The sequence below is a fragment of the Pleurodeles waltl genome, chromosome 4_2 (genome assembly GCF_031143425.1).
Source record: "Pleurodeles waltl isolate 20211129_DDA chromosome 4_2, aPleWal1.hap1.20221129, whole genome shotgun sequence".
NCBI classification, from domain to species: domain Eukaryota; kingdom Metazoa; phylum Chordata; class Amphibia; order Caudata; family Salamandridae; genus Pleurodeles; species Pleurodeles waltl.
Window position 1 is genome coordinate 761,877,751 of NC_090443.1, and position 72,089 is coordinate 761,949,839.

Sequence of the window (72,089 nt, forward strand, 5' to 3'; positions counted from 1 at the left end):
CTGAGTTGGGGACCAACTCCCACAAAAGGGAACCCCAGTATTGAGGCCTAACCTTTCTCATTTGGAGTGCCCTCTCAAAGGCCTCCAGCCACTTATCTATGTCATCCCCCTCTACATAAGCAGGGACCACCCCCTTGGGTAATCTGGGGCAAACTCCCCCACCCATGGACACCTCAGCTTCTTTATCGCTGCTTGTATCTCTTTTTTCTTTGTATGCCCACTTTTTCTTTTCTAGGGCCAGCTTCTCTGCTTCCAAAGCTATGTAGGCTAGCTGGGCTTCCAGCTCTCTTTCCCTGATGGATGGGTTCTCTCCTCCTGAAAGGACCCTCTTCCTACCACTAGCTTTGGGTCTGCCCCTAGTGACTGTATCCATTGAGGACCATTCCTCCTCTTCCTCACTTGGGGTCTGATGCCTTCCCTCCCCTGAGTGGTTAGAGTTAGCACCTTCCTCTTTTTCTTCCCCCTCTGGAGCTTCCTCTGTCTCTACCTCCTGGGCCTCAGCCCATGCTGTCAGGGATTTAATCAGGATTTGCTTCCTGAGATCAGGGGTTGCAGGCAACCCTCTCTCAATACACAACCCCCTAAGCTGGACTACTGTCAGTGTGGGTAGGCTAGCCAGATCAAGCTCCATGGTTCCCTAGTTTTGTGTCAACAAAAACTTTTTGCAAAAATTGGAAACAAGAATTTAGAAAAATTACAAAAATTCAATAATTGAAATTAATCCAATTTAATTTTAAAAAAAATTAAAAATTAAAAATTAAAAACAATTTTTGCACTAGGACAATTTAAAGGATTTTTAATTTGTTTTATCTAAAACTGTAACGTGATATTGAACACAAGTACAGGATCCCGTCGCTGCTTCCAATTATGTTGGAAAATGGGTTATTGGTAGGGCAGGTAGGTACCTACACCTAGCAACAAGCCACAAACCTCCACAAAAGTACAGTTAGGTCTCAGTAAATTAATCCCAGCTCTACCCTTGGTAGCTTGGCATCGAGCGTCAAGGCTTAACTTAGGAGACAAAGTGTAAAGCATTCAAATATCACAAAACAGTAAATAAATAAAACACAGGAAACAGTTTAAAAATCCAAAACCAATTTATAAAAATAGCTTATATTTTTATCTTTAAAATGACACAAAAACGATTAAAATCGGTTCAGGGGAACCGGAGATATGAATTTTTAAAGTATTATTATTTTCTAGCGCTTAGAAACGAAAAGCGCCAATCGGGTCATCTGGTTGCACCAGGACCGGGGCAAAGTCAAACTTTCAGGCCGACCGCGATGGAGCCCTGCTCGGCTACAAGTCGCGGGAGGCCTCGGTTAAAAAGTTACCTTCGGACTTAGTCGTTTTTTCGAGATGAAAATCCTTCACCGGGGTAAACCTGGATCTTGATCCGACGTCCGTGGAGCCCTTCTCGGATACTATGGCTGGAAGGTCCCGGTCAACTTTTTACGTTCGGACTTAGTCTCTTTTTCGGATGTTTTTCTTTACCGGGACGAACCACGAAGTCAGGCCGGGTCGCGGTTGAGGCAAGCCGGCTAGAATTTCCGCGTCGGGTCGGTCACTTTATGGAGCTTTTTTCCAAAATTTCTCCAATCTTTTCCAAACTTCTGGGGCTTCACCCAGATGTTCTTTTAAGGTTCTTTTGGGGTCCACAGCTCACCCCAAGGGTCCAGAAATTCTGTGATGGTCCTTGGGAAGTGCGGACTTCAACTCCCAGAATGCACCTGGCGCAAACTCCTTTTTGGCCACTGGACAGTGGTCAGCTGGTCACTTTTTCAGGAGTTGGTGCAGGGGACTCTGGTTAGCAATTTTTCACCTGTAGCAAACAGGGAGTCCCTCCTTGAACCAGTGGAAGCCAGGCAAAGTCCTTCTTGTGGTGAAGCCCAAGTGTGCAGCTGGTGCAGTCTTTCTGAGTGCAGGGTCCAGGTGCAGGCCAGGGGTCCAGCAGGGCAGTCCTTCTTCTCCTTGTAGTTCTTTCTTCTTGAAATTTGGTGGGGATCTGAGGCGTGGGTGCAGGTCTGCCAGTTTTATCCTTGCTCCTGGGTGAAAAGCAGGGGGGCCCTGGTTCTCCAATCAGGGACAGGGTCATCCCCCTGTGATGACCACTTCCTGGGAAGTGTGGCAAAAATCCATCCCAGAAGGCAACAGTCTCTAAAAATCCAAAATGGATGAATCTGATTTTTGGAGGAGAGATCTGGCTGAGCCCACCCACTGGTGTGGCTAAAAATCATAAACACACCCCTCTCCTGCCCTCTCCTAATCTAATCAAGGGGGCACCTAGCTGTCTGGGGTTGCAGGATGTGGGGGTGTTGCTGGGTGCTGCAAATGTCCTTCTCTGCCTTTGAAGACCAGTTTGGCAGCCCTCCCCCTTCCTGCCTCACCATCTGCTGAGGGGAGATTCTCTCCCCCAAGCACATTCCTTTGTGTGAAGTCAGGCCACTTCACACCTCATTAAAGTAGCCTGGCAGAAGCTGCTGCAGGCTGGCCAATCAGAGCACAGCAGCAAAAACAATGCAGAGCTGAAATTGGCAACTTTTTAGGTAAAGTCTAAACTTTTTACCTGCACTAGTTATATTAAATCCAACAACTGGAAGTTGTGGGATTTATTATAACAATCAGTTTGATACCAAATTCTTGGTATGTAACATTTAAGGAGAATTTAAAAATTTAAATTAAGTCTGCCCATTCTAGCCTATGAAGGCCATTTACTTCAATGAGGGAAAAACGAATTTGGCTGTTTTTACCTCACCAGGGCTTATAAATCTACTTTTATAAAGTCCCTGCTTATAGTTACATGGCACCCAGCCCTAGGGGCACATAGGGCACACCTTAGGGGTGACTTATATGTAAAAATAAGGTAGTTTAAGACTTTGGAAGTACCTTTAATTCCAAAGTCGAATTTGCATATAACTTTAATTTAAAAGCAGCCAGCAAGGCAGGCTTGCTTTTAAAATGACACTGGGCACCTCAGCAATGCACCTAGGTGTGCACCACCTATGCTGTGGCCCCTAAACCTACATGCCCTACCATATACTAGGGACTTATAGGTAGGTTAACTTAGCCAATTATAATTAGCCTAATTTGCATATCCATTTTACACAGAGCACAGGCCCTGGGACTGGTTAGCAGTACCCAGGGCACCATCAGAGACAGGAAAACACCAGCATAAAGTGGAAAATGGGGGCAAAAAGTTAGGGGGCCTCTGCAATCAGCCCCAGTTTCTCACACAGAGGATGACTCAGGTGGTGTCACTGCCGGACTTCTGTCTGGCAGTACTGTGTGTGATGTCTCTTGTGCACCTAAAGGCAAACAAACAAGAAAACAATTTAGTGAAACAAGGCATTTGCAGGTTGAATCTACGAGCAATGTAATTAACTACATCATCACAAATATTTAACAATAGTGTATCTATTCCAAAATGTGTGTGAACATAATATTTTAATAACACACAGATTGAAAAGATTATTGTATGTGTCTCTAAGGGGTATGATTAAAAAAAAATATGACTAAAGTCAACTAAATTGGTTTTGCTAATAATTTTAAAAAAATGCATGCCTTCCTAAACAAACATGAATTAACATATTATGGGGGTCATTCTGACCCTGGCGGTCGACCGCCAGGGTCGACGACCACGGAAGCACCGCCAACAGGCTGGCGGTGCTTCCTTTTGTATTCCGACCGCGGCTGTGAAGCCGCGGTCGCCCAGCCGGGTCCGGCGCTTTCCCGCCGGATTACCCCCCGCTGGGAGAATCCTCCATGGGGATTTCGACCCCCTTCCCGCCAGCCTGTTACTGGCGGTTTTCACCGCCTGAACCAGGATGGCGGGAACGGGTGTTGTGGGGCCCCTGGGGGCCCCTGCACTGCCCATGCCACCGGCATGTGCAGTGCAGGGGCCCCCTAACAGGGCCCCAGAAAGATTTTCACTGTCTGCATTGCAGACAGTGAAAATCGCAACGGGTGCAACTGCACCCGTCGCACCCCTGCAAATCCGCCGGCTCCATTCGGAGCCGGCTTCATTGTTGCAGGGCCTTTCCCGCTGGGCCGGCGGGTGCTCCTTTGGCGGGCGCCAGCCAAACTCGGAATGAGGGCCCATGTCTAAAGCCATAGCTGCTGAATCTTATTAATGTAGCTTGGACAAGTACTTTAAACAATAAAATGCCAACTGTCAAAGCTTTTGGCTTGTGTCTCTTCTTCATTGTTTGATGGGACAGAAAAGGTGCTGGATATGCACCACTGCACTGAGGCCCATATTTATACTTTTTGAGCGCAGCATTTGCTTCATTTTATGATGCAAAAGCAGCGCAAACTTATAAAAATACAATTGTACTTTGTAAGTTTGTGCCGCTTTTGCGTCAAAAAGCAGTGCAAATGCAGCACTAAAAAAGTATAAATATGGGCCTGAGTGTTCCAGCTGTAATGATGTCTGTGTCCCCAGTTCTGATTTTTGTTTCCATGGGCCAACACAAATCATAGTTAATTGCCATGATATAGGCCTGTCTAACAGATTGCAGTGTTTTTGAATCTGGTGGGGGCACCCAAAGGCCTACCCTCACAGTGGCAAAAGGTTATTGCCTTAACCATAAAATAAACAGCACAAGTGCAATGGTGACAGCATATTGTGTAGTGATTAATAGGAGTGAACAGGTCCTTTATACCTGTGTCATTGGAGTAAGGCCTACAGGGTTCCTCATCCAAAGTCCTGCTGCTATGTGCTTCACTTACATTTGGTCCACATCGGTTTGGTCTATAATGCTGTGCAGCAATTGTGTGGTACACGTGTTCTGGGTGTATTTGTGCCTGTGAATGGTATAATACATGAATGATGTAGTGCTGTGCAGTGCGCCTATTCTATATAAATGTGCAGGATGTATGTGTGCCTGTGAATGGTAAAGTACGTGGAAGACTCTGGGTTCTATTTTGGGAGACTCACGACTGACTAGAGGAACATGAGGTAAAGAGGTACAGGAATCAACCTAGACAGATTTGTGAATTGCTGAATTCCTGTAAGCTTCTTGGGATACAGCGGGGGAAGGGAGAGCCAGGTTCTTCAGTACACTTCAGAGGGTGCCCTTCGATTCAGAGAGAGGTGACTGTGAATTGGCCTCTACACATCTCAGGAAGTAGTTGTGAATAAGAAGAGACTCATAAAGAGTAGGGCTGAGGACCTCGGGTAACCTTTTGCTACACATATCACTGTGGCTGACATCCAGGTGTAAACATATGATCACTCTCATGGCCTGTATTTGAGGTTATCAACTATGGAGTTGCTTCTACTGAGACAGACTGCTTTCTGGAGAAAGGACAGGGTGAAGGAGAGGGCACTTCCAAAGGAAGCAGACCCCCAACATAAACCTCAAAGACTGAGGGCCTGATTGAGATCTTGGCGGTGTTACCACCAAATGCGTTGGCAGCGGTCCCGAGTAGACCGTCACGTCAATGGTGTTTCACCCACCGAATTTAGATGCTACAGACCTGCAGGCAGTTTTATGGTGGTGGTTTTCTGATGAAGGGCGATGGCGGCGGGACTCTATAGACTTCGTACAATGGCAGTGGCTATGGAATAGACTTCACACACATACATACACACACACACACATACACACTGTACCTTAGCCATTTGTGTCTTCCTGCGCTATGCACTACACACTACACAACAAACTACATACACACCATCATCCATAACAATTCCATCACAACACAACCCATTCATGCTGAAAACAGACATTGAAATACACTGTGGACACAATACACACACACCATTGACACTGCATCCACACATGACACAACTACACACTTTGCTACACAAACACAAGCTCAACTACACACATCACAACAATGTCTGCCACACAACAATACTCACCTGAATGTGCCACACAGCAACACAACATACACAATAACATCAGTCTCACATGCAAGTGACTCACATACAGATGCAACCACATCACCTACTCCTGCTCCCTTCATCTCGATCGGCCAATTGACAGACACACACATACATGTACTGACTCACATACACAACAGATAGCATAGACCTACCCATACAGGTCCCCTTTCAATGGACACACATGGACCCCGTTGTCCATGGTGAGTGTACCGACATTGTGGTGCCAGCATTTATTTGCATTGACTAATGACACCACAATGACAGTTGTGTATGTGTGCGATATATGTGTTGTGTCAGTGTGTCCCCAGCTATGTGTGACACAATTGTCTCCCCAACATGCACATGCCACAGTGATATATAAAAAACTGCAAACAGGTATATGCCTGCAGTAGTCCTGACCTCCTGTCAGTGCCCACTCAACATACCCTGGCAATGAGGGTTCCCTCCCTTTGAGTCTGGTGTTGGGGGGTTTCCCATGGGTCAGTGGCAGCAGTTAAGGTAGGTGTTGTCCAGTCATGTCCTGTTGAAGACAGAGGTGGAATATGGAAAAATATAAGTGTTCACCCCTTTTCACCCCCGATCCACTAATTCAGAAGTTGAGGCCGGACCACCACTTTTTTCTTGGCGGTAGGACACATCCAAATCTGCACAGCGGGAAGGGTGACTGGGATCCTGCCTGCATCCATTTTTCCCTCTCTCGCATTCAACGCGGGCAGGAGATGGAGTTTCGAATGAGGACTTTTATCTATGGAATGACTAACTTCTACATACAGTGGGGTGGACCATCACAGTGGCAGGTGGGTTTTCAGTCCAAAAGTCGATGGTGAGACTGTTACTGCCAGCATCTAAATCAGGCCCTATCACTCTAAGGGCCAGATGTACAAAGATTCCAGTTAGCGATTTTCAAACTGCGATTTTTAAGAAATTGCAATTTTACGAAATGCAAAAAGGGATGTATCATATTTGAAAATCGCTAATAGCAATTTCTTAAAATTCACAAACGCAATTTGCGAGATGCAAATACTGAATCGCAAAAAAATTTGCAACTCAGTAATTGAAAATCGTAAAAAACGAAAAAGGCAAATCAGAACAGCCTGATGACATCACAACCAGGAAGTGAGTCAGCCCATGCTGTTTCCAGGAGCCACACCCACAGTAGCAGGGAGAGAGACATAGCCCAGCACCAGGGAGCCAGCATTGTGAGTAAGCCAGGACCAAACTGCAACATGGCCAATGCTGGAAATGGGAAGGAGAAGGGAGACAGGAAGAGGAAGCTCAAATTCAGTGAGCCAGAATTGGAGATGCTCATTGAGGAGGTTGTTATGAACCATGATTGACTATTTGGCAAAAACTCACTCCAAGTACCTGAGAGTGAGAAGCAGAGACTCTGGTCTGACATCCAGACAAAAATATGCGCAGTGGGTGTTGTACAGCGCTCTGTGGAGGAGATACACAAGCAATGGTACGACTTGCGGTCCCGTGCCAAAGAGAGGGTGGCCAGCAGGCTTATGGAAGCGAGGAGCACCGGAGGCGGACCATCCACCAGACACCGTCCACCCCTAGGGAAGACCTGGTGGAGTCCACATTGCTTCCAGAAGCTGTCAGTGATGTTACTGACATTCACACCTCAGGGACACTCAGCACCAGCAAAGCTAAGGCCAGTAATTATGTGTATCCCCACATGTGCATGTACAAATGCCCCTTAGGAAATAGAAAATAGCTTGATTCACAGTGAAAAGTAGTCCATGTCACATCTGACATACAACACAACTGTTCCTTAGGGGAGGGGTAGTACACAACCCTGAGGTGAATACACAAAATAAATAGTAAGATAGTGGTCAGCCACATAGAGAAACACGACAAACAACTCAGGGTGACACAATTTAATTGTACATTTAAAGGAACACAGAGTAAATCTGTGAAAAATGCTAGAACTGACATGCTGCACAGTGCCCTTGCAGATGACCTGGTCCCTTCTGCTGCAGGATCTGATAAAGAGGGGGAAGCAGAAACACAGCCACAGTCTGACTGAAATGCCAGTGAGTCCTACAGTATTGTTCCGACTGGATGCAGGGCAAGGGTGTTACCACTGCCAGAGTATAACCTGGACTCAGATGAGATGCCAGAACACGAACCACCAGAGTCTAGTCCCACAGGAAGACAACAGTCCAAGCGCCCGAACCAGCGACAGTAAACTCCCCTCAGGAGGTGCCAAGATGCAGGCAGACAGTGCACAGATGAAGGTGTGGGCCCATCAATCTTTGGCGGCCATGAAGCTTCCATGCTGAAGGTGCAGCGCTTGCAATGCAAACAATTGAAGTCACTGCACAGACAGTTTGTGTCTCACAATAGCCATATGGGGTTACTACACAAACAGTTGGAGACTCTGATTGAGGGACAGCAAACAGCTGCTGAAAACACCAAGGAGTTGACACAGGCCATTGGGGAACTCTGCACTGAGATATGGCAGGATCACGTCAGCCAGCGTAGGCGCCATCACCAATATTAGGGAAGGTTTGATAGCTTCTGTAGATCCGTCAATCGGCTAGCAAGTTCAACATACCTGATATCACGGCGTGCCGTTGCCACACAGGTGGAGATGGCACATTGCAGTCGGGACATTGCCCAGGGATTGGTGCAAATAACCAACATACTGGATGCTATGCAAACAGCACGCAGTGCCACAACCAGCGAACTGGGTGTTGGGGACAATGAAGAGTCCTCTAACCTCAGCAGTCTGACAGTCCCTGTAATTGATCCGAGGCGTCGCAGTGCCAGACACAGTACTGCATGTGAACCTGCGACAAGAGGTGCCAGCGAGGGCACTGAGCACTCAGGTGGAGTGCGTGGACGTAAGAAGTGATGTTGAGTGCTAGAGGGGTCAACCTAAACATGTAGCAAAACAGTTATGCTATGATGCTAATAGTGTGACACAGCTAATTGTTCATGTCTGCCCATTGTGAAGAGCTATGTCCTATTGACACATTGGTTACCTGAAGTCAAGGTAATAAAGATGCTAACTACAGAAATTCATTTCAGTTAATTTGTCATTACTTACATCAAAAATGGTCCAGTGTGATGTCAGCACATCTTTGCCTGCCCTCTGCTGCACTGGTCCTGTCTGCTGGTTGAAGAGGTGGTAAGGGATCATCATCCTCATCTGAGTCTGGCTCCATGAGTTCCACTGGTATGCCCCTGGTGGTTGCTATGTTGTGCAAGATAGCACATGTGGCAACAATTTTGCATGTTGTCTCTGGGCTGTACTGTAGTGCATCTCCACTCTTATGTATGCACCTGAAGCGGCTTTTCAGCAGCCCAAAAGTGCGCTCCACCACATTGCGGGTTGCCCTATGTGCAGCATTGTACCTCCTCTCTGCTGGAGTTGAAGGGCTCAGGTAGGGCGTAAGCATATAGGTGCGCACAGCGTAGGCACTGTCTCCTGAATGCACAGAGAATAAAATTAGTAGATGTGATGTCTGACGTCACGCTTACATCAATGCATTATTCTAAACTATCAAATTACCTAGTAGATATCCTTCATCAAACTTCCAAGCTAGTAGTCTGGTGCGTATCCCACTGTGGCTAAAGATGTAGGAGTCATGTGTGCTCCCTGGGTATTTGGCCACAAGATCGGTAATGATGTAGGAGGCCTTGCATATCACCTGTACGTCCATAGAATTATTGTTTTTACCGTTGCAATACACATACTCGCTGGCCGATGGTGGACAGATTGCTACATGTGTCCCATCGATTGCACCTAGGACATGTGGTAACTGTGCTATCTGGTATAAATTAATTTTAGTTTGTTGCAATGCCTGTGGGTTGTTGGTGAATCTTATGTACAGTTGTATTCTGCTCAGCATGGCATTGAGAAATGCATTGAAAAATCTAGAGAGGGTACTCTGTGATACCCCTCCAGCTGCTGCTATGACCCCTTAATAGCTCCCTGAGGCTAGTAGGTGCAGGGAGCATAATACCTGCACATGGGTGGGTATGCAGTTGGTCCTGTGTATTGTGCGCTGCAGCATGGGTTGTAGCTCAGCTATCAGGTCAAGTATCACTGATGAGCTTAACCAGTACTTCTCATAAATTTCCTCCTCAGTCTGGTCAAAAAGGGTAATGTGCACTCTAAATATGAGCTCCTGTCTCCTCCTCTCTCTCTTCAAACCTGCCAAGATCCTCATTCTCCTCGCCATGACGTAGAGTGCAGCCATTGTGGAAGAGTAGCAGAGGCATTCTGGGCCTCCTTATATAGGTTGCACCTGGTTACCACCTGGTTTCAGTTTGTGGTAAATTGCATGTGCAAATGGCCATTCTGCGAAAAATTGCAAATTGCGTTTTTTTGATGCATCGCATTGCAAATCCGTTTTTGCGTGTCACAATATGTGTATCGCAAATAGCATCACAATATAGCGGATCGCTATCTGAGATTCGCTAATCTGTGTTGCAATTTGCATTTTGTAAATTGCAAATCGGTAATTTATACTGCTATTTGCGATACGCTGTTTGCGACATTCTAATTCATGTCTCATTCACAAACAATCGCTATTTTGCGATTCCTTATTTTCACACTGCGAATGCCTTTCTTACATCGGAAAAGGTATTTTTGCATTCGCAAACCACCATTCGCACTGTTTGCGAATGCACAAATGCTTGATACATCTGGCCCTAAATCACATTAGGTGTTTGCAAATGGGCTATAAAAAGAGAAGCTTGAGGTCCTAAAATTGTCAACTGTCAAGCAGTCAGACAGGCTGTGAGGGGGGAAACTCTTCAAGACTTCTGTCTGTGATCAGGATAGGTAGTCAAGCCCTGACAGTCTACCAGCTGGATGAGGGAATATCACCTAGGTTCTTCAGGCCTACCTACCCATGGAGCCTGGAGCACTAGAGCCTGCCTGCTTGCTGAGATCAGCGTGCCCTGTGAGGGAGAAGAGAGCATTGGAGGGACTGAGGTCCAGTGGGGTGCCTTGTTGACTGAATCCCTGTAGTGGGATGTGAGAATATGGCTGCTGCACTGACTTGGTCATTGCCCATGTGCAGGGGAAATTCAGAAACTCCTGTATGTCAGAGGAGGATCACTGTGTAGTGAGCTATGAATGTTCTTGTGGGTTATCGCCCATGTTCAGGTTGTAAGTCCACAACCACGTATGCCAGGTGGGGCTCCCGTGAATATTGTTGCTATACAGATCAGGCCATAGCCCGCTTAAAGAGCAGGAACAGTGACCTTGTACATAAGGGGGGCAGGAACAAGGACACAACAAGGAGCATGGCCTGCTTGAGACCGTCATGAGAGGAGTAAGACCACTGTGGTGAGCCAAGCAGGCCCAAATCTTGTCGGGGACCAGGATCATTGCTCCCCCACCTGTGGGGAGGATCGTAACAAGCTTAACAGCTTAGGAGGAGCATCAAGAACTCCGCCAACTGCTGCTGCAGTAGCACATGTGAGGAATGTGGGACACCCGGCAGCAGATCTCCCGGGCTACATGTGAAAGACTTACTGGAGGCAGCCACTGAAGCTCCATTTCCCTTGGGCAACTTGCCTGCCAAATAATGCTTCTGCATATATCACTTTTGGCATTAATAGATAGCATAAGTGGGACTCCTGAGACTCCAAACTACTAGTGTGGCTTAACTTGAATGTCACCGATAGTGAATGTGGAATAATTACTACCACTAGGGAGAGGGAAGTGAGACTCAGAGATCCCCTCCCCCCATGAAACACTAGACCCTGGACCTGAAGCAAACAGTGTGTATTCTTTGTGGATGTTGTAATTTACTTTGTTTTATATATAAATACTCCTTTATTCATAAAACAAGTATTTTTCAGAAACATCATTTATTGCTGCTGCTCTGCATTCTTTGAGTTGTGAGCCAGTATTCACCCCTGCCACCTACCTTCTCCATGAGAAGCCTTGAACTTCTCTACTTGTGCTACCACTGAGAGTCAAGTGCTGAAGGGGTATTTGGCCCAATTGTTCAGTGTTAGAAATGGGGTATTTGGTTGGCAGTCAGGTTACCCCCTGTCAAAGCAAGGACCCTCACTCTAGTCAGGGTAAAGGAGAATCACCCTCAGCTAACCCCCACTCAACCCCTTGGTAGCTTGGCACGAGCAGGCAGGCTTAACTTCTGAGTTCTAGGTGTAAAGTATTTGTACCAACACACACAGTAACTTACTGAAAACACTACAAAATGACACAACACCGGTTTAGAGAAATAGAAAATATTTATCTAAACAGAACGAGACCAAAACAACAAAAATCCAACATGCATAAGTCAAGTGATTAATTTTAAAAAGCAAAAAGAGTCTCAAATCCTTTGGTAAACAGTAAAAACACTGTTAGCATTGAAAAGTACCTGGATAGCGTCAAAATAACACATATGGGTGAGTGTGCGTCAAAAAAGGTAAGCAGTGCGTTGATTTCTCACCTGCAAGCGAGACTGTGCGTCGTTTCTCCTTCTCCAGTCAGTTCGGCGTGTGTAGTTTTTCCTCTCCGCAGGAGATCGATGCGTTGATCCGGGCAGCACTCGGGTCTGGGCAGACGTTACGTCGTTTTTCCGCACCCAGCAAGGTTTGCATCGAAAATCCGGCCGCACGGTATCCGAAGAACCGTGCAGTGTGGGTTGCGACCTGTCAGCTTCCGTCAGCAGTGCTGTGTATTGTTTCTTCAGCCGTGTGCGTCGATCTTCCTGCTGCGTTGCAAGCGGAGCATCAATTTTGAAGTCGGCGGCGCGTCCTTTCTCAGCCACGCTCAGGAGGTTGCATCGAAAATTTCCCTCCACGGCGGTCTGCGCATGGATTTCCAACCTTGGTCTGCTGGCTTCAACTGTCAAGGCCCTGGAACTGGATAGGGCACCACTTGGCAGGGCAGGAGTCTCAGCAGAGAATCCAGGTGCGGGCAGGAGAAGTCTTTGATAGCCCTCAGACTTCAACAACAGGAGGCAAGCTCCGGACTAGCCCTTGGAGATTTCTTCACAAGCAGGAATGCACAACAAAGTCCAGTCTTTGTCCCAGTTCACTAGGCAGAAGCAGCCACCGCAGGATACCTCCACGAAGCACAGTCACAGGCAGGCAGGCAGGGCAGCATTTCTCCTCAGCTCTTCAGCTCTTCTCCAGGCAGAGGTTCCCCTTGATGTCCAGAAGTGATCTAAAGTCTGTGGTTTTGGGTGCCCTTCTTATACCCATTTAGGCCTTACTTCAAAGGAAAGTCTCTCTTGTTTGTGAAATCCTGCCTTGCCCAGGCCAGGCCCCAGACACACACCAGGGCCTTGGAGACTGCCTTGTGTAAAGGCAGGCACAGCCCTTTCAGGTGTGAGTGACCACTCCTCTCCCCCCTCCTAGCACAGATGGCTCATCAGGATATGCAGGCTACACCCCAGCTCCCTTTGTGTCACTGACTAGAGAGAGGTGCAAACAGCCCAACTGTCAAACTGACCCAGACAAGGAATCCATAAACAGGCAGAGTCACAGAATGGTTTAAGCAAGAAAATGCTCACTTTCTAAAAGTAGCATTTTCAAACATATAGGGCCTCATTCCGACCCTGGCGGTCATGGACCGCCAGGGCCGGGGTCGGAGGAAGCACCGCCAACAGGCTGGCGGTGCTTCTGGGGCAATTCTGACCGCGGTGGTAAAGCCGTGGTCAGAAAAGGTTTTCCCCTGCCCCAGGGAATCCTCCACGGCGGCGCTGCAAGCAGCGCCACCATGGGGATTCCGACCCCCTTCCCGCCAGCCTGTTCCTGGCGGTTTACACCACCAGGAAGAGGCTGGCGGGAACGGGTGTCGTGGGGCCCCTGGGGGCCCCTGCAATGCCCATGCCACTGGCATGGGCACTGCAGGGACCCCCTAACAGGGCCCCATTCTGATTTTCAGTGTCTGCCAAGCAGACACTGAAAATCGCGACGGGTGCCACTGTACCCGTCGCACACCAGCAACTCCGCCGGCTCCATTCGGAGCCGGCTTCATTGTTGCTGGGGCTTTCCCGCTGGGCGGGCGGGCGGGCGTCCTTTTGGCGGTCGCTCGCCCGCCCAGTGGGAAAGTCAGAATGACCGCCACGGTCATTTGACCGCGGTGCGGTCTTCTGGCGGTCTGCGCCCGGCGGGCGGTGCCCGCCGCCCACCGGGGTCGGAATGACCCCCATAGTCTCAAAACCAACTTTACTAAAAGATGTATTTTTAAATTGTGAGCTCAGAGACCCCACACTCCACATGTTTATCTGCTCCCAAAGGGAATCCACGCTTTAATCATATTTAAAGGTAGCCCCCATGTTAACCTATGAGAGAGAGAGAGAGGCTTTGCAACAGTGAAAACCGAATTTGGCAGCATTTCACTGTCAGGACATATTAAAAAAACACATTAGTATATGCCCTACCTTAAACATACACTGCACCCTGCCCATGGGGCTACCTAAGGCATAACTTAGGAGTGTCTGACATGTAAGAAAAGAGAAGGTTTAGGCCTGGCAAGTGGGTACACTTGCCAAGTCGAATTGGCAGTTTAAAACTGCGCACAGAGACACTGCAGTACAATGTGGGTGGCACAACCAGTGCTACAGGCCCACTAGTAGCATTTGACTTACAGGCCCTGGCCACCTATAGTGCACTGTACTAGGGACCAGTAAATCAAATATGGCAATCATGGAAAAATCAATCAACAGTACAATTTACACAGAGAGCATATGCACTTTAGCACTGGTTAGCAGTGGTAAAGTGCTCAGAGTTCAAAAGCCACCAACAACAGGTCAGAAAAAATAGGAGGCAGGAGGCAAAAAGATTGGGGATGACCCTGCATAAGGGAAAAAGTCCAACACTCAGGATAGTCGGTCAGGTTCCAGGATATCAAGGGTAAAAGGCCTCACACCTCCAAAGTTGATCCCAGTAGACCCTGCTGTCCCCTTGCCCTTCTGAAAATAATTCTGACAGTGTTGTATATTCAATGATTTTTCTACCTACTCTATGTCCTTAGGTAGTAAAAATAGTTTGAGAAATTTGTGGGCATAATAATAATTAAATGGCATCACTTCTGAAATGCACGGATGTCCCGTATTTACACAAATACGTTGTACCCCTGTGTTTCCCCTAGCGCTGGCACTAAAATTAACTGCCAGCAGTTTTGGGTCTGCCACAGATTTAGGAATTCTTATAAATCTTGGGTGGCGTCACAAGCAATGGGTGATGGGTGGGTATGCTCAAAGCAACACCCTTTGCACGCACCTCTGCCGCAGAAAACTGCACCCGGGGGCCATATTTACACGGTGTTGTTAAGCCACAAAAAGTGACTTACACCACATTATAAATATGGAGTAGGTACAATCCATTGGCGCTAAGGGAATGTAAATATGCATGTTGGCCTCTTGTGCGTAGTTCTGGAAAATAGCCACTCCATTGTATGCACCTGGACAAATTTGATCTTCCTATTCTTGTGTACTTAATACCTTTGACTGCTCTCTCAGATCTACTGCATGGAAGATAAGCCGAAAGGCAGCCAAAGAACCACTCATTTGCTTTTCATCATTCCCCATGTAAAGAGGCGAAATACAATAACTTGCACTGCAAGAGAGCCAACAGCTATCAGAAGATATTTCAGTGATTTCAGTATTTAGTTTATGAGGCAGTCGGTACAGCTAAAGCTGTCTCTAAGACAGACCTAAAAAACCAAAGAACTTGCAAGGGGTCATTGGCCTAGCAGAGGCTTTTTCCATAGGTGGAGGGGCACAAGAGGATTGCAAAAGGAAGCCAGGCCTGGGACCACACTCAGGGGCCTCCTACTAACTGCGCTCCTTAGCACAAAGTATGCAAGATGATTCACTCCAGCCACTCTGAGCAGGAAAGAGTGGATTCCGCAGATTCTCGGAGCAGTCAACGATCCCAGTAGTCAGCTTGGATGGAAGCAATTTATGTATATTTTTTGGCACAGCCATTGCAGTATGCCAGACCAAGATTTGTGTCCTAAAAAAGAGTTAGGGACATGTAAATGTACTTTAAATTCAAACGATATACTTATGTAGAATATGTGCATAATATGCATAGCGTTACATATTAACAAAAACAAAAAATCCGAAAGGTGGCATGATGTGGTTGCTTGTGTATTTCAGAGGATGATTTGCATTTTTTTTTTTAATAACTCGCTAGGATGAAATACCTTCTTTCTAACTAGGATAACAGTTTATTGTGGATTAATTACTCAGTTTTTGTAGCGTATGTTATTGCAGCCAAGTCATAATAATGGGCATTTTGTTGTTAAGATATTAATAATGAAACCTAAACTTAGATCATCAGTCAAGGTAACTCCTTGCCTATATTTCCAATGCACATAAAATGAGAATAGTTTTGTACAAGGACATTAGACTCTGAAGACGTATGATTAATTAGTGCGGTTTTGATTCTGGCTTTAATAATATTTAAGTGTGCCAATGAATTCCAAAGCCAAACCTCAAATGCATATCTCCAATCTGCAATGCAACTGCATTAGCAGGTGGTGTTAGGAGTTCAAGGCTAATTTCTTTGCGAAACTGCCGGAATTTAATCGTGGACTAACCGGCGGAAGACCAGAGAGATACCTACAATTTGCACAAAAGGAATGCACCTATAATTAAATTACCGTTAAATTACAGTTAAACACAGATGGTTATTTTACAGCAGGTGTTCAGGTTTTAAACTGTATCACTCGACAGTCTTTGTCCAACCCGGAAAGAAGTTCGTGTGGGTTTCTGGCAGTATTATATATGTTTAGTAGCCATTCCCATCGGTGCAGGCCAGGTGTAGACTTCCAAGTTCAAATAGTGCATATGGAAATGTCACCACACTGCCTGCGCAGCCTAGATTAAATGAAGAGGAATCTTGATCATCTGAAATGACAAATGCAATAAGTGACACTAGATGGCATTTAGAGTTAGTCCCATCAGTGGGTCTGTTATTATAAGAAGTTGGGTAAAGTATTGTGAATTCATCTACTATTGAACTCTGAATAAAATTACAAATAAATAATGAAAAGACCCTTAATAAAGTAATGTCAATGCCCCATAAAAATTCAGGAACAAAAAAAATATGGTAAATAGAATTAATAACACCTGGAAAATAGAAAGAGCGTACTTCGATTTTTTTGCTGGTGGAATTATGAAAGGATTCAGAAAAAAATATTTGTAGATCTGTATTTATCACCAAAGATGCTGCATACCTAATTATAAATATGTTTCACCTTCCATGAAATTACTATCTAATTGTATTCAAAACAGCAAGAATGTTAAATGCAAATTAAATACATATACATTCAAGCATAACATAAATAAATAGATATATAGATAGATAGATAGACAGACAGATAGATAGATAGATTGCGAGTAACTAGGTGTAGTCCAATATTTCCTTTGGATTAGAATGTTTAGACTTGCCTATCTTTCAAAATAAAGTTGGTGAGACAACAGTGGACCAATCTAAGGGTCAGTTGAACTATGCATTAAAGTTCCTGTAGCACTTGCTGCATAACTATGGATTTACCAAATTTTGTCACGACATTTGCATAATTTTGCAGTTTTCCCAAACAATTTGCTTCGTACATAAATAGATGAAAACCGATTAAAAAGAATGTGCTGCATCATTTGTCTTTTTTGCCCCCTAATTTAGATAAACGCCCCCCCAAAATGTGTCCTTCATGGCAAATCCGAGTAGCCCTCACAACGCTAGGGCTCTGCAGAATGGTTTGAGAGCAGTCATTAGGAAAATGAACCCTTGTTCCTTAGGGAACCCTGTGATATTTTCCATATTTCAAGGTTCTCTGTGGGGTTTTAAACCACTACATTTTGTACCCTAGAAGCACACGAACCTGCCATGGTGGGCAGAGGGTATCTAAAGGGTATTTTATGTGCATTTCAGGAGACTTAATGCAATCACTCTACATTTGATGTTGTTATATCCAAATAAGTGTGTAATCAAAGTAATAATTTGTTAGATAGAATGCTAGTTGAATTATCTTCCCCATAATGACTACATATTAATCATTCCAATAAGGGAATTGATCCAGATATACAGGAGCAAGTGCTTTTAGTTTGGTGTGTATGGAGCAGGTATGTGGGGTTGTGCAACTCCAGGGAAACTGCAGGGAGCTGAGAATAAGTTCCTCAGCCTCCTATTAGCAATTCCTCAAATTATGGCAAGTTTTATTTCTCATCATGAACTTGGAATGGAGTTCATGGGGGACTTTGTGGGTATGGCCCCCCTTGTTGTCATAGGTTAAAATCTGGAGTACCCCTGAGGCCAGATTCTCATGGAAAGTAGTAGCGTACTGCCTGACTTTGGACAATGGGCATGCCATTCCCTGGTTGGTGTATGTCAAGAGTAATTTTTAAAGTCTAGGTTTAAATTCCCTTTTGATTCTCCTGAAGAGATCCACCATCAAATGAGGGAAGTGTTAAAAAGTGTTATTTGTCTTATAAAGAGGAAGGGCGTATGATAAGGTCTCTTCAGATGGTCTCTGTGCTGAAATATATGCTGCTTTTTAGCACTCTGGGTATGAATTTTTCCGTGACATGGCTAACTAATACCCAGCACAGATTCTATTTGAAAAGGCTAAGGCATTATTTAATTAATAATTTAGTTGTGTTTCCAGTAGCTGGCTCGAGAGTAACTTTTTTTCCTGCTGGCCATGGCATGACGTCTTAACTCAATCAACTGTGCACTTTATGCTCTTTTGGAAATTGTATTCTGTGTTTAGAGCATATGTCATTTTCCCTATTTTTAGAGCACAAGCACTTTCCGTCACATAGGGACAGTTTGAGGTATTTGCAATCTGCTGCTACTCGAGAAATGTGTTTCTCTGTTGTGTGTTACTTTAGGACCGCTATTAAACTACAGAAATCAGACAGGGTTTAGAGTTGAATTTTAAAGGGCCTTTGAATATGACATGTTTTGTAAGTTTTATTTAAGGCATATTTATTGGTGCTGGGTTGGGGAATTAAATTGTAGCCCGTTTGTCCAAATGTTCGTTTTGTCTTCTGTTATGTAAATATTGTTTGATCTAATTTTATTATATATTGTAAAGATGTATTACTGCACGTGCTTTTATGGTCAATAACTTGACTGAATAATTTTATTTATGATGATGATGACTACTTTTAAAAGCAAACCGAACCCAATGTTTTTAAAATACATTTTTTAACACAGAAAAGAATGAATGGGTAGTAGAAGCATCCATAAACGTTTAAAGTGTCCTTAGATCATTCTCAGCAGGTATGAGAATTTATATTCTTATATTTACATTATTTTTTCTCAGCATCTGCTCTCAGCTAAGTGTTGTGTCTGTATGTGGCCTTGTTTCGCTCTCTATTCTGTCACTCTGACTCTGTTAACACAGCCATCTGTGGATAGAATTGATATTGAATTACGTCTACCATAATGAGAAATATTTTAATAGTTATTGCATTCTAATTTTTGCACTGCTAGTGGAAGTTGTTCTCTTTTAATCTACCATTTCTATTTATCTCCTTTTTGGTCAGTTAAAGAAAGCTGTATTACTCTTCTGGAGATTTCATTGCTCAAAAAACACCATAAAAAGTGCATTTCTGCAGTGCAGTTGACTGTGCATATAATTTTGTGATAAGGAAGGTTTAGAATACATTGGGTGTAGTGTTTAATTTGTAAAATAAATGTGTCTGGGCTCTAAGTTCTGATCAGATCAAGCCTGCACAGTCTTGAGTTGACTTCATACCTCTTTTGTCCACCACCAGGTACTCCCTGCCTCTTTATCTCACACTTTGATTTCTGCTCTTTCCCTTTGTCGCAATTTTTTCTGTCTTTCTCTTTCCCCATTTGTGTATTTTCTTTCTTTTGTGCTGAATCAAAGTCTGTTGAGTCTTAATAGGTGCAGGTCTTCAGAAATAGGTGCTGGTGGGCCCCACCTGCAGCCACCTGCTCAAATTAAGCACAGTTTCTTTGTACAATTGTCCAATCTATCTTGTGGACTTACTGTTTCTTCATTGGTGGATACTGTCATGCACTTAGGATAATAGAGCAGTGGTACTGAGATTCATTTCCTGCCTGGGTCATTCTTTCCCTACCATGGGTTGTTGAGGCTATATTTGTGATCCACCTTGCAGGAGAATGATTGTGTATCATTCTAAAGCCATCTCTCCAGTTAAGACCTGTCCCACCTAGTGTAGGTGCTTGTTAAATGCTAAAAACACACAAAAAGTGATGGAAGAAAAGCTTGCAAATACTATCATGATTGGCAATAGTTCTAGGAAGCATTCCAACCCATCGTCTTTTTTGTCAACCATGCTTCCTCAGATTGGACCCAACTGTATGCAAATTGGCATAGGCCCTGCTTCAGTGGAAACAATCTGAACTAGAGCACAAGCAACCCAAGGCCAGTTTCGGCCTCCCTATCAGCAACAGTCTCTTAGAATTGGTGAGCAGCATGATAAAAGCAAAAAAAGGAATGAATAACTGTAACCCCTATTATTTACAGTACAGAGAAATGTTACAAGTGAGATATGTAGTAAGATTAAAAAAATAGGGCCTGGTTTAGATCTTGGCAGAAGGAATACTCCAGCATAGACGTGACGGATATCCTGTCCACCTTATTATGATCGCCGTAGGATATGGTTACAGGCAACCAGGGTCTCAAAGCCATGAACTGCTGTGAAGCCCCACCCACAAACAAATCTACACCAGCCTTACTCTGAGAAAACATGATATATACTAATGTACTCTGCCTTCTCTCTGGCAGTGGCAAGTGATGATAGTCTGAAGAGAGTCAGATGAGAGAGATACATCATCAAAGATGTGTGAATGTTGACTGAGGGCAGGACTGTGGATAAGGCGCATCTTTATGCGTGTGTGAATGAAGATTGGGAGCAGTTTTATGAATGAACTGTATCACTAAAGTTGTGTGAAAGCAGGCAGCAGACGGGCCTTAAAAATGCATCCATCTAGAGAGCTGCATGAATGTGAGCTAAGGGCAACGCTTTAAATGAGGTGCACTATCAGAACAGAAGTTCATACATTAGGTTTAAAGGTAGTCCATTGACTAAGGTTTATGTTCAGAGCACTGTATTTCCTGATATGTTGTATACTTACTTTAATTGGAAATAGTGGTTGTTAACAGAGCTGGCATAATGTTCAAGAAGAATCCTTAATTGAATATTAGAGATCGGGAGGTCACAAAACGTTGGAGATTGGAACTGAGACCTTGTTTACAGTGTGTTAAGCTATTTGTTTACAAAATATACTGTTTTTAAAATGAAAAATAATTTACAATTGCATCATCTTTCACAAAGACAAAATTACTTTCTGACCCCTCCTACGTTTCTCTCAACTGAGTTACCCCTCGTATCTTGCTCTGAACTCCACACTTCGCCTCTACAGAAAAGAGTAGGTTGTACATATAAAGATATTAAGTGTCACTGAATTGTGAACATGGCCAAGGAAGACATGCTTATAGGTCTCTTGTTGTTCGTGTAAATATTTGGATATATGTGGATCACCAAGCATTAATCAATTTCTTAGAAACCAACCTGGGCTTGTCTGACACATACCTACAGTGACCTGAATAGTAATAAACATGGATAGATGAAATCTTCAAGATCCAATAAACTGCATATTACATATCCACCTCCTTCATCATCTTTTTTGTTTTCCACATTACATCTTTGTTATGTTAATACTAATATTTACTTATTGCACACATAACTGCATAACTTGATAGGTGGAGTGCATTTCAGGCATTACAGTCAGTATGCAACAAAGCAAAATCTTAAGAGTGTGGCTGTTTTCACTTCATGGAAACCTAAAGGAAACAGACAGCTTGAGTGTAGATGACACCCAGTCATGTGACAATTCAAAATGACTCCTAGAAAATCAGGTATTTTGAAATTTGACAGTATGGATGATGACCAATATGTGAAATAGCACTCTATGATGCACAAAAAAAGTGGAACTCAGAGCAACTGAGCTGTCTTGTCATGATTGATGAGCTGGGAGGGCACAGGTATGCCACATGACCAGTCTGTTTAGAAGTTTGACTGATGTGCCAAGAGAGAACAAATTGCAATCTAAATTGGATGGTATGTAAACATTAACAACTGGCACATGGAGATAAGATTTAATGAAATGCGGAACTGTTTTAAGAGATTTTATTTGCAGGAAGAGGCAACATTCACTTTAGCGACCTAATGTAGTATTATCAAAATTATAAAGACTCCGGGAAGAAGCAAACAGTGGCCCATAGTTGCTTGCCAATTGTTTACAATCCAACAGTGGTCACATTTGGTGAAAGCTAGTAAGCATGTTTTGTCACAGTTCTTTTGTTAAGGGCTTCATATAATGCCAATAGCCCATCCTTGTTGTATAGCCATTTTAGTGGTGTCTCTGGGCATGTTACTTTAGCAGCTAGGCCTGCTGCTTGTGCCCTTTAACCTAGTGACATTTTATTTTGCTTCATTTTATTATTTTAGAATTGACCACATCCGTGGTGGTGTTTTATTTTCTTTACACTTTGTGCTTTCCTCAAGGCTGCAGCTTGATACAACTGTCATCTCAAGTGGTACACCACATCGCTAACATTTACAGAAACACATGTATTTTTATGTGGGGACATTTTCTCAAAACATCAGTTGTTTTATTTTAAAAACGTTTCCCTGTCCCATGCACGTTAGAGTGAGGTTCCAGCCAGATGACCACAATTGCATGCTGTCTGACTTCGTTACAGCTGCTTGTTGAGATCACTGGTTCTCTGGCCCACATGGGGATGGTGTCTTTATAGATAACAGGCCTCCTGATCACTGTCATACTCATAGTATGGGGGATGATCTCTTCCCATGGGGCTTTCATGAAGGGGGGATTAGGGTTTATCCTGCTGTGCTCCAACATGACTTAGGTAGGAATTGCATATATTGTGCATAGTGACAGTATGGTGGAACTTTTCCTCTGTTTCACTTTCCTTGTCACCATTTTGCTTCTAGTACATTTCATCATTCTAATTATTGCATTCCATGCCATTTTGTCTAAGATGCAGCTGATTCAATAAATCTTATTGAACTTTTTTCTGCATCTGTTTGTCTTTGGATGTGTGAGAGTAATGTAACTGAGAGAAAAGGATGAGATCTGATCTACAACGGTATTCCTGAGAATTCATAATGTCATGCACCCAGTTGCCACAAATCATCTCTGGTCTTGGGCTGAGATGAGATGCCGATATCTGGTCGAAAACGGATTAGGCCGACTGTTGGCCCATGGTGTGGGATTGGACTCAGTTCCCCACTATTCAGGTGATACTGCCACCCAAATCCAGCAGCCTCATCGGTATAATGAGTACCAATGCGACATCCGTATGTGGTGTATTGGTGTATAATGATGTAACATCAAATGTAGCCAGAAGAGTATCACCATCAAATGTGTAAATTTGGATTAATATTTTACTCATCTGAAAGGAGTGACTGGTGTCCTTAAAACATGACGGAAGTTCCTCAACAATGGGCTGGAAGTGCAAGTAAAAAAATAAAGATAGTCTCTCAGTGGCTGTTTCATTGTCTGAGATGGTGGGAGACCCACAATTGTTCATTTTGTGAATTTTAGGAAGCATATAAAGGGCCAGATTTAGTAGGCGGTGGAGGAGAATGCTCTGTCACAAACATGACAGATATTCAGTCTCCCGTATTATGATCTTCATCTATCATATGGGGATCGTAATACAGAGGATGGGACATCTGTCACATTTGTGAAGGAATATTCTCTCTGCCAACATCTAAATGAGGCCCAAAATATTCCTGATCTTGGTCTGGGATGAACAAGTATATCTGCTTTTGTTTTATCAATGAGGTTTAAGCTTCTGTACTTTACAACCATGTTCTTTTTTTCTTTTTCAAGTCTTCTGCAGGATCAGTTTCTAAAGGTCTGTAAGTGTTGGTATCCATTAGTTGTCTCATTCCCTCCTCAATGTAATCACTTACTTTCATGGCAACCACTTCACCACCTTTGTCTGCCAGATTTATGATGACATTCAATCTCTGTTGAAGGTGGTGGAGAGCTTTACTTTCTTGTAATGTTACTAATAACCCTTCAAGTGTTGATTCCTTAATGAGTTTGTTGATGAATAAAAGGTATGTATCAAGAACAGGATTTCTACCACACTGAGGAGTCCATGATTTGGGATGACGGATCCTCTTAAATGGATGTTGAAGGTAACGTAGGTGATCAACATTAGAATTATTGTTAAAGTATTCTGCAAGCCTCCATTTTTTCTCAAAGGTTTTTAGGTCTCTCATCATGTTGGGCATATTATGGTCCTTTTGTACAGAACAGAAATAGAGGCCTTTGTTCAAGAGTGTTAATTCACCTTGCGATAGGAGCCTTCTACTTAAGTCAATAACTGTGCCTGATGTCTGGAAGGGTTGTAACTGGCTGGTGCTGAGCAGTATTTTTTTGTCTTATAAACCTTTTGGTTTGCTGCTATTTACTCACAACACTTAGGCCCTCATTTTAACATTGGTGGTAAAAGCCGCCTAATGGAGGGTAGCCGTGGCGATGGTCTTTTGGCGGCCGTCGCCACGGCTACCATCCATTCACCAAATTATAACCACAGCCGGATTTCTGCCACAAGAAGGGCAGAAATCCAGCTGTGGCCACACTGGCGGATGGTGGAAAGGTTGCACTGCTACCACCAGCAGCTCCACTCCAGTAGACTGCCACCAGCCGTATCATGACACATGATACGGCCTGGTGATGTTCTGCTGGTGGGCACTGCTGGCAGTAGCATCACCTCATCCTGTTCCCTGCCGGAAGTCACCCTGGATGCAGGTAAGCTAGGCTTCCGACACAGGAGTGGGGTGGGGAGTGCTTTGTGTGTGTGTCGGGGGTTGTGTGCATGTATCTGTGAGTGCATGCGTGAATGTGACTGTGTGTGTAGTGTTGTGTGCATGGGTGTATGCATGTGTGAGGATATCTGTATGTCAGTGTGAATGTGTGTATGGATGTGTGCGAGAATGAATGGATGCATGCCTGAATGAATGCGTGTATGCCAGTGTGAGTGTGTGTATTCGTGGTGCGTGTCTGCGAGTGTGTGTGAATCATGGTGGAGGGGGAGGGTTGGAAGGGGGGAGCGTGGATGGAGGGAGGTGGCATCTGGGGAGTGTTTGGGTGGGTGGGTGAAACTCCTACCAGTGACAGGGAAGGAATTCCCTGTCACTCGTAGGGCCTACCACCATGGTTTTCATGGCGTTGCGAAAGCCACGAAAACCATGGTGGTAGGCAGGCTCAATATGCTGCCAGTGGTAAAATAACAGCCACCGGGCTGGAGATTGTTATCTCTGGCCCAGCGGCTGCTACCGCCATGATGGTAGGAACGGTAAATTGGCAGGTTGGCTGCAGCCAACCGATCAATGTCATAATGTGGCAGTATGTACCACCAGACTGTTGGCAGTACTACCAACACATTATCACCTGCCACCGGGGTCATAATGACTCCTTTAGACTGACAAGAAAATCTCCAAAGAATGATTTATAAAGTGGTGAGTCGGAAAAGGAGGTATGTGAAATCTTAACATGACTCTTTTTAGTTTGCAAGTTTAATTTTGAAAGCATTCCTTGCTGTCATTGTTTTTACTTCTGTAATCCCAGGTAGTATGTGTGGCATTTCAGAATCACTTTTTGTGTTCTTTAAACATTCCAGTTATTTTGTATCTTGGTTTTAAGCACCTACGTTTCTTTAATGAGCGCTGTTACATATACTGATAGTAGAACCATTGATGATGTATGCAGTAAAAGAATCCATGAAACACACTATTCACAGTCAGTTCATGTAAAGGTGGCTTACATTTAGGGCCTGATTGAGATCTCAGCAGATGGAATACTCCATCACAAACATGACAGAGATCCCATTTGCCATATTACGATCACCATAGGACATAATGGGATTGTAATACAGTAAACTGTATAGCCATCATGTTTGTGACAGAATATTCCCCTCCATCAAGATTTAAATCAAGCCCTAGATCTCCAACCCCATGAGATAGATGTTAGGTATTTTATAGATTGGTAACTGTGCTATGTTAAATTGGTGGTTGCTTCTGGATTGAGCATCTGATTCAAGGAGGTTACTGGTTTGTAATACCAACACAAATACACTAGAAAATTAAAGCTTACAAAAAAACAGAAACAAGCCAGAGCAAAAATCTAAATTCCAAAGGACACAATGAGTCACAAAAAATATCCAAGAGAGAACTGACTTAAACAGATGGACTCACCATAGAACAAAAATATATTTCCTCTACAATGTTTTGGCTTCAAGCTTCCTCAGATAGTACAATATATATGTATAGCTGGAGATGTATTACAATGCCTCTGACAGTTACATGTGAGCTCTTCCGAGGAAGTGATGAAATTGTCAATCTATGTGAAGAAGAAAAGGAGTAGGCAGTGCATTGATTGTCAGTCTGCCACATGTCATTCTACTATCACAGATGTTTGAATTGACAAGCAATACTTTAAACAATGACACACACCTGGTCTTAAGATTACAATTAAAATGTCTTGTTCTGAGTTCAGGGAATCCTCTGATAAAGGATTCATTCAGAAAATACAACATTATAAAAATAGTAAGACACTTAAAAAAAAGAATCTTCACAGTGATGGTGCCTAAATGGAAACATGATAGTTTGAAAGGTTAGCAGTCTAGTCTATTTTATAAGGCGGTGGTGGATTGGGTCGTTTCACTTTAAAAGACACTCTACACTGTGAAATGTTATGGCCAGTTAAAGTCTCCAACAAAAATCACCAAATTTGCTTGCACTTGCACTTGATACTTGGAAATGGAACAAAATTCATTACACGTTGCAAAACTTGGAGTGCTGCCTGTTTTGACCACGATGCCCAGTCGACTGTAAACGTGGAGAAGTTACGTTTACAAGTATACTGGGATGCATTGGAGATATACACAGATTTGAGCAAGTCCCTATCTCTGTTTTTTGGTGACTGTAGTTGATGATGAGACCTTACTCTACCCAATTCACTCTAGTAACATCCTCACACGGAAGGGCGCACTAGTGAGAATAAGTCCAGCTGAGGTCCTGGATACCAGGAAAATTTATTGTTGACAACATGTGACAAATCAAGCATCAGCCATGGAATGCGATGCAGAGCAATACGCCTGCAGAATGAGAGACCTGCCGGCAGTAAGTGACATGTGGTAAGAGGGGAATTAGAAGTTGGGAGTACCTGGGGAACACAACGGGAACGTCTCAGAGGAGTTGTACAGAGAAGATCATCCTTCGTTCCCCTCCCCGGACAACCAGCAGTACCGATCAAAGTGTGTCCTGTAGCTAAAGTATAATCTAGCAGAGGAAAATGTTTAGATCAGTCATGTTCCAAGAACACATTGCACTTAATATGAGCCCCTGAGCATTAAGAGAATGTGGGCCCAGCATATTCCTGCAGTGTTGCCAAGTCAAGCGCTGTAATTACAACATTGTGAGGATTATAAATAAGATTAGAAAGGGCGGTGCAAGTAACTAGGAGGTATTCAAAGGTTTCACTTTCCTCTAACAATGGCAGAAAGGCTGATAAGATGCAAACAAGCATTTAGGACAATGAAAGCAGCAAGGGGATCGAAGAAATAATAACACAAGGAAAACACGACATGACACACAGTAAACTGATTAAGGAACTGGAGCAAGCTATGATCATGAAAATCAATAAGTGGTGGAAAAAGGCAACACTGAAGAAATAGACCAAATGTGGGTGAATTTCCAAAGGTCTAAGGATTTTTGTGTTACCGACATTGAATGACATGGACCCAGGCTTTCTAAACCAGTGGCAAACACATTCAAGTGAAATAAAAAAGCCTTGAGGAATGGAGAAGAGATTAGAAAAACATGAAAAGGAAGTACGAATGAAGAAGGTGAGGAAGTTTAACAAGGACAAGAATGATTATGTCACTTGGAGAATATACACCTTTGCAAAAAGATTTGTCTCCATTTATACAAGACAAACTATGGATGAGACACTTGGGAAGAACATTCCTTATCAAATATTAAGAGTTGCCCTGAATTTGGGGACCAGGTACCCCCCCACAATGCTTCCCAAAGTTGGATTTTTCAAGAGAAACGTACCTGTGCAACATGAAAACAAGGAGGCGTGGGAGGGGACCTCAAAACTAACAAGATATGAAGGCAGGAGAACAAGGAGTTCTACTCGGAAGAGGAAGGGGCAAAGGAGTAGGTTGCAAGAAAGAATTTAAAAAACTGAAACACAAAAGAATTTGGGGGGTCATTTCAACCCTGGCTTACTGGACCGCTAGGGCTGAAATGACGGAAGCGCCGCGGTCGCACCGCCGGGGCTGGCGGTTTCCCGCCACAATGGCCCCATCGGTAATAAGCAAGCAGAGCTGCCCAGGGGATTACGAGTCCCCCTACCGCCAGCCTTTTCCTGGCGGTTTGAACCGTGAGGAAGAGGCTGGCGGTACGGGGAGTCGCGGGACCCCCTGACAGGGCCCCATGCGGCTTTTCACTGTCTGCTCTGCCGCCCGCCAATGTTGTAATGAGGGCCTTAGTGTTAAACCTCTCCTCTAAATAGTTGGAAGACAAACATATCAATCTTCTGAATAAAGGACTGACATTTTGTCAGCTCATAAGCATGGATTTCACTGTGGCCAGAATCGAGCTACATACATTTGCTAGATTACTTAAGCTTAAAAAGTTCTTTGCACAAAAAGAGGAAAAGCACAGTACATCAAATAGCCAGAAAATTCCACCCTTTACTATAGAAGATATGAACCATTTCAGAGCTTTGACCAGTTTAGAGGGGGAATCTGGATGAATCATAGATGGATGTGATGTTGACAGCCTACCAAATCAGGATTTTTGTGTAGTCAGAGTGATTACAATGTATGCCACAATGTCCAGTCACTACAGACCAAAATCTAGTTTTGTCCCCAATTATCTGCTGGGAATAAGATAGACTTGTTTCAGGAGGCACCTATAGAAGGAATAAATAGAATTGCATGAAAATATCCAAGAAGGAATGAATCTATCATGATGAAGATGGATTGGTCTGCATTACAAGATTTGCGAATTGAGGACACCACCATCATAAATGCATCCGAAAAAGGGGCCAATACTGTTTTTCTGCATTCGTTGAAATACATAAAGGAGGCCAAGAGGCAATTAGGTGAGTAAATGAATTATCAAAATTTGGGAAGGGATCCAACAAAAGCTTTCACTGAGCTATGCCACCAGAAATTAAAATATTGGTATGAAAAGGGCTTGTTAGAAGAGTAGGAACTGAAATATCTGAAGAAGAATCATCCGGTCACACCCAAGATATATTTCTTATTAGATGTGCACAAAGACAAGATCAAGCCACCAGGATGACTCATTGAAAGTTCAATAGGAGCACTCGAGGAGAACACCTCTAGGTTTGTAGACATCTTTTTGTTCCCTTATGTGCCCAACTTGCCCTCATACATAAGGGATTTAATAGATGTCCTTAATAGAATTGTAAATCCAACGGGGGAGGGACCAGGAGATTATATGGTCCAGTGTACAGTCTCCCAACAATAGGGATACATATAAAGGTACACTGTTCCACGTATTCAATAATGGCCTAGGGGACCTGAACTCTCAGGAGCAAGAGCCCTCAAGCATTACAATGGATGACTGGTATCATCATCAGGAAATGCTCCTCGCCAGGCCGGCGCTGCAACGCCTGACGGGCTCTCCAAAGGGGGGCTCTAAGCCGTACCGTTCTGATAGTGACTGGTGGGTTCAATCTATCCAGACAGAAATGCCTAAATTTGGGCACCCACGCACATGGGAGAGAACAGAAAATGATTGCTAAAATTGGTTATTCATCGCAAAACATCTCATGCTTTTAATCAATACACTAGGATGAAGACCAAGATTAAAAACAAAAGGAAAGTAACAAATTGAGTTATGATGCTCAATTACTCTCAAAGAGCAACAAATTCCAGAGGACTATAACTATTATAGTACCTCTAATACAGGGTCGACATGATTCGCGTCGCGCGATCCAGACGAATCCAATGACGCTTCATCAGGACCAATAACTAAAGATTTTATCAGCTCTTCTCCAAATGCAAAAATCTCAATGTAAAGGTAGAAAACACCGGTCACTTACATTAAAGTAAACTGGCTAAGTCAAAGTCAGGTCGCCCTAGAAAACAAAAAGGTTAAAAAATACATACACCAAAATACACCCCAACTGTGGTTGTAGAGGTGTATACGTGAAATACATGTGTGATGGGTCATAAAGAGGTAAAAAAAAGGGGTGCAACACGGCAAGCTTACCATCCCCAAGTCAAGATCAGGCTCCTTGGGAGACACGTTCCAAGGACTCAGAAAAAACTGTACACAGGGGACACAAATCATCAACAAAGGTTACCACAATTAATATCACAGGGATGGTCTGTCATGCACATATTGTGCTTATTAGTATCAAAAAGATCTGTGAGTGGTACACCCAGTAGTTAAAAGATAAACATAAATATGTGAACATATACATATAAACAAACTGTCAATACTCCATTGCTTGAGTCATGTGATATAAAATTTGTTTAAAACCTAATGCAGTTGTTAATAGAGTGCAACAAACTGGTTAACATACGTCCCTCAGTACTCACAGTTTTTTTCATGGTCCATCACTGAGGACCTACCCTCCGGAACGGCGTCCCGCATCTACAAGCAGCGGGCGCTATCGGAGCTTTTTCATGAGACGGCGCGAACCCGGAAGTGGCCTATTTCCCAGGGTTTCGCGCGCATCTAAGAGGAGGCAACAGGAAAAAAGGACTCCATCGGGTCCGTAATCGGAAAAAAGTGGAAGGGCAAACTCGTCCGGCGACTCGCTTTAAAATGCAGCGGGCACTCTCAAAACTAATATTAGACGCCTTGAACCTGGCAAGGGAAATCCCCCAGGGTTCGCGCTCATCTAAAGAGCAGGAAAACTGAAAAAGGACTCCATCGAATTCGGGAGTCAATCAAAGTAGAGGAAGGACTCATCATGCAGTACAAATGGGAATAATAGAAATCGTGAAAGGACTGTCAAATAACTAACAAGAGGTTCATCCAAATAGGAGGATCTCGTGGAGAGGCTCCCAATAGAGTCTAAAAAGTGCCCCCCCAAAAAAAAAAATCATAAATATGTATATAAAGATAAGAGAGGTGCACCATAGTTCAAATGAAAAGAGCCTATTCTTTAAATAGTATGATTGACATTATTATCAAATGAACTCATCACAATTGGTTAAAGTGACCTGGAGTGTACTATTTATAAAAAAGGTTTCTGTGGGTGATTCTAAAAGGTATTATGACAGTGAGGTCCAAGGAATATCATCATTTAGACCTCGTATGTTGGTGCCTAATTTGAACACCCATCTTTGTTCAATTCTGAAAAGGTAACCTTCATCGTTTGGTCGGACACTAGGTGCTTCTAATACCACCCACCAAAGGTCGTCAGCCTCCAAAAAATGTACACTTAGTTTAGTGGTAATTCTATTAAATTGGATTTTCCTCCGATGTTCATTGATGCGGGACTTAACTGGCCTAGATGTCATGCCAATATAGCGTAAATCACAAGGGCATGTTATCATATAGACACAGTTCCTGGTATTGCAGTTGGTGTGTTTCTTGAGACGCCAAGTCTCTATGGGATCTAGGTTTAATGTTATAAGATGCCTGGTAAGTGGACAAACGTTACAGTTACCACAGGGGTGATGACCTTCAACTGGGGGAAGGACCCATATTGTCTTAATAGAATTGGAAACATACCCTGGAAGAAGAACTATTTGTTGGGCATGGTGGACAATGTCTCCCTGTACACTTCCAAAGATCACGAGGGCAGCTTGAATGTATGCAAGTACTTCTTCAGGTCCATGTCTGTGAGTATATTGGAACACACAGAGATGTTGATAGTGATGTTATAATTCTGTCTTATTCACAATGTTTAACTTTCTAACAATCAGCACTATCTACAAACAAGAGAGACAGGCACGTCCTTTGCCCCTACATATGCATATCTGACTACTGGGTGGTGGGAGGCAGGGGTTGTAAGGACAGACAGAAACTCAGACATTTTAGAACATTTGGTTTTACGGTATGCTATATTAACAAACTTTTCATAATTTGGGAAGGAGAACAGAAAGATCTGAAAAGGTTAATTGTCCGGATTAATAATAATTCACATGGACTAAAATTCACATATGAGAATAGAGATCAATGTTCCAGTCATATGAACCTATACATAAGATGACAAGATGTGTTGAAAGATTCACAGAAAACAGACCAGTTGCAACAGTATATATCGCATGTGAATAGTGGGCATTGGAAAGCACTTAAGAGGAGTGGGAATATGGAGAATTTCTGAGAGCAGGACACAACTGCTCAGAAGATGCTGAGTTTGAAACACAAACTATGAACATGTATTACACATTTATCCAGATAGGGTACCTGAAATCAGTGCTTGAAGATACTATGGTAGGAACGAGGACACATGAACAACAGGAGCCGTTGATACTGAAAGCAAATCAGATTGAAAAATCAGCAACTAAGAAGAAGATAAGGTATAATATGGAATTTGATGCTGCCACCCCCCAAATGAAGGAACTCCTGAAAATTGGAAATGCTGAAGATGGATAAGACAATTATAAGGTTATTAACAGATCATCCACAAATCACCTATAAGGAAAAAGCTTCCCTCGGGGATTATATGACCGAGAGCTACATGGTACCACAAAAATCTGACAATATTACCTGGCAAAAACAAAAAATACTTGGCTTTTGGATGTGCCTGAGGTGCACAGCACGCTCGTTTTGTAAAAATATGAAGTCGTATGACACACAGGATTGTAAAGTGATAAAGATAAAAGAATAGATACATTGTGAAACTTCCTTTGTGGTTTATGTATTGGAGTGTGGCAGTGGTAGAAACTATGTTGGCAACACAATCAACAAATTACAACTATACATTTTAAAACATCTTAAAGCAATTAACAACAGATACATGACCTATGCAATAGTCAAACATATACGAGAAGTACACAAAAGCAAGAGATCTGAATTAAAATATTATGGTATCCGATTTGTGATTCAGGGACCAAGAGAAAGTTATCGTGAACTAGCACTTCGGAGAGCAGCGTCGAGATGGATAATGTTGATGGGACCTGAGATTCCATGGAGGTTGAAAGTTGACACAGAGCTACATGTACATTTACAATGAAATGAAGGAGAAAATACAGATTCTGTTAAATGCCCCCATGCTTTTTGATCCTAAATGAACTGCAAGACGTCTCTGCTCTGAGCTACTAAAAGCAGATGTCCCCACTGAAAATACCCATTGTAGTACCATACATGGAGGGTGTTGGAAAGTGGGTTATTGGTAGGTTCAGGTAAGAAATAGGCCAGAACCCCGCACTAGGTCCAGTCAGGAGCTCAGAAAAATTAATTCCAGCTCAACCCTTGCTAGCTTGGCAATGAGCAGTACCATAGATGTTGGAATTGACAAACAATACTTTAAGCAATGACACAAGTTAGTTCTTAAGATTAAAATTAAAATGTCCTATTCTGAGTGCATGGATAAAGGAATCAGAAAATTCAAAATTATAAAAATAATATTTAATGTAAGAAAGAAACTCTGCACAGTAATGTCACCTATGTGGAAACGAGAGTGTTTGATATGCTAGCGATCTAGGGCCAGATGTATCAAAGGATTTTATCCATTCTGTGTCTATGGGAAAAAATGTTCATAAATACGGCCCTAGTCTGTTATATAAGGTGGTGGTAGATTGGGTCATTTCACTTTAAAATACACTCTACGCTGTGAAATCTATGGCCAGTTGAAGGCTCCAGCCGAAACGGTTAGCCATTTTTGCTTGCATTTGCACCTGGTACTTGAGAATGAAATAAAATGAATTACATTTTCCAAAACTTGGAGTGCTTTCTGCTTTGGTCATGATGCCCAGAGGATTGGTTGTATATATATGTGTGTAAAAATGTATATGTGTATATATATATATATGTATATATATATATATATATATATATATATATACATATATACACTAAAAAGACAAAGGTCATTATAGGTCATTATAGTTATGCTCACATTTTAAATATAGAAAACCATAGATATTCACTTGTTCTAGCTTCAGTTATCTCAAGAAATTGTAACTTGTGCCCTAAGGTAACTATAACTCGCACCCCCGCCGTGCACTGTTTTTTCTTCATAATTGTTAATATAAATAATACATTGATATTATCAATGATGTAAGATGTGCTGCACATTTTTGAGGTAATCAGCAGTGCATGGCAACAGACATGCTCACACACATAAAACATTTAGCCTGGGGAGGTGGTGGGCATGAGTTTTGGGGCTGAACAGCACCTTGCACATATTTTCTGCATCGCCCCAGGGAGGTGATGGTCCTTGGGGCTATGCCCCCAATGTGGCTCCCCTGGGGGCTTGTAAAATATGAAGTGCAGAAGACTGCAAATTTAAAAATAAAATGCCTTTTAGCCCTCTGGGACCCCACCACCAGCACTACAGGGTACCCTGCCCCCTGTCCCCTTATCTTTTTTTTTTTTTTACTTTTTTTTCTGGGACTTGGCTCAAGCCAAGTCCCAACATGACTGCCAACACTTCCTTGTTGAAGTGTTGACAGCCAATTGAATCTCAGCACGAGATCGGGAAGCGTTGCGAATCCTTCTTGTATCTCTGTATACAAATTTGGATTTTCTTTAATTTCTCAAAAACTACTGAAGGAATTTACACTAAATAACAAAAACAGCTCTTACTGGACAAAGAGCTAACTTTATAATAATGTTGGTGTAATTTGGCCAGTGGTTGTGGCGCCATCGCTGTTCAGTTTTGCCTATGGGAATTGGCAATGAAAACTCTCTAAATTTCATCTCCCTTTATCTCAGCCCCGGCCTGACGGATCACCCAGGACCTTTCCAGACAGCAGCTCACATGGCTGCCAATTTTGGGGGGAAATCTTCATGAAGATTTGTCAAATGGCACAAAATTTATAGGGAAGTATAAAAAAAGCCTTTTCTACAAACACACACACACATACACACACACACCAACCCTGATTACAACAACAGTTCAAAGGAGAATTCACTGCACTCCAGGAATGCCACAATTATTCTTGGATTCAATTTCCAGCAACCACCAACACATTTGAACTTTTATAGTCTTACTTTATATATAAAGATTGGTTATAGGTCGAAAAACATATTCCCTATACAAACCAAGTTTAAACTACACAAACTTTAATTTACTTATACAACACAGAGATATTCAGCAGTTAAGAGTTATTTCAAGTAACTATAACTTGTGCCTGCACCATGCCCTGTTAAATACCCCAGATATTACAGCATTCATGACAAATTTTGCAATGGCAATAAAATATTGATGAAACATTAGAAGTCAAATTATTGAAGAAAAAAATGTGCATGGCCTAAGTTACCTCAGGCCACAACTTAAAATTACTTGAAATAACTAACTATCACTGCTGAATTTCTCTGGTTTTGTGTGAGTAAATTCAGAATTAGGCATGGTTAGAATTAGGAAAACTTATTTTCCCTATACAAACCAAGTTTAAAATACACAAACTTTAAAAATTATAAAGTTATAGTTATAACTTTCATTCACAATGTGTCCATCACCCTCAAATTATTGTGAGCAGCAGGCCTTGTTACACCTTCTTTGAAATATGTTTGACATTGTTAAGGCCAGTGTCATAAGTGGGGAGTTGTTATGTACAGTGGAGGAGAGTGATGTAAAATCTACTGTCATAGACTGGAATATTGTAGATTGAGATCAAGTGGAGTAGAATACAGTGTAGTAGGGTATTGTACAGTACAGTCAAGTGTTATGTAGTGTACTGCATGGCGTCTCATATCAAATAGTTAAGTAGACTGCAGTAGCAAGTTGTACAGTGGAATGTTGTTTTGAACAGTAGAGTAGGGTGTTGTAGACTGGCATAGATTAGAGCAGAATGTTTTTGAGTGAAGTGGGGTGAAGTAGAGTGTCATAGATTAGAGTAGAATGTTTTTGAGTGAAGTAGGGTGAAGCAGAATATCACAGTGGAGTATTGTCAAGTGGAGTGTCATAGTGTACAGTGGAGGAGAGTGTTGAAGAGTGCAGTGGTATGTCATATAGTGGAGTGGCATCTCAGAAAGAGGTTGAGTGGTGTGTTGTCAAGAATCTTGCGCTGTTATACTGTGGCTTAAAGTAGATGTGCATAGAGTAGAGTAGAGTGTTGCAGGTCCAGATGTGCACCCATTTCATTTTGTGAGCTTCTAATTGAGATTGTTTGCGACTTGCAATTACAGACTCACAAAACAAATTGTACTAATGTGTCTCAGACACACTGAGTGATTCTCAATGCAGTCGTAAATGACCTACCTCATCAATATTCATGAAGAAGGTCGCAATTTAAGAACCCTTTCGGAATGGCAGTTGCAGTTGATCCAATTTAGTTTTAATGGGAATCAGGAGTTATCTTAGCCTTCTGGCTTGCAGTCCTGTGCCCCCGTCACCCAGTGACTTTTAACCTACTTAGCTTGCTCTGATTTAGCTCATTTAATTAATTAATTCTTCCAAGATGGCTGCCATGTTTATAGTTAGGAAGATGATTTAGTTTCACGGTATCAGTGCCATTCTGTAAAGGCGTCACTATCAGCGTAAAAGATAAATGAGATACATAGGTGTCAGTTACATAATGTATCTTTTCAGGGGATTGTTTAGATAACTGTTGCCCCAAACATGCTTTCTTATCTATTGCTTGGGAACACATCTATGCCAGGGGTCCTAACAGATCTGTATAAATAAATCTCACAAAGATATGATAATCAGAGGGATTCCTACCGGATGCCATAGACGGTATCAGTGCTACATGTCACCTTGACGCTGACCCACTCTTCGTGCCCCTATGGAGTCTGATCTAGAGACCTCATTCCAAGGTAACGAGGGTTGGGGGTTCTTCTCATGGACATGGTACTGGCAGATTAAGTTTAACCACCTAGCTCTCTTTAGGTTCATCACGCTAGGATATTAGGGCCTACTTTACATTTATTCTATACTATGGCCCTCATTACAACCCTGGCAGTAAAATAAATGCCTCCTACCACCGTGCTGATGGCCGCCAACATACTGTGACCGCGGTGGTATTCCGCTACGGGTATTATGACCCACACAGATAAATCTGCCTCTATACAGACACCCAGACAAGTCCGCCACACCAAAGGTCAGTGATAAATTGGCGGTACCAAAACCCACACCGTTACGCCAACAGGAACACGCCCATAGTATCATGACCCATGAATCTCTGCGACGGTCTTTCAAACGCGGTAAACCATTGGTGGTACACACCGCTGTGCTCAAAATACAAACAAACTTACAAAACCACACCACATTGGACAATTCAAACTACACACACCTGACACACATACACACACCACACCCACACACCCATGACACTATAAAACACACACCCACATTACTCACAACCCCTAACAGTGAAAAAAAAGATAGCAAGCAGAGAGAGACTCAAGGCAGGAGTACCCACTCAATCCGAGGCACAGAACACCATCATCTATACAGTATCCATGCACCTCATACCACACACCACAACACATCACCCCACACATCACCCCACACATCCATGGCACCCCAAAGACACCCCAGGTTTTCTGAGGAGGAGCTAAGGGTCATGGTGGAGGAAATCATCTGGGTAGAGCCACAGCTATTCGCATCATAGGTGCAGCAGACGTCCATTGCAAGGAAGGTGGAGCTATGGTGGAGAGTCGTGGACAGGGTCAACGCCGTAGGACAGCACATCAGAACTTGGGATGACATCAGGAAGAGGTGGAATGACCTATGGGGGAAGGTGTGTTCCGTGGATGCAAGACACCAGATAGCAGTACAGAGGACTGGCGGTGAATCCCTACAACTAACAACATAGGAGCAGCAAGTCTTGGCGAACATGCATCCTGAGGGCCACGCAGGAGTAGCAGGAGGTCTGGACTCTGGTAATCAAATCTTTACTACTATATCCCCCACCCTACCTGCATGCCATCACAAACTCCTACCCCTACCCTCACCCCATCACTCCACCACCTCACATACACCCCACCATCACAACCCACCCATCCCAATACCACACCCTGCCCGCAACACAAAAGCATGGACACCCATCACAGACCTGCATGGACACCCGTTATCACAGCATTCTCATCACAGAGATTCACTCAGCCCACAAAACCACCACGAACACAAGGCCAAGCTGACAGGGAAATCACAATCATACAGGGAAACACACCCATGCACACAAGATGGCACACGCAGATACATTAACACTGCATTTGCATCCCCACCGGACTCCCACTCAATGTCACCGGAGAGAAGGTGCCAGCTACAACCAGTCCACCCCTGAAGAGGCCCACAGTGATGACAGCAGCTCTGCACGTCTGGATCAGGATGACCAACCTGTCCCATCAGGGACCTCTGGACAGTCGGTTCCCCTGCCACAGTCCCAAACCACGTAGTACTGAAATTCAATCCTACTTCAGAAGATAGGTCCCTTACATGAGGAATCCCAATGATACACAGAAAATAAAAAGAAGAAAAATAAAGAACAGAAAGAAAAAAACAAAAGAAGAATCACCAAAGATAGTTACAGAACAGAAAGACACAAAACACAGAATGAAAAAAATAAGAAAGAATGAACAGTCAGCCAACAATCACCAGTCCCAAAGGCACCACCCAATGATATACACACTTACATATTTATTTCAAAATGCAATTATATAAATACACAATATGATCTATGGAAAAGATGTGAAAATTAGAAATGTAAATCCTGGGAAAATAGACGCTAAAAAAATATTAAACACTCACACCCAACAATCACACAATAAAAAGATGTGTATAACCCAGACAACTTGGTACAAAGCAAAGACAGGAACATAATCAGGACTAATAGACCTGAATGGCAAGCCACTCCCTATACAGGCAAAATATGACGTTGCAAAATAGCAATGAAGATCCGCCAAATGATGTCCATATAATGTATTGTGTTAATATGTCTATTGTCCTAATTTGTTAAATAATGTCTAGTAAAGTAAATTTCTTCTTCCCTCAGAGGGTTATGACAGTCTGAACCTCATTGCAAAAGGGTAACTGGCGAAAAATACCATGGTATCCAATGTTTCCAACTTGTCCAAATGTGATAGTGTCTTGTTCTGGGTCAAAACGGGCCGATGCGCGTTTCGGTGAAACGTGATCTAAACAATGGTCACCCACCTTCCTCAGGGCACAGATATTTCACATTAATAAGATTTTTTCCAGGAGAATAATAAACAACCTTCAGGTTTGTACCTAGAAATTACAAAAATCAATGTGTCTGTTGGCTTAGAAAATAGATTCAAACAAAGACATTGGACAAAAAGAATGTATAAGTAAAAAACAAAGAAAAAAGAAAGAAGAGAAAAATGCAACACTGAAAAATAGATACGAAATCCATGCAATAAGTGTATCAGTGCATAGCCATAGCCTTAGCTAGTGATAAAGATTTAACAAAAATAATGCCAACTTCAAAAGAACATAAATAAAAATAGTGGTCCCCGTATTATCATGTCCAAAAAATAGAGATTAGTAAGCATGTGCTTACAAAACAGAACACGAACTTGGGTGTAATCAATTAACATGTTCTAGTGCAAGTATTACCGGCAGGCCCTTCCTGCTTTCCAACGAGGCTATTGAAACTTCACTCCTAGTTATATGGAGAGGAGTCCCTAGTAAGTCATCCAAACATTTGCCTCCTAGGTAGAAAAAGCCAGAAAAGCAGAGCAGCTGGTTTTTAGGCTTATCTCTATGTATTCCGAATCACATTCCTTTATGAAATAACAAACTCTACCAAAATCCTACCACATAAACGCTCATCCATAGTATATCGTTGTAGGGACAATGTCCCTACCCAATCACCTTCCTCCTTTTCTCCTGCGGCTTGCAAAAGAATCCGTAGCTACCGCAGAGTTATCCTATGGAAATAATCCAGCAAGTGCCGTCCATGCAAGCTAACTCGCAAGAAGAAAAGCACCTTGAGTGTGAAATTACCGCCGGCGCCCGCAGTATAAAATCTCTTAAAATGCCTAAGCCATGAGGGCACGTAGAAGGGAACCAGTAAATAATGGAAATCAATGATGGACTAAGGAGTAAGACTGTCATGCTGAAGTGGTTCATCATATACTTAATGAAAGCAATGAATCAAGATAGAGAACAAACAACGTCCGCTCCATCCCAGATTCAAAAGAAGGGGATCAGTGTATAAGAATTAAAAGGACACAGTCACCTAGTACAAGTCAAAGAAAACAAAACAAACCCCATCAGGTTCATTAACAATTTTGGCTGCATAGAGTTCAGGTCTAGACACGGGGCCAAAATAAGGGAGAATGTAGGCAACTCCCCTTGCCAATCCCAATTTTTTTTTCCTCTTACAGCATCAGCTGTAATACTGAGTGCCTTTATGATAACCAAATGACAAATGTTAAATCAAACCATCCTTTACAAAATCAAACCAAAGCAATATTGTTATAAGGACATAAAGCACAAGGGCCTTTTTTCCTTTTCATAAGCTCTGCTACCACTTACTACCATACTAGATGTGAGTCTCAAATATAGTACCACACCTCTGTTACCATAGATAATAAATGAAAAAGGGCTAGGGGAAAGCTAAGCCCTTCTAGATAGAAGTTATACAATATAGGGCTGGATATTTTTTTACTAGCATTGAGATACTCTATAGTTTTCCAGAGATAGTACGTGTGGTCTGTTCAGTAAATTGACCAAGGAGTGATTAGAGCAGATAATCTTCCCAAGGAATCCTTTCATTTAGTCCTTGATGGACTATGTTTAAGAATTATATCCAAAATACTTCTCTTTTTTTCCTATATTGTTCAGTGTCTCCCTGTGATTCTTTGATTTTTTCTTATATAGTCCACCTAAGATGTTCATACTGGTGACCCATTTTCAAACAGTGATCCACTAAAGGGGCTTGAAGGTGACTATTTTTAATCGCTGACTTATGCTCACTGAAACGTGTCCTAAATTGTCTTCCAGTCTCACCTACATAGCCTAAGTGACATGGACACACAATGCAGTATAATATATTGGAACTTTGACAGTTAGTCATCGTTCTCAACTGCACCATTCTTTTTTTGTATTGGAAGATGTTGGAGACCAAGGCTTGAGCACAAGCATGACACCCCCCACACCGGTGAGTGCCTAAAACAGGAATACTGCCCATAATACTTTTTTGTATAAATGTATTGTCAGTTTTGAGTCTCATTTGTACTAATTTGTCTCGCAAGTTATATTTCCTTTTGTAGGCAAACATCGGCCTGGGGAGGGGTGTAGACTCTTCATTTGAATTCATAATATTCCAATAGCGAAGAAGGACTCCCTGTATTTTATTGTTAACATTGGAATTCCTAATGACACATACCATCCTGGCTTGTATGTTTTTTTGGTTTTTCTGAGTAGTCAATCATAGTATTTAGCTCTTTTGTATGCATCCCAAATTACCCAATATGGGTAGCCTCTCTGAAGAAACTTCTCTTTCATCATTTTAGCATTCCTGTCATATTCACTGATGTTACTGCAGTTCCTTCGAATCCTAAGGAACTGACTGAACGGAATGCTCTGTCGTTGACAACTGGGGTGATAGCTGTCGAAATGTAGTAATGTATTTCGGGCAGTAGGTTTTGTACATAAGGTCACTTGGAGATGTCTTTTTGTTTAAAAAATAAGGGTTTCCAAGAATTCCACTTTTTGGTTGTCTATATATGCTGTAAATTTAAGATTGTTATCACATACATTGAGCCATTCAATGAATTCCTGAAGGCAATCCAAGTCACCCTCCCAGATGAAAAAGATATCATCAATGTATCATCTCCACTGAGTAATATTCTCAAAAACTGGAGTGATTTCATTGTAGATATATTTGGTCTCAAACAGACCCATATAGATGTTAGATACACTAGGGGCACAGGCAGCTCCCATGCTGACTCCTTTAATCTGTCGGTACATATCAAATTCAAAATAGTTCTCTTCCAATTATATTTTGAGACAGTTCAAAACGAAGTTCACCTGTACATTAGTGGTTTCCTCCAGAAGTAACTGTTGCACTGCCATATAGGCTTCCTCTTGGGGAATATTTGTATAGAGTGCTTCAATATCCAATGTTACCAGAAAAGCACTTACTGGATTAAATTCTAGTCCTTCTAATTTCATTATCATATGTCCTGTGTTTTTGATGTAAGAGGGGAACTCCGCAATTAAAGGTTTGAGAAAAAAGTCAATGTACTTAGACAATTGTTCTGTGACAGATCCTATGGTAGAAACAATAGGCCTAAGGGGAGGATTATCCACCTGTTTATGAGTTTTTGGAACCCCATAGACAACTGGACATTTTTGGTTTATTGACGATCAGAAGGTCTGCCTCCATTTTGGTAATGTCACCATTCAATAGGCCCATATTAATTAATGTCTTGACCTCTGAGCTAATATAGGTAGTATGGTAGTTCTTTATTCTTTAATAGTGTTCTGGGACTGAAAGCATGGACTTCATTTTATGCTTATATTGTACAGTGTCCATCACTACAATGCTCCTTCCTTTGTCACAGGGTTTAACTGCCACTTTTTTGCTCTGGTGTAAATCCTTCATGGTTTTCCTCTGTTCTAATGTGAGATAGGTGTGGGGGCAGGAACAAACTTCAATACCTGTTTGATCTTATCATAAACTACTTGTTCAAAAACCCCTACTTCCGGGCCGACTTAGTCCATATTGGGCATAAAGGTAGATCGTCATCTAAAAATACTCAAATTTCGATCCTCCATGTTATCTCTGTCCTGAAAGAACTTTCTTAGTCTAACTTTCCGGAAAAAGACTTGTATATCCTTCATCATTTCAAGCTTATTAATGATCTGACTAGGTACAACAGTAAGGCCTTTCCCCAAAATGGTTATAGTCACCTGATCTAATTCAAACCTAGTCAGGTTGAAAATCGGAGGAGCCTTATCTGAATCTATGTTATCTAATATTGTTGTTTCCTGGTTTGCAGAAAATGGTGGGATTGATCCCCCTGGTATAGGGGACCTCCTCTCCTCCTGATCTGTGATCGTCCTCGGGAGCTGCTCCAGCTCCCTCGATTGTCTAAAAAAACATTGTCCTTTTAGCCTTATAATTAGTGAGGTCATGTCTATTGGAACCTCCCTCCCCATCTGATTCAGAGGTATCCGAAAACGTAATCTTCTGTTTAGTATATGGTGTAGTATTGTTATTGAAACCTGTCTACAGATCCAACAATTCGTCTTGTTCTTACTTGTAGTAGTACCTTCTTGGTTGTGGCTAGCGCAGGCCTAGGGAGCTCTATCTCGAATATGGGATGGTAAGCCCTTTTTTCTTTATTCTTACATGTGGCACTTTGGGGTTGGCTGTACTGTCATTGCACCTTTTTTGTGCTTATTTGCATGTTGGCACTAACTTGCATTTGTCTTCCATTTTTACGCAGGGCGACCGATTGACTAACTGACTTTGACAAATTGTCTTCATTTTGTAAGTGACACTCCAGCACTTTATGACTATATACATTGTTTTGAATAGGGGAAGTAGTTTTCTGGGTCCTGAAGAAGCGTCACGGAATCATTTTTTGACCACAAAGAAGACGTGAAACATGTTGACCATAAATAGACAGGATTAGGCACACTACCCTTCCTCCTTTTTTTAGAGTATAACGGGACATTATTCCCGCTAAAACTCTGAATGATTTTAATCTTGGCCTGAACCTTTCCCCTGATTCATTAAATAAGTGATGTTTTAGGCTCAGAGCCAATTTTACTTTATTCTCACTCTCCTTCACCCATACATCTCTCACTATCTTTTTTTTAGTCAGTTTTCATTCCAGACATCCACCTGGCAAATTGCCCTCGGTTGAGTACCATCCCAATCTGGGGGTGGTCCGCCAGACATTGCAGCACCGGTCTGACGAGGAGATAGCCCAATGATGAAACTTGTCACCCTAGTGGGTGCTTGAGGGCTCTCCTGATACCAATTGTATCTTTGACTCCCTTCGCCCTTGCTTTCCTAGACACCAAATAGGTTTGTCGTCTTTTGGAACAGTGTACTTTTCTATATAACGTAGTATTGGTAGATCCATTTCCAACCTCCACTGTATAGACATTTTCTCTTAAGTAGGGATAAGCCCTTTCTTGTGAAAAAAATCAGAAGTCCTTTCTAGGTTTATCTGTCTTCCTTTTTATCATATATTCGTAATGCATATCTATTTCTGCATCTATCTTGTCTAGAGTTCTTTTGGCTTCTTCTAAAAGTCCCAAACCACCACAGAGCCTCCCCCCTCAGGAAACACCAGTACAGCACCCACCCAGCGGGCCCATCCCTCCGTCCCCAGGACATGTCAATCAGCAGTGTGTCCACCACTACAGGGACCCCAGGCAACCCCACATACACAGGACAATCAGGGACCTGGGGTCAGTGGCAGTGGGCACATGGTTCAGGGGACAGAGGCACAGGACAACAGGGAAGCTGGGAGGACTGCTGTGCGACAGGGGAGGACAGGCCCATGGAACCCACTCTCTACAAGGCTCTCTCCAACATCCTGGGAGCATACCAATATTCCCAGGCGACCATGGGCCAGATACTGACCAAGCTGCAGGAGACCCAGCGTCTGCAGGAGGGACAGCTGCTAGGGATCATGGATAACCTAACAAACATCTATACCATCCTGGTTACCATTGCAGGGGTGCTGGGTGACATGGCCAAGACCATGAGGGAGGCAGTGGCACAACAACAGACCCCTGACACTAGCCACACAGATGAACAGCCCTCCACCTCCGTTGGTGCTAGTGGACAGGAGGCACCGCCACAGGACCAACAGGCCACCAGCACCCCTCCCCGTGCAGAAGGAGAACCACCCCGCAAACGGTCCCTGCGATCCAGGCAGAAGCCAGAGAACATTGCCAAGACCCCCACCAGGAAATAAGACTCTCCTGACTGTCACCCTTCTGTCCCACTCTGTCACCCTGTCCACCTTGAACTGCCATTACTCCCCTTCCTATGCCCCACTGGACAATGCACCTGTGATACCAAGAGACTGGACTCTAACTGGACATTCCTCCACCATCACCCCTGCCCATTGCACATTGCCTCTACTTATGAGATGAGTACTGAAATAAACACCCTTTGATCAAAAACAAGTACGGAGTCTGTCAATTGATTGCAATATGTATTAGGTTAACAAGCTGTAGACATTTCAATCCATATGTCCAGTTATATATACATTGGTATGACCTGTAGTGGACAGCAGTACACGTAGCAGGAACCAGAGTGGGGCACAGGGATCTGAAAATAGACATGGCAAAGGGTAAAGTCAGAGGCCAGAAACATAGGGTAAGAGGCTGTCTTGTACAATGTCCAACAGTTAAATGAAATGTAATATGAACGTACAATGTCTTACCTGTGTGTCACTGGAAGTATTGCAGAATAATGTTGCTCCTGTTGTCAGCATCTTCTTCCTCTGCCTCCTCTTCCTCACTGTTCACAGGCTCCACCGCTGCCACAAGACCATCTCCAGGCTCGTCCTCCTGCAGAAAAGGCACCAGGGGTCTCGAGGCCAGATTGTGCAACATGCAACAGGCAACGATGATCTGGCACATCTTCTTGAGTGAGTAGTACAGGGATCCACCAGTCAGATGGAGGCACCGGAATCTGGCCTTCAGGAGGCCGAAGGTCCGTTCAATAATCCTCCTTCTACGCCCATGTGCCTCATTGTAACATTCCTCTGCCCTTGTCCTGGCATTCCTCACTGGGGTCAGTAGCCATGAGAGGTTGGGGTAACCAGAGTCACCTGCAAATATTGAGGGATACCTGTTAGACACACACTAACCCTTAGGGACAACCCCATACCCAGACACCTTCTCATACTGTGTGGGGACCTTGGGCTCACCTATAAGCAACACCCGGTGCCTCTAGAGTTGGCCCATCACATATGGGATGCTGCTATTCCTCAAGATAAAGGTGTCATGGACAGAGCCAGGGTGTTTGGCATTCACATGGGAGATGTACTGGTCCGCCAAACACACCATCTACACATTCAGAGAGTGATAGATTTTTCTATACCTGAAAACTTGCTCATTTCTCGGGGGGGGGGACAAATGCCACATGAGTACCATCAATGGCACACATGATGTTGGGGATATGTCCCAGGGCATAAAAGTCAGCTTTCACAGTTGCCAAATCCTCCACCTGGGGGAACACAATGTAGCTGCGCATCTGTTTCAGCAGGGCTGACAACACTCTGGTCTACACGTTATAGAACATTGGCTAAGACATCCCGGATGCCATGGCCACTGTTGTTTGGAAGTTACCACTTGCCAGGAAATGGAGCAATGGCAGGACTTGAACTAGAGGGGGATACCAGTGGGCTGCCAGATAGCTGAGATCAGGTCTGGCTCCAATTGGGCACACAGTTCCTGGATTGTGGCACCATCAAGTAGCTAATGATAATGTGTCTGTCCTCCATTGTTGCAAGGTCCACCAGGGGTCTGTACACAGGAGGATGCCACTATCTCATATGCAGCCCCAGCGGTTGGAACCTATGGAAGAGAACGGTCAGCAGAGGGTCACATTCCCACATCTATTACACTAATGCTGTGTTTTTAACTTTACAGAAAAAAAAATTGTATCCTAGAATCAGTTGCCGTGTCAATGCATGCTGTGATGCAGTTAAGTGCCATGCCCTGTGGCCCCCTAAATGGCGACTGCCTGACCTGTGAGGAGGGACAAGTGGAAATGAGGTAATTGCACTGGCGTTGTGTGCTGTTGCGGTAGGCGGTCGATGACCCAACTTCGCATTGGTTATCATTGGGCCCTATGGGTTCCAGGAGCCAAAGGTGATGTATGCCGGCGGTGACGGTATGCACTGCTGCAGATGTGACCACCATTTTCTATCTATTCACTTGCTTGCTACCTGAGCTTCAACAGCAGAGGACTTACACTGCAAGTGCTGCTGTAACCTGTGTCTGGAAGTGACAATGGCTCATGTGTCTGGGGAAAGGGCCCCTGCCTTCACTGCGGAGGAGTTGGAGAAACTGGTGGATGGTGTCCTACCCCAGTACACTTTACTCTACGGTCCTCCAGACAATCAAGTGAGTACACTGGGAGCATTTTGTGTGGGCTATGAATGTATGGATTGCTGTGGATGTAAGCGACATGTTGAGGGTGCTGAGGCGTCCTGGCCAGAGTGCAGCATGTAAGGAGGCCATTGTATGTGTGTCAGGGGATGGGTGGGAAATGGTGGCCAATGAGTATGACGATCCGGACGGGTGAATAATTCCCTTTTCTGCTGTCTTTTCCATGCAGGTCAGCACCCACCAGAACAAGGGTATTTGGCTTGCCATCGCCAAGGAAGTGCGGACCCTGGAGGTCTTTCACATTCGGAGCACCCATTACCGCAAGAGATGGGAGGACCTGCGCCTCTGGTCAAAGAAGACGGCGGAGGTCCAGCTGGGGTTGGCCTCCCAATGAGAAAGGGGTGTCTGTCGCACCATGACCCCTCTGATGTTCTGCATCCTGGTGGTGGCCTATCCAGAGTTGGATTGGCACTTGAGGGCATCACAGCAGACACAAGGGGGTGAGTAGCTGACTTTGAACGTGTTAGGAGGTACCTGGGTGGGGGTTGTTGGCTGTGGGTGTCCCTAGGTCAGGGCGATCATGGCAGGGTAGGTCCCTTGTTGGGCAGGGTCTTGCGCACTCCTACCCCTATAGTGTAAGTGGGCATCTACTACTGGGCAAGGTCCTGTGGGTTTCTGGTGTGCAGATGTTGGCGTTAGGCATTGTACCCCATGGTGTGGTGACTGTCTTAGGAAATGGTTGGGCATGGCCTAGTGCATAGGCTGCTCCCTGTGTGTTGTGTCCACCAAAGGTAGTGGTGTTGCTTGCATTGACCAAGTGTATCCTCTGTCTCTCCCCCCTTTTTGTTTTGTCACCCTATCCTTGTGTGCATTAGCATCATCTGGCGGAGGAGCAGAGGCACCGACGAAGGAGGGAGCTACATCCCACATGGGCCTGGATGCCGAATGTACTGAGGGTGAGGGCACCAGTGGGACGGAGGGTGAGGGGAGCACCACGAACACCCCAACAGCAGGTACAGCCGCCATTCCCCCTACCAGCACCGCCCTCCCAGCAGCCCCTCAGCGTGTTTTCCCTGCCCGCTCACCAAGGAGGGTGGGCATCTCCTTTGCCCCAGGCACCTCGGGCCCTGCCCCAATCAGCCCTTCTGCCCTCAGTGAGGAGGCTAGTGACCTCCTGAGATCCCTCTCTGTTGGGCAGTCAACCATACTGAATGCCACCCAGGGTGTCAAGAGGCATTTGCAACAAACAAATGCATACCAGGAGGGCATTCATTTTGGTGTGGCGGCCCAGCAGAGAGGATTTCAGGCTCTGGCCTCAGCTCTGATGGCAGCCATTGTCCCTGTGTCTAGCCTCCCCCTCCAACTTCCTCTACCCAGACCCAATCCCCTCAACCCCAGCCTATCCCAAGCACATCTTCTGACCAGCATTCACCCAAATCACCACACAAAAGTGGCTCAGGCAAACATGCACACCACACTTCATCTCACAGGCACTTATACAAGCACCATACCCATGCATACACACCAACATCCACTGCCTGCACTGTGTCCCCCTACTCCTCCTCGTCCACCTCTTCTACACTCACACCTGCATGCACTACATCTTCATCCACTATCTCCATCACCAGCACGCCCATCACAACACACCCCTCATGAACAGTCACAACCGCCATAACCATGCACACGTCCCCTGTGTCTTCTCCCAGTGTGTCTGTGACCCCTCCTCCCAAACTACACATACACAATCACCCACCCACCCAGCAGCCATCCACCTCACAACAGCATCCAGCCCATGCACCTTCACCCAAACTCAGCATATAGACACCTCCTACAACCACTCCCTCTTCCTCCACTCCCAAACCCTCTCCATCTTCCCATCCACGTTTGTCCCAAAAACTTTTCCTGGCAAAACATTGACCTCTTCCCTACCCCTCCCCTGTCCTTCACCTCGGGCCAGGGTGTCCAGATCCCAGGCTAGCACCTCAGCCACCAAGTCGGCGTCCGCTGTGGTACCTGCAACTCCCAGAGGATCAAAGGGGGCACCAGTTAGGAGAGGCAGTGTTCCACTGACCCCTGCAAAGGACCAAACAATTCCGCCACCTGCCAAGGTGAAGAAAGGGCCAGCATGCAGCAAGGCGAAGGAGCATGACCCACCCAGCAAGACCTCCTCCAAAACTCCAGCTGCCAGAGCCAAGGTCCCAGCATCATCTGCCAAGGTGAGGAAGGGGCAGAAAAGGCAAGGCAAGGCACTTCAGGCCTCAGAGGCTCCAGGTGAGGGCCAGGTGCCCACCATCAGAACCGACAGCCCTGCCACCTGTACCGCGGCCAGCACCGCCACAAGCACTGCCCTAAGCACCGCCACCTGCACTGCCACCTGCCCCGCCGCTGCCACCACTACTGTCAGCAGCAGTATCCCTGGTGGGCAGCCGCCTGAGGCTCCAGGAGAAGGGCTGGTGCCTCCCTCCACCACTGGTAGCACCAGCACCTGCACCACGGACAGCACCACCAGCATCCCCGCAGCAAGCACAGCCACAAGCACCGCCACCTGCACCGCTGACAGTAGGACCACTACCAGCAGCAGCAGCCCCAGTGTGTGTCCGTCCGAGGCTTCAGGAGACAGCCTGGAGCCTCCAACCACCACTACAAGCACCCCCACCACCACCGGCACTACCACCAGTTTGCAGCCTTAGTCAACGCAGGATGGAGTCTGGCCCTGCCTCCAAGGAGTATCATGCTACCTGTTCCCTGCAAATCTCATGCCTTAGACACCAAGGTGGGGGAATGTGAACTGCCACACCCCAAGTGCTGCATCACTGGGCACAAAGACCCCTACAGAACCAGTGGAGATATGCATCCACACACCCTATCCTTGGCAGGATGAAGCACAGTGGGCACAAAGCCCCCTCCAGAATGAGTGGAGATATGCATCCACTCACCCAATCCTTGGCAGGATGAAGCACACTGGGCACAAAGCCCCCTCCAGAACCAGTGGAGAACTGCATCCACTCACCCTATCCTTGGCAGGATGAAGCACACTGGGCACAAAGCCCCCTCCAGAACCAGTGGAGAACTGCATCCACTCACCATATCCTTGGCAGGATGAAGCACATTGGGCATGAAGCCCCCGCCAGAACCAGTGGAGATATGCATCCACTCACCCAATCTTTGGCAGGTTGAAGCACACTGGGCACAAAGCTCCCTCCAGAACCAGGGGAGAAGCCATCCACTTGAGAGACTTGAGAGACTGTGCTTTGCACTCCCCAGGACCAACCAGTAGGTAACCCACCCACTTGAGAGACTTGAGAGACTGTGGCCTTGCACTCCCCAGGACCTAGCAGTGGGCATGGAGCCCCCTCGAGGAGCAGTGGCGGTCTTCCATCTTCTGGCTGAGGTGCCCCCCTTCCTCGTCCCCCTGAGGAGCCTGTGTGTTTTCGACCTGATGCCCCTGATGTTGAATTAGATGGTTTAATCATTCTAATTCAACATCAATTGCCAAAGTGAATGTGGCTAAAGTTTTTTAGTACATTCATTTGCATATCCAATGTATCCGCATGTAACCTGCTGGCTGTAGTGGTGGCTGATAAGGTTTGAATTAGGGCTTCGCTCCCTAAGACCCTTACACCTTTTCTGGGGCTTGGCTGCACAGACCCCGGGATCCCAGGATAGTGATCCATCAGCTTATCCTCTATCTCTCCATCTAATGCAATGTGCTGTTGATCATATTCTGCAATAACCATTGCAAACATGCAATCCTCGCCCCTCTCCTCCATTGCAACTACTGCTATTAGAGAGGGCTTGTCAACTAACGTGATCTCGAGGTTGGCTTTGCCTGGGTCCAGGGTAGACAGTTCTGTGCTATGGAGAGGGGTGGTCCCGATTATGTTCTGAGGGAAGAGACATGGACCGGTGGCTACAGGGCTTTACCTTACTTCATTTGAGGGTTGACAATTATCTCTTTGTCTCCTCTCATTTCCCCCGATCACTTTCTTTTTTCCAAGCTGTTTTTTCTTTTATCCCTAGCACCTCTAGTGAGTACTCTCCCAGCAGCAATGATGATTGGCTTATTGAATGCTGCAAATGCAATATTTGTTTGATCTCATTCTGATGGATAACATCTAGGCACCCTAAACTCTTCGATCTCATTCTGCCATCCTCTGTCATATTGGCTTGCCGATCAATGTCCATCACCCTTGCGACTTTCATCATTCGGTCCATGGAGATATAAAAAATCGTTTATTGAGAGGGTCTCTTTTCTGTTTTTGTTAGGTTTTAATAATGGCCTCTTGTCATTGACAGTTCTTGATAAGAGCTCCAGTTTTAATGGAGACTCTTGCTTATTTTCCAAGGCACTATTTCCAAGTGGGGCAGATGGCATGCAGTAACTGCCTCTTTTGCTTCCTTAGATGGGACACCAGTGTGTCTATCCTACCAGCAGTCTGAAGTAATTTAAATTGTAAGGTTCTCATTGAGATGCTTTCAAATGTAGCTTCAAAAGCAAGGTCACAACATTGAAACTTAAAACTCAGCTGTGCTGTCTCACTGTGGTGCTGTTACACTGTTGTGCCAGAAGAATGTCCCTTAATTTGGCTTAATTTGGCTGTGGCAGTGGGTGAGTGGATAAAAGATAATCCACAGGGGGAAACAGAGTGGAGTGTACTGGGAGACACAAGCCGTGCCAAGTGCGGCCACCTCCACATTTACTATGCTCAACCACTATGGAAACACACTAATGCTACCACTACCTTTTGTCACTTTTCTGCCTCACAGCCTTTTCTTGTCTTTGCTAATTCAATGGGGTAGGCTCCGCCTTCACTTACATCAAGACGTGACATGTGACGTGTGAAAAATATCAGAGGCAGTCAGTCAAGCACCAAGCAACAGGGTACAGTGGCATAAAGAACCTTGGGGGGACCTCCTTCAAGGTACATGGAGGGGACACCTTCAAGACTCAGTCAGGCACTCTCAGGCCAGGAGGGTAATGGGCTGGGAGGTCCCTCATGCCGGAGGGGCTCTGGTGGCATATGCTAACCCACTGTTAGGGGAGGAGCAGAATGCATGCTGCAGGAAGACAATAGGATTACCGGCTGGTTGTACAAGAGCTGCAAGAGGGTCTAGTTGATGCTTCCAATATCCCCCATAGGCCACAGGCCACCTCTCACCTTGTGGGCTGGTACCATTGGTGCTCTGCAGTTGTCTTCTAGCTTTTGCCTACTTGTCCAGGTGCCCCGCTCAGATCTCCTTGCCAGCAGGGCTGGCCAATAATAGCAAGCATTTAGCGCTGAGGAAAGGATGATGTGCCAGTGTAAATTATGGCATATCAGGAATAGTTCACCGAAAAGGGGCATGCAGAGTACAGGAAGTAGAGCGTGGTGGGCACCAAGGGGGGAGGAGTACCGTGAGGTGGAAGCATGTGCAATCAAGCACAGCAGCTACTTCTAAAAAAAAGGACCACATCTATGGCTGCCATCTGTGGTCTCCCTGCAGCTCCCCATTTGCTTGCAACCTGAATAGAGCCTGAGTGAAGCATCAATACACTGCACACCATACATTATGGGTGTGTTTTCCTGAACAGTAAACTTGTGGTGAAGTGAATTATAACAGAGTGCCATACACTTGAATGGCATAAAGTGGAGTAGCGTACAGTGGAGTGGCGTACAGTGGAATGGCATATGTTAGAATAGCACATACTGGAGTAGCATATAGAGGAGTGGCATACAGTGGAGTGGTGTATACTGAATGCAACCAGTAAGTGTAATGAGTACATGGTTGTAGCTCTGTGACATCTGTGTGTGATCCATGATAGTTGCAACACTGTGATTTGTATGGGGAGGTGTATATAATGTGCCACCAAATTACAGAATCATTTAGGATTGACAAGCAGTCATGTGTTTCTGAAAGTAGGTGTAATATATGAAGGCCCACAAGATTTATGCATTTTTCCATCTGTTGTGATGCTGGTATATCTATAGTGTTGATGCATGTGACACATCTTTGCAGATGTTTCACACAAACAAATTTGGTTGTACCACTACTGGCACAATCGTACCCAACTATGGTTGAACAGATTTTGCAGCAAAGTGGAATGGCCTTACCAAAGCTTGTCTGGGCACACTTCTGTTACCTATGCCCATATTTGGTTATGAAACTGATACTAATGCGGTGCAAACAATAAGCGGACACTGTTACCAAGTGTTAACATAAAGGTACTATGAAATCAGAACCTTAAATATTGTGTGTCATTATACCACATATTTAGTTTGATCTTCATGCATACTATTCTCAAACATGCTGCATAACTTTAACCTCTCCTGCTACATAATTTCAGTGTGACTAAATATAGGTGTGGTCAAAGGTTCCTACTGAACAACACGTAATCTGTGTGGGGACTCATACCTGTACCCGTACTTCTGTAGCAATATTGCCAAATTGTTAAAACATGGAGGACAGTGTCAGCAAGGTAGCCATCACATTCCAACCAGTTTACCAATGATACATTCTGGGAATGTGGAAATGACATACCTAAGTTTATCCACATCATGACTTTGACCCATGAAAAGGTAGAAATGACATCTCAACATGTGTTTATATAAGGGTGTTTGTAAAGTTTGCTTAGTGTGGAAAAATCATTATTTTGCTAAATTTACCTGGATTATGACTGTTGTATTCCTGCCTCAGAGGTGCCTGAGCCTCCCTCAGAGACGTCAATATCATACCTATGTGAAATGAGGATGACAGAGGAACAATTACACTGATGCCCTAAAGTGTGCAGGGATGTAGGTCTGCTACTCTTTTGGTCAATGGTGTTGTAGGAATCATTACCAAACTGTCTGACTGTGCCACATTGTGGAAACTATTTATGAGCCAGTTTGCAACGCTCTTCAATCACGCAATGTTGAGCAAGAGCGACGCAAACCTTCCTTGTGATTTATAAAGCCATGCAATCCACTTTGCATGGCCTGAAGTGGCTCTATAAATCTGGAGTAAGGCAATACAATACAAATCAATGTTTTGCCGTACTGTTCCCATGCAACTCCCATGGTTTTTGACACATTCCCAGATTTACCAGAACTGGTAGACCTGGGAATGGTCCAAGAAGATATGACTTCTCGGGTGAAGAAGAAGAAGCAAAAGTCTTGTTATTTCTCCATTTTGCAGCACCCGTAGAAAGAGGACTATTCCACTGAAGATTTTTGTTTGTGCCTGAATGTGTCCCTTCGTGCACAAATCACAATCCTGCATGCAACGCAGGCACCCTTTCATTATGGTGCAAGGGGCCCTGCATTATGACCGACGTATTTCTTGTACAGATGCACTACTGAGATCTATTAACATTTATTAATAATATGCTGATAAATGCAGCCCGTGGAGAATGTGTGTACAGAAAAATAAAATGTAGAGGTTGCCATAGTCTTGGTACAACTGTATACCAGATGCATACATACTGTTGGATTTAAATGTATTTGCCTGAGGCTAAATTGGTGAAGTGTTCAACATAAAAGTCTTGCAGGAATAAGCCTCCTTCCTCTATCTATGGAGTGGATACTTGATGCAGAGTAAGTGAAGTTAACTATGCGTGCTGCCTTGTGTAACTTCAGATAAGTAATCCAGAAGGACACTAGCTGTACTTGCTTAACCTATCGCTGCTCATGTTTGTTTGTGACAAACTTAGCTCCTGCTTGCATGATGCTAGACCAACATCAAAAGTGTACATATCAGGTTGTGACTAACTTTACCTATAGTACACCCACACTGACCTGATTTGTGTCAGTCTCACATGTAGTATTAGGAGATGCCTTTTTACTGATGCTGTATTGTTGATGTCTCTATCTCAATATTTGATGTAGGTCTGGACTTCCCCTTATGCTTGCCAGACAATGTCAGGCAACTGTTGGAAACATCATGTACATATGCAACTTGATTTAATTTGTGTTTACTTTTAATTTCTTGATAACCTGACAGCGGATATGGTAGGTACCTTTGAGGGCAGGCGAGAATGAACAGGAACATCAGGAGAATTGCCAAGGCTTACAGGAAGATGGCTACTGTTTACCAAAAAGCAAAGGCTAGTGGAATATGGAAGAGTGGGAGCAGGTCTCATACAAAGACTCCAGCAGCACACCAATATTCAGAGGGGGCCAGTCAGCAGATGCATATCATTACACAAGACACAGCGGGACCCTCCAGTGTAGCTCACATGCCATGCACACAGGCAAGGAGGCCCAGCAGTGCATGATCCTCTGCACTCAATTATCTTTGGGTGAGGCAGATGAGACTCATGTACAGGAGGATGGATGCAACTGAAATGGAACAGGCTCACATTTCTGAAATGTTGTTAACATGCCATGAGGCCCTGTAAAGGATTGCAAACCAATTATGAGGTTCTCCCTCTTCCTATGCACTTTCCCTTTACTGTTTTTATATTAATTGTTATAGCTATTAAGGATGGTGTTAGTTAGGTTTTAGTATAGATGTAGGGTTACTGTTGTTAAGTGTTAGGTAACAATATTTATGTAAGTTGTATTTTTCAAGTCTGTTTTTTCTAATGTTATGTTTTTATGTGGGTTCGGGTTAATGTTTAGTGTGTATAAACATATATGTAAAACAAAAAATGCAAATGTATATTTCTTTAGGATTAAATGTATAGTTAGTATATGTTTAGGATGGAGTTGCTGATTATATTGCAATGCATGTGTCTTAAGGGATGTGAGGGGTGATGTTTAACTTCTCATGTGTATAGTTCTTTAGCTAAGTTTAGAATAGTTAAGTTAGTATAGGATAGTGTTAAGGTTAGTTAGTGTCGGATAGGTAGGCTTAGGTAGTTTTCACAGGTAATAGGGATTTAAGATGAAAAATTATTTCATTGTTCTCTTATTGTTTGTCATTTTTTTAGAAGATTTTGTACCATTGTGTTAGGGAATTTGAGTACATTGTGTACCAATTGACCTGGTGTATAAGTAGGTATATGTTTCTATCTCACAGGTCTATGAACAACTGTAGTTTGCCCTCGGATATGATTTATTTCTGTAGGGAACCATTTCCATACTTGAGACACAATAAGTGTGACTCAGAAATTGATGTGAAGGACAACATAAGTATTCACCTACTGATGCACACTTTGAGAAAGTTAGTGGGTATTTAAGTGTTTAATCAGACTTTTTGACACAGAATGCTGCTCACTGCCTGCATAGTGACATGAACTTCTGCAAACCACTAACAGTGTACCTACCTTGCACCATCGTGCAATGATGTCTGCATTGTAGTGTGGAATTTGCTTGGTCTTGGAGCTATACATCTCAATTGGACTTCCATGCATGCTTTGTGTTCAACATTATGCACCTCACAAAGACAACCCTAATTTATTTATTAGCATTTGTTTCACATTTACCCTTCACAAGGGGAGGTGTATCATTTAGGCAGAATCACTGGTGTCTCACCAATGGAAAAAAGCGTATAGTCAAATACTCAGATATGTGGATGCACGCACACTCAAGACATGTGAGGTCTCTCTGTGGCAGAGTAACATCAGATGTATAAGTAAGCCGGGTTCAATTACTCAATACTTATAAGTATACACAAGGCAGTCAAGGTAGGCTTGCATATCAAGGGCATGCTCATTTTCAGCATTACCTTGCCCTTGTGCATCCTTCTGTGGCAAAAGTCGATTATGGGCATAGCAATCTGGCCAGTATAGGTACACCACTGAAGACTTTGTTGTTGTTTAGTATCATTTTGTAGACCAGTGATGTTACATTATTGTTGATATTAGTTAGCTGTTTTAACCTCACATTCCTCACACATCACAGGTAAATGTGGGAATAATGTGTGTTCTTTGTCAGTAGGCTCTCACTGTGTGTGTATCAAGAAACACCATCTTGTGGATATATTCTGACATGACGTTTCTAAAGTACATAGCTAATCAGGACATTACAACCGGTGGAATTTGTGTATGTGCACATACCAAGGCACTGTGTCCAAATAGGTTTGGCTCAATCTTCTTGACATTCACAAAAGTCACATTGGTGTTTACATTTTTAATATGTCTGTTGACCTTTGGGGCACAACCATGCAAAACTCAATATGGTTCTGATAAACAAACAGACGATTTATCTTCACCTTACATCATGAAAGTGGGTATGGCCTTAGGAGTAGCACATAAACATAGTTAAAAAGACAATTATTGGGTCTAGTTACAATTAATTTTACGCATGGAATAAAAGAATTACATTTGTATTATGACTTTGATGAGGAGGAGAACATTGTCATTGGGGGTGTTGTTTTGGATTAAGGGGCCCAAGTGGACAAAAACACTGCTGAGCAAACAAAGCGTACTGTCCTGGGTTCACAAGGGGGTGGCATGATATTCAATACAGGACCGATTTGGAGGTGACACACAATGGAGCAATTGTTTAATGCAATTTGTAAATTCTCTGACACTAATCCTGCAAAGTTCTGAACTAGCGTAAAAGATTCTGACTCTAGTTCCCCTAATTACCACCATGGTGCACCATATCTTAGATAGGTTCTCATAAATATGCTACTTAGTGTAGATTTTTGGAGATGTCACCATATACTTTCATTAAAGTGATAGTAACAATGTTCTATGGCTGTGTAGGAATGAGTTCTCAATATTTAATTTCCGATAGTTGTGTGTTTTTGATATTTGTTGGAACTATATTATAACAGTGATTCAGTTTGTAACTAGTCTTTTGCATCCCCAGACAAGCTGGGATCAGGGCAGGGAGGAAGGGGATGCCAGACATCTCAGAAGGATGGACATCTCCAAGGTATAAGCCAGTTATAATATGTTTATGTATCAGAGCCCAAGCACTGATTAGCAGAGGTAAAGTGCACAGAGTCCTAATTCCAACAGAAGCATTAACAGGAAAAATAAGAGGGTTAAAGGCATACAGTTTGGGGGTGACCCTGCAAAAAGGGCCAAGTCCCCCACACTAGTCTTCTGTTACCCCGAAAAACAAATAAATATGTTGAAAACAGACATCAAGTCTATTTTAACTTATATACTATGGGAGCACCAGATAGTCATTGTAATTCAAGATGAAAAAAGAACAGTGTAGTGTAATAAGTTTGCTACTAAATATTAGTGAAATTGCTAGAATACAGGGCTGCATGTAGCATCATCAATATAAACAAAGAACTGATGGATTTGGATGCAACAAGCATATTGAAAGGAATTCATTGAAAATTAACGATTAAGTAATGCTGAGACTGAAAAAATAAAAAATTGTATCATGATTTAGATTATGCATCCTGTCTATGAGTTTATGTATATCTGGGGGGGGGTAAGACTATAAGGAGAGGTTTTCATTAGTAGAATGGTCCTGAAAATAACAATTTATGAATTTTATGTGGTTGAGCTTGATATGAGAGTGGTGTGAATAGGATAATTTAGGGTTGTATCCATTAGAGTCCTACAGTATAACAAGAGTAAGGTTCTGAGGGATTACCCTTCCTGCTCCTTGCAGCCCCTTCCAGCACAAACAGAACTCTTTGTTCTGTTTGTAACACTTTCAGCGAGTCAGACCTGGTTGGTGTATCCAGCACACACTCAATCATGATTAGCCTGCACTTGTGACTTTCTCCTGGTCTCGCATGACCAGATTACTGCGAGTGGCACTTGTGCTTTTAGGTGTTATACTTACCTGAAATATTTAAAATTGCATAGCTCCAGTTGTGCGTTTTTTGATTTGTGTTGTTTTGGTCACAAATAATGAATTGAAGTTTACTCCATTTTTTTAAATTGGAGTGGGATTTTTCTTGTGTTGTTTTTTCTCTTTATTACTGTTTGAATTGCTGCATATATTCTTCACACATTGTTTCTACGTTAAGCCTGACTGCTTATGTGCCAAGCTGCCAGAGGTATTAGCCAGGTTAATTTGAGGTTTGCTTGTGTTTCATCCTGACAGAGATTACGGTTGCTGATTGCGTAGGATTTCACCCCCTCAACCAGTAACCCAGGTTCCTATAGTAATCATCCTAAATATATGTGCATCCAGGGCTTCCATGCATGTTACTCCCAATGCTGTGGACCAGTGTGCAGCTCATTCTTCAGATCTTCCTGCAAGAAGCAGATTTTATCACTTACCACCATGAAAGATTGTCCTATTTTAAACAATAAGCATTGTACTTCAGACGCTGTAAAGTGTCCTTGCCCAGGAGGAGTCAGTGGATTTAAAACAGGAGCATTTTTACTATTAATTGTTTCTTAGAGTAAACCAGGAGACCTGTAATCTAGCTGTTTAGCTTGCTGTCATGTCCCCTGTAGCCGGGCGATCCCGGCTACGAGCACGGCAGATGACATATCGGCCGAGGCCGATACGTCATTTCCGCGTCTTCCCGTTGCCGGGGAGACGCGGCCCGAGAGCGGCAGGCAGGACGGCGTTGCCCGGGAAACGACGTGTGTTTCCCGGGCTGGAGACGAACATAAAGGAGACGCGCTGGAGAGGGAGAGGAACGCGGAGAGCAAGAGGAACGCGGAGAGCGAAAGGAAAACGGAGAGAGAAGGAAACACGGAGAGACCGAGGCAAGAGCAGAGCGAGGAGGAACAGAGGACCAGGAAAGAAGCAGACGAGGAACTGGAGGAAGGAGAGAGAGGAGAAGAGCTCCAGAACCTGGAAACAGGAGACCAGCAGGAGGAACACTACCAAGCCAGCCACGACCCTGGAGGGTCGTGGCTTAACAAGGTACGGTCCTTTTGGACAGGAAGAAGGGAAATTGGGGAGAAGGGAATGGGGAGGGGTCATAGAGGAGGGTTGGAAAGGGAGGTAGCAGGAAGGGCACTATAAGTAACTCACCAGTGTCACTTAATCCTACACTAAGAATAGAAGTGTGCACACTAGTCCCTTAAACACTCCTCACTGGCACCAACCCCCTCCTTTTGTGTGAACCACCTCCCAGTCCAAAGCTAAGAAAAAAGGAAGAACCCTATTAAAAAAAACAATACTTACCTTAGCGTTCTCCCTTCTATTTCCGGCACCACCCTGGACTCCGATGAGCAAGCAAGGCAGCTGGGTTACCTGTAAAATAAGAAGCAAGAACATACCATCACGAACCTGGGAAAAGACACAAAAGAAGAACAAAGTGACTAAGAAAGACGATACCACTTGTGATTTTGTTCAACATACTCTACCCCCCCGTATCATTAAAAATAAACCACTTACCACTACCTAAATAACACCTCAGTGGTCTTCATACTGTTCGACCTGCGACAGTGGTGTCAGAAGTAGGATACAAACCTGTGTAGCCTCCTCGCAGTAATCGAACAGTATAACCATGAGTGACCAACCCTCATTGGAGGATATGATAAAGCAATTGGCCGAGGGCCAACGTCATCTCCAACTGGTGTGGGAGGCCCACCAGCGAGAGGCCAAAGAGGACAGGGAAGCATTGAAAAGTCAGGCGACCATCCTTGCGAATAATCAACTGGTCTATGAGACGGCCATGAAAAAATTTACTGAGACCATTGCTAGTAGTAAAGTACATCCCAATGTCCCAAGTTCCGTGTTACAGAAATATCAAGACGGAGAAGACCCCGAAGCCTTTTTTACTAATTTTGAGAGAGTGGCCTCATCCGCCCAATGGCCTGAGGATAGATGGGGTCAGTATGTCGCCCCCTTACTTACAGGGATCTTACAAGCAGCATATCAAGCAGCAAACCCAGGTGGAACCACGCCATACCAAGAGATAAAGACTAGTATCTTAGAACGTGTGGGACATGACACGGAATACTATAGGGTTAAATTTAGAAAAATCAAATGGGGACCGAATGAAGACCCCCAAACCTTTTATTATCGGGTAAAGGACTTGGCCTTAAAATGGTTGGGTTCTTCCGGAAATAGTAGGGAGGAAGTGATCCAAACAATTGTCCTTGAACAATATTTAGAGTCCCTGCCTCCCACCACTAAACACTGGATCCGTCAACATCCAAAGGTGACTACTGACATGGCAATTGAATTAGCGTGTGCTTATCATCGCTCCACTGATGTGAGAAATATGTCCAACCGACCCAGCCTAAAACCAGGACCTTCCAATCCTAAAACTACACCAAGAACCTTTTCGGAGGAACCAGTACCTCACCGATTTCCAGTACCTCACCGATTTCCTAACCCTCCACCGGTAGCAGGACCCCAATGTTACAACTGTGGGGAATGGGGCCACATTGCCCGAATGTGCCCCAGAAAACAGGATAGTAGTGAGCCAATGGAAATCGGAGTTACTAGGCGATGGGTACTGTGTACCAGAAGAGGTAACCAAAAGTTTAAACAGCTTCTGAAAGTCAACGGGAAAACCATATGGGCCCTTATTGACTCAGGGTGTAGCCAGTCGGTGGTGAGAAAAGACATAGGGGGTTATTCTAACTTTGGAGGAGGTGTTAATCCGTCCCAAAAGTGACGGAAAAGTGACGGATTTACCACCAGCCGTATTACGAGTCCATTATATCCTATGGAACTCGTATTACGGCTGGTGGTATATCCGTCACTTTACCGTCACTTTTGGGACGGATTAACACTCCTCCAAAGTTAGAATAACCCCCATAGTCTCCATAGTAGATGAAAGAACAGAACAATGGGTGAATATATGTTGCATACACGAAGATAAGGAACAGTACCCTTTATATGACGTCACAGTCGAGTGGGGAAAACACCGGGATATCTTACCGATGGGTATAATGTCCAATCTGATTGAGGAGTGTATCATTGGAACTGATTATGAACATTTCCAAGAAATACTAGATTATGTTCGACAGCCCAAACTGACACAGGATTGGTGGAGAGACGCTCCTTTCTCCGATAGCAGTATAGAAAGCCCCACAATCCGGAGGAAATTATCACGTAGAGAGAAACGAATAGAAAAATTGAATTACTTGGGAAAGGAGAGATCAGGACCGAACACAGGCATTATTGCGGAAACACATGAAGTCCCTGTCAGTTTTCCCCATCAGCAAAGAGTAGATCCTTCTCTCGCCCACGCCTGGAAGTCGGCCAGAGAAGAAGAAACCGAAGAGGTGGGTCCCTACTTCCTCATTAAGAAAAACCTCTTATATCGGATAACCACTACCGGTACCGGAGAACATAAACAACAATTAGTGGTACCCGATCATTATCGAAATCAGGTCCTAACGATGGCCCATTGTCAACCCGGGGGAGGTCATTATGGGAGGGAAAAAACAGAAGAATACCTTCTTAGACGGTTCTATTGGCCGGGAGTATTTGCTCACATACGTTCATTTTGTTCCCAATGTCCCAGATGCCAACTCACTGAACCCGGCAGACCTAAGAAAGCACCTCTGATGCCCCTACCCATTATAGACATTCCCTTCAGTAGGGTAGGAATGGACCTAATTGGACCTGTAGTACCATCCACAAAGGGTTACACGTATATCCTAGTCATGGTTGACTATGCCACACGATACCCCGAGGCCGTTCCCTTAAAAAGTATGACAACTAAGACAGTGGCGCAGGCCATGATTAAAAATTTTTCCCGAGTAGGGTTCCCGCATGAAATACTCACCGACCAGGGGACTCCTTTTATGTCCACTCTTATGAAGCAAGTATGTAAAACCTTAGGTATTTCCCAAATCCGTACCTCGGTATATCATCCACAGACGGATGGACTAGTGGAACGATATAACCAAACAATAAAAACCTTATTGAAAAAAGTGATGGAAGAGTCAGGGAGAGACTGGGATCAAAAACTACCCTTAGTATTATATGCTATTCGAACACATGAACAGTCCTCTACAGGACACAGCCCCTTCGATCTGGTGTTCGGAAGACAGCCGAGATCTCTTCTTGACATGGCCATCGAAACATGGGAGGAAGAGGCAGAAGAAGGGGGAAGGCCCCTTCTAGAGTATGCCCACAATTTAAGGTCACAGCTACAAAGTCTATGGGACACGGTCAAAGTGAATATGGAACAAGCTCAAAACACTCAAAAACGATATTATGACCAAGGGAGCAAGTTACGGGTTTTACAACCAGGAGATCAGGTCTTAATTATGCGTCCAACCTCAGAACAAAAACTAATCGCCAAATGGCAGGGCCCCTATGAGATAATAAGAGCAGTATCTCCGGTTACCTACCTGGTTGAATTATCGAACACTCCCCAGAAATCACAGATTTATCACATAAATCTCCTAAAAAAATGGGAAGAACCAGACCCCTCGAACACTGCCAGCGTGTTGGCAGGATTCCTATGTCCAAATAATAAGTCAAGTATTGAGTTCTGTCCAACCGAACACAGCAACGGGGAAGATCTACCCCAGTAAATGAAACCTTAACAAAATCAGAAAAGGAACAGGTATCCAATGTACTAGAGCATTTCCGGGATTTTTTTTCAGCGTTACTAGGTAGAACCACCTTGATAACTCATAAAATAAGAACCATACCAGGGAAAATTGTGAGGTTACGGCCATATCGTATTCCTGAGGCAAGGAAGCAGATTATGGAGGCGGATACAGAAAATGTTAGAACAAGGGGTAATTGAACCGTCAAATAGTCCCTGGTGCTCCCCGGTGGTTTTAGTACCAAAACTCAATGGTACTATTAGATTCTGTATTGACTTCCGGAAGCTTAACGAAAACTCCCTGTTTGACACATATCCTATACCCAGAGTTGACGACGTATTAGAGAAACTAGGAAAAGCCAAATATATGACTACCTTAGATTTGACAAAAGGGTATTGGCAGATTCCCTTAGCCACAGAGGATAAAGAGAAAACAGCATTCGCCACCCAGTCCGGTCTTTATCAGTTCACTGTGCTACCCTTTGGTCTACATGGAGCGCCAGCTACATTCCAGAGGTTAATAGATAAACTCTTAAATCCCTTCCAGTCTTTTGCAGCAGCCTACCTAGACGATGTAGTAATTTTCAGTGAAACCTGGAATAATCATCTAAAACATTTACACCAAGTTTTTCACACTCTTGTCACCGCAGGATTAACTGCCAATCCTAAAAAGTGCGTCATAGGAACACCCAACATATCATACTTGGGCTACAAAATAAGTCAAGGGAACCTAAAACCTCAAACAAAAAAAGTAGAGGCCATACTAAATGCACCTAAACCGGCAACCAAGAAAGAGTTACGATCCTTCTTAGGGTTAGTAGGGTATTATAGAAGATTCATACCTGATTATTCTACATTGGCCGCCCCTCTCACGGACCTTCTGTCTAAATCCCATCCTAATAGGCTAGCACCCTTTTCGGACCAACAGCAAGCCAGCTTTGAACAACTAAAATCCTTCCTAACCAAAGACCCGATACTCCGATGCCCAGATTTCTCGAAACCTTTCCATCTCTCTACTGATGCCTCAGATGTGGGTTTAGGGGGAGTATTGGCCCAACCCGACGGGGAAGGTAGAGAGCACCCGGTAGTATACGTCAGTAGGAAGCTGTTTCCCCGGGAACAACACTATCCGACCATTAAAAAAGAATGTCTGGCCATAAAATGGGCCGTGGATACGTTACAATATTACCTTCTAGGCCGCCCCTTCATACTTTTTACAGATCATGCTCCCCTCACGTGGTTGTCTGCACATAAGGATACCAATTCTCGAATTTTACGATGGTTCCTTAAACTGCAACCATTTTCCTTTCAGGTCCGTCACATCCCAGGTCGCCAACAGGCCCCAGCTGACTATTTATCTCGCTTCCCAGACGCTGCTACGATCCTCGAGCAGGACCTTTCATGGGGAGAGGGGTGTAGCCGGGCGATCCCGGCTACGAGCACGGCAGATGACGTATCGGCCAAGGCCGATACGTCATTTCCGCGTCTTCCCATTGCCGGGGAGACGCGGTCCGAGAGCGGCAGGCAGGACGGCGTTGCCCGGGAAATGACGTGTGTTTCCCGGGCTGGAGACGAACATAAAGGAGACGCGCTGGAGAGGGAGAGGAACGCGGAGAGCAAGAGGAACGCGGAGAGCGAAAGGAAAACGGAGAGAGAAGGAAACACGGAGAGACCGAGGCAAGAGCAGAGCGAGGAGGAACAGAGGACCAGGAAAGAAGCAGACGAGGAACTGTAGGAAGGAGAGAGAGGAGAAGAGCTCCAGAACCTGGAAACAGGAGACCAGCAGGAGGAACACTACCAAGCCAGCCACGACCCTGGAGGGTCGTGGCTTAACAAGGTACGGTCCTTTTGGACAGGAAGAAGGGAAATTGGGGAGAAGGGACTGGGGAGGGGTCATAGAGGAGGGTTGGAAAGGGAGGTAGCAGGAAGGGCACTATAAGTAACTCACCAGTGTCACTTAATCCTACACTAAGAATAGAAGTGTGCACACTAGTCCCTTAAACACTCCTCACTGGCACCAACCCCCTCCTTTTGTGTGTACCACCTCCCAGTCCAAAGCTAAGAAAAAAGGAAGAACCCTATTAAAAAAACCAATACTTACCTTAGCGTTCTCCCTTCTATTTCCGGCACCACCCTGGACTCCGATGAGCGAGCAAGGCAGCTGGGTTACCTGTAAAATAAGAAGCAAGAACATACCATCACGAACCTGGGAAAAGACATGAAAGAAGAACAAAGTGACTAAGAAAGACGATACCACTTGTGATTTTGTTCAACATACTCTCCCCCCCCCGTATCATTAAAAATAAACCACTTACCACTACCTAAATAACGCCTCAGTGGTCTTCATACTGTTCGACCTGCGACATCCCCCAAATTTATTTTCACAAAACAAGCAACAACAGTAAATTTCCAAATATGCCAATACTTTAGTTCTAGTTCCAAGTTCAAGTTCCACCAACACATAATGAACAATAATTTGGCTATTTGTTGACCCACGAAATACCTTCAGATATGTATATGTTCCCATTAATGTCATTTACATGTCTCATGGCATTGCTGACTCTAACGCTTGAAACACTGATCATGAATCTATTGTAGATAGACCAACTCTGATGTTTGCCTATTATCATTCTGTGTTCACTTAGCTTGCAGCATGTCCACATCTTGGCTTCCATCCAATGTATTCCAATTCTAAAGTTTGATTATTGTAATGAAATAAGGATTTTATATATTGTACACAAAAAAAATATAATATTAACCTTGTGTGATAAAAGAAATGCTACGAACTGAAGGTCTCATTTACGAGGCCCTAGCAGCACACTGCGCCACCAGAGCGCCATTTTTTTTATTTTCTGGTGGCGCAGTGTGCTGACCCATATTTATAAGGCCACTCAAAGCCACTGCATGAAAGGGTTGTTCATAAGTTTTGCTTAGGGTGTTCCTACGCAACACCCATGGAACATGAAGGAATCTGAAGCACTCCCAGATTTATAAGGCTGGAAATGTGTCAGGCTCCTATGACATCTCAGGGGTAACGCAAGAGTGATTGCAACAGGGAGACATATGTTTATTTCTCCCATTCTTTTCCTCTCTCAATCTGCAACACATCTCCCTTCCTGCAAAAAAAACAATAATGCCCACAACACAGGCACCCTTGCATCATGATTCATGGGTGCCTGCATTGGTGCACAGCAGCAATTTGTGCACAAGTGCAGGGGGAGAGTACAGTCATGTGCTGTATCTTGTAGATATGATGCAATTCTGCCTTTCCCCGGTGGCACAGGTCAGTGCAGTAAGGCACTTGCTGTGCCACCCTGTGCCACAGGCTTTGTAAACGAGGCCCTGAATTTCAAAGACTTGGGGGCATATTTATACTCCGTTTGCGTCGGAATTGCGTCGTTTTTTTTAACGCAATTCCGACGCAAAACGAACTCCATATTTATACTTTGGCGTTAGACGCATCTAGCGTCAAAGTCCATGGAGTTAGCGTCATTTTTTAGCGTGGACACCTACTTTGCGTTAATTATATGCAAGGTAGGCGTTCCCGTCTAAAAAATCGACTCCGAGGCATGTGCGTCGGATTTATACTCCCAGGGACAAAATTCACGCCCGGGAGTGGGCGGGTCAAAAAAAATGACGTACGGCCGCTTTTGCGCCATTTTTTAGCGCCTGCAAAAGGCAGGCGTTAAGGGACCTGTGGGCTCTGAAGGAGCCCAGAGGTGCCCTCCCATGCCCCCAGGGACCCCCCTTGTCACCCTTGCCCACCCCAGGAGGACACCCAAGGCTGGAGGGACCCATCCCAGGGACATTAAGGTAAGTTCAGGTAAGTGTTTTTTTTTATTTTTTTTTGTGCCATAGGGGGGCCTGATTTGTGCCCCCCTACATGCCACTATGCCCAATGACCATGCCCAGGGGACAGAAGTCCCCTGGTCATGGCCATTGGGCAAGGGGGCATGACTCCTGTCTTTGCTAAGACAGGAGTCATTTCTATGGGGGTTGGGAGTGAAACAAAATGGCGCAAATCGGGTTGAGGCGAAAAAATTGCCTCAACCTGACTTGCCCCATTTCTTGAAGCCCAAGCCCCATATCCCCCTACGCCGGCGCTGCCTGGTGCACGTCGTTTTTTTTAACGCACACCAGACGGTGCCGGCAGCTAACGCCGGCTAACGTCATTCGATAAATACGGCCCCTGCATGGCGCTTCAGAATGGCGTTAGCCGGCGCTAATTTTTTTGACGCAAAACTGCGTTATCGCAGTTTTGCGTCAAAAAGTATAAATATGGGCCTTGGTGTTTCTGTTAAGAATGATGATGGATACTACCAATGTTATTGTGCTTGTGCATTCATTTTATGTAATGTTAATCAGAGTAACATGCAACACAGTAAATGTTATTAAATCAGACTAACATGAAACAGATTTTCTGTCCGAAACCCGGACCTTGCAGGGTTCCTGTGTCCCTGATTGGCAGTAACATTAAACACCCATACAATAAACATCATGGAGTTCAGTTTTGTGATATGCACAAGGTTTATCGCAGCCCCAGTGTCTGGGAGTAGTGAACACATTAAAGGGAATGGATGTTTGGTGCACCATAACAATTAGCTCACATCGTGTACTGCCAAACGATGCTCTAGAACCAATTGGATGCGCCATCCCTCATTATCCACCAACAATATTTGAGGGGCATCACCCCGTGCTTGAATCAAGGGATTCCCTTACATGTACTGTATTTCTTTCAAATCTTTCCTTAGCGAAATCTTACAAACATCACTCACTCCATTCATGCGGAGGATTCAAAGAACATTATCAAGCTGTTCTGAAAAATAAATACAGAAAGGGCAGTGTACTTGTAACTCAATAGCACTCCATCCCACAATACGACATTTTATTTGATCAGTAGGTCTGGAAACCTTTGCAACACTGCAAAAACACATGGCCTGCTTTCAGTCACTTCTGGCAAGCAAATTAATATTTTAACGCAGGATCGCGTTTTGTGTGCGCTGGTAGGTAGAGTTCTGCGCCATCTGCAGCTGAATATCCTCAGATGGTTTGAGCACGTTTATTTTCATGGTCTCTTCCTCTGTTGTCTTTAATTAATCTCATAAGTGAGAGCTAGCTTTATAGTATGCGTGTCTCCCAAAGGTACAATTACACCCAGACAAACACTGACTGACAATATTGTCAGAAGATTGATTAAGACATATTGCTCTGTGGAAACATATTTCCCACTGCTCATTTCAAATCTGTGCATGTCCCCAAGAAGCTATTTCGTTGTGCTGAAATGTTTCAGGTCACCATTAAAATATCGTGTTTGCAAAAACGCAGGTAAACTGTTTCGAAGAAGAGTGTATGTCGTGAAAACGCAGGCCAAAATATTCAGAAGAATTTAATTTTGTTTGATCTAAAATCTGACCTTTTATTAAAAGCTATTAAACAGTAGCGTTAGGTGTACAGTTATTTACAGTAATATTAGCTCAATGTAGTCTAAATGTTTCAGCTTATGTAAACGATTCTTCCATCTGGCTGTCTAGTTATAGGTAGAGCTGGCAGGATGGTTTGCAGAGCTGAGCGTTCACCACAAAGTGCAGTGTGTTGGAGATCATAAGTCTGAATGAATATCAGCAACGCGGACTCAATATTCCATTCTTCTGAGATCGGTAAACTAAGGGCCATATTTATACTTTTTGACGCAAAACTGCGCTAACGCAGTTTTGCGTCAAACAAATTAGCGCCGGCTAACGCCATTCTGAAGCACCATGCGGGCGCCGTATTTAGGGCCATATTTATACTTTTTGACGCAAAACTGCGCTAACGCAGTTTTGCGTCAAAAAAATTAGCGCCGGCTAACGCCATTCTGAAGCACCATGCGGGCGCCGTATTTAATCAATGACGTTAGCCGGCGTTAGCCGCCGGCGCTGCCTGGTGTGCGTGTAAAAAAACTACGTACACCAGGCAGCGTCGGCGTAGGGGGATATGGGGCTTGGGCGTCAAGAAATGGGGCAAGTCAGGTTGAGGCAATTTTTTCGCCTCAACTCGATTTGCGCCATTTTTTACGACTCCCAAACCCCATAGAAATGACTCCTGTCTTAGCAAAGACAGGAGTCATGCCCCCTTGCCCAATGGCCATGCCCAGGGGACTTGGGCATGGTCATTGGGCATAGTGGCATGTAGGGGGGCACAAATCAGGCCCCCCTATGCCACAAAAAAAAAAAAAAAAAACACTTACCTGAACTTACCTTAATGTCCCTGGGATGGGTCCCTCCAGCCTTGGGTGTCCTCCTGGGGTGGGCAAGGGTGACAGGGGGTGTCCCTGGGGGCATGGGAGGGCACCTCTGGGCTCCTTCAGAGCCCACAGGTCCCTTAACGCCTGCCTTTTGAAGGCGCTAAAAAACGGCGCAAAAGCGGCGGTACGTCATTTTTTTTGACCCGCCCACTCCCGGGCGAGAATTTTGCCCAGGAGTATAAATCCGACACACATGCCTCGGAGTCGATTTTTTAGACGTGAACGCCTACCTTACATCTCATTAACGCAGAGTAGGTGTCCACGCTAAAAAATTACGCAAACTCCATGGACTTTGGCGCTAGACGCGTCTAACGCCAAAGTATAAATATGGAGTTAGTTTTGCGTCGAAATTGCGTCAAAAAAAACGACGCAATTCCGGCGCAAATGGAGTATAAATATGCCCCTTAATCAATGACGCTAGCCGGCGTTAGCCACCGGCGCTGCCTGGTGTGCGTGGAAAAAAACGACGTACACCAGGCAGCGTCGGCGTAGGGGGATATGGGGCTTGGGCGTCAAGAAATGGGGCAAGTCAGGTTGAGGCAATTTTTTCGCCTCAACCCGATTTGCGCCATTTTTTACGACTCCCAAGCCCCATAGAAATGACTCCTGTCTTAGCAAAGACAGGAGTCATGCCCCCTTTCCCAATGGCCATGCCCAGGGGACTTATGTCCCCTGGGCATGGTCATTGGGCATAGTGGCATGTAGGGGGGCACAAATCAGGCCCCCCTATGCCACAAAAAAAAAAAAAAACACTTACCTGAACTTACCTTAATTTCCCTGGGATGGGTCCCTCCAGCCTTGGGTGTCCTCCTGGGGTGGGCAAGGGTGACAGGGGGTGGCCCTGGAGGCATGGGAGGGCACCTCTGGGCTCCTTCAGAGCCCAAAGGTCCCTTAACGCCTGCCTTTTGCAGGCGCTAAAAAACGGCGCAAAAGCGGCCGTACGTCATTTTTTTTGACCCGCCCACTCCCGGGCGAGAATTTTGCCCGGGAGTATAAATCCGACGCACATGCCTCGGAGTCGATTTTTTAGACGTGAACGCCTACCTTGCATCTCATTAACGTAAAGTAGGTGTCCACGCTAAAAAATTACGCAAACTCCATGGACTTTGGCGCTAGACGCGTCTAACGCCAAAGTATAAATATGGAGTTAGTTTTGCGTCGAAATTGCGTTAAAAAAAACAACGCAATTCCTGCGCAAACGGAGTATAAATATGCCCCTATGGGGCAGATTCCTGAAGCGCCACTTTTAATGCGACCTCCTTGACCCCCTAACAACACCATTGTTGTGCTGTATTTATAATACTGCACACAAAAGGGGTTGTTAGTACGACAGAGTCAAAATTCTTGATGCTGTACTGGCGAATTGCTCCACTACTGTCAAACATTTTGACACTAGTGCAGCAAAGCACAGGGCGACCCATAGTTTATTATAGGTGCGTCACTTTAATGCCTTCTCAGAGCAAGCGTTCAAAATAACAAAAAAAAAGGCGCAGTGAAATCTTGTAAATTTCACTGCATTATTTTTTTGGGCCTTCCTGCATGGGAACGCCCGCTTGCATACATTATGCCTGATGCAGGCATAATGTGGTGCAAGGGGTTGCAAAGTGGCGCAATGCATGCACTGTACCACTTTGTAAATATGCCCGCAGGGAATGGCCACCTTAACACCACATTAGAGTAATGTTAATGATGCTAAGGTGACATTAAGGCTGCACTAGAGGCTTGAAAATCTGCTCTTAAGTACCATACATTGTGTAATAAATCAATCTGCCATTTTCAGCACTCAAAAAAGGCAGAAGTCTATATACAGGGCAATAGTAGCATGAAATGATTATTACAAAAAAAAACATGCATCACTAACTAAACTTCTAACTATCAACCTGTCTATTTAAAACGGGTATAATACCTATGCCCCTTATAATTTGTGGTTTAAGTTCTGTTCATTACCCCACTTAAACATATTTTCATCTATTCAAGATATACTTCTGTATTGATTTGTTTTACTTAGACTGTTATCCTTTTGTGAATTTTCTTGGTACAGACAGTAATCAACACAGAGGATTGGCAGTGCAACTTGGAAAATACATTTCAGAAATGTCTTTAATTTTAGCTACAAATATTAAAGTGTTAACGTAAAGTTTCAGTCTGTGGATGGCCAGAATCTAGGCACAATATTAGGCTAACTTCAATAGCGGGGAGCACCAAGCAGGTCTCCTACTCAAGTTTTCTTCCTTCTTATTTTACTTTATGGAAATTGAAATCTTCCCAAGGGCAAGGTCTAAGGCTGAATTCAGTAAGACTCCCTCGAAGTTGGATGTGTCACTATTGAGTTTTTGCTAAAGCCATTGTTTTTGGCACCAAATCCAATTCCTCCAAATCTTCATGGGCATCGATGCAGCCCGGGTA